The sequence below is a fragment of the Leptosomus discolor genome, chromosome 1 (assembly GCF_034619465.1).
Source record: "Leptosomus discolor isolate bLepDis1 chromosome 1, bLepDis1.hap2, whole genome shotgun sequence".
NCBI classification, from domain to species: Eukaryota; Metazoa; Chordata; class Aves; order Leptosomiformes; family Leptosomidae; genus Leptosomus; species Leptosomus discolor.
Window position 1 is genome coordinate 123,939,474 of NC_141391.1, and position 72,089 is coordinate 124,011,562.

The window sequence follows — 72,089 nt, forward strand, 5'->3', positions numbered from 1 at the left end:
ACTGTACAGGAGAAAATTGCTTGACATTGATGGTAAGTAGCCCACAATTTCCATGCTTATATTTGGGTTGAATCAAGACCATGAAACATTTTTTTGTTCCTATTGTGATAGATGAAGCATGACAGACAAAGCAAGTCAACAGCATCACCTCAGACTCAGTGTAAAAAGAGATAAAAGTTCTACAATTCACTGTGCAAAGTACGTTATTATATTTTATACAACTCAGCAGCTTTGGAGAATAAGGTATCAAATATTCTAAAAAAAACCCAGGGACTATAAATCACATCAGATGAATCTACCTGCCCGCCAACACCCAGAGAGTGAGACATTGGTACACAGTGTTCATGAAGTTTCACCTAGTTTAGCAGTGATGTAATCAGGTCTGCAGCACCTGTAGTCTGGATGAGTAAGAAAAGGGTGAGCAGCCCTGTGGTAACCCAGCCTTAAGACTGAGGTTGGTTTTGACCTCACCACCCTCAAGAGCAGGGCAAAGAGTGGGGCAAAAAGGTTTAAAATTCGCCTTTGCATTTCACCTGCGCTCGCACAGGCACCCTGGGCACAGCTGAAGGCTATGCCCGGCGTCTCAATTACACTGACAGGCAGTGGTTTTGAAGGCACATTTGATCTTTGGGGTTTGCCTTCCAGTGAATAAAGGGAAATACTTCTCTCCAGTAGGCTCCTTACATGCCCTTGCCTACCAGTACTACATGAACTCAAACCCATGAATACTACCAGTAGCACCTACAGGCAAACCATTTTTTCTTCTAGTTGTGCTTAGCTTTAATTCATCACCATATAGGGTAGTATGAAAAATGAAAAACCAGGAAGCTCAGACAAATAGTTGAAAGACCAGCACCACATTCACCACTTGACTTTACATGACCAAGCCTGCCAACACGGCCAATCAATACACTCAGCATGGTCTCCACTGGCACACTTTGCTTACTTTCGTGGCCCAAACTCTGGCTGTAACGAGGAGCACACTCCACCATGCACAGCCAAGGCTTCTTTAGCAGAGCTGGCTTGGCTGGAGACAAGCAGGGGTTTTGGAAAGAGGTGCTTTCCCTCACAGCAACTACCAGAAAAGAGCAAGCCTGCTGAGGAAAGGAGCAGTGGCCACATCCAGACCCCCCACCATAGCTTGGAGCTCGTGGCTGCAGTTTCTGCTGGAGGACTGCCTGTAGTGGACATAGAGGGGAAAGATACAGGACAAGGAGGTGCGGTGTGTCTGATCTACCGTGTATAAAGCACTCTGAAGGTTTAAAACAATGAATAAGAAATGGGAAACAGCAGTGGCAAATCTTCCCCCGCACAATGTTTGCTCGCTTCACATTCAGCAACAGCGTTTTAAATCCTTCCTCCCACTGGAAAGCCAAGTCCACACAGAGGAATTAAAAAAATCACTAGCATTGCCTGTACAGTGTTTAATACCCACATTATTCTGTCAGTACGTGGACTTGTTTTCTACTTGAAAGCTTTCCAATTTCATCCCGCATGAAACACTAGTAAAGTTACAGAAGGAAGCAAATCCCAAGGAGTTTACATGAACGATGCATATTAGAAAAAAACCAAACACATTAAACAGGGAAGCAAAAAAATCTAGCAGGGATATCAAACAACTGACTTGCTTAAGCAACAGCAGACAAATGGGAGGAAATTTCAAGCAGGTGAAAGGGATGGTGCATACAGATCTGCACAGCTAGAAAGTGTGGCTTAGCACCTCTCTCATGCAGATGGGAAAACTGAAAAATTACTTCCGTAAAAATTATGTAGGAGGCATTCACACCCGAACACGATTCATAAATTAAACATGACATTCACAAGATGGGAGAGTTCCCCTTTCACCAGTTTCCCCTGCCTTTCACAGCCTCCTGCTGGTAGACATCCAAACCCAGCTCAGGGCCCTAAGAACAGCAAGCTGTCCTGGGTTAATGCATTATCAGGAAGGATCCTGAACACTGAATTCTGGCTCAAACCAATGGTGCAGGGGTGAGATAAGAATCTAGCTCAGTGTTCAACATTTTTTCTGCAATGTTAGCTGCAAGTAAAAGAAATAAAAGCCATAACACTCAGTTTTACTCACGAATGGAAATAAATACGGCTTGGTATGCTCAAGAGGCAGAACTGTTATGCAGAGAAATGCTAATTCTTTTCAAAATCCACATCTTCAATGGAACAGTGCAGATGAGCAAGATACGCAGAATATGCATAAAATGCACAACAGATTCATATTGTCAGTGGTTGAAGAACCATTAAAAATTGTCTTCATTTCTCCTGAACACAGTTCTAGAATAACTACAAAATATTTCATGCACTCAGAATACATCTACATTCTTGTAATGCAATCTGCTTTAGGTATAAGTGCCAGAAGCAGCTATAAGTTGAGCAATTATAACTGAGCTTCACATAGCCGGTAGACAAAATACAAAAAATATGCAAGACCACAGGGTTTTAGAGTAAAGGGAGAAATATATTGTTTTTATTAAAACGCATTAGGATCTCATTTGTCTAATTCCCAGTTTAATGATGCAGTCTCTTGGCAGAAAAATAGCTTTTCCATTAGTTAACTTGATTCTGTTGAGGGTGGATTTTTTCTAAACAGAGAAGCTTTAACATCAAATTGATTTTTTTTCTCTATTCAAATGAACAAGCACAAACAGAAAGATCTCTTTTGTGGGAGTATTTTTATTGGGGAGAGGCATTTTTGTCTGGTCTGTTTTGGGGAAGGTTTTGTGAAATGGATTATCACTAATCTAAGTTACTTCTAATTGTAGCAGCTTATTTCCATGAAATTATTCCTGAGTGAAATGTAGTTTTATTTCAATGGAAAAATAACTGTTGAAATGCCTCATTTATTCCTATTGATTTGAAAAGCGGCCAGAAGATCATTGTTTTGAACCTTTTGCAAATTTGTTGCATAGCAGTAAGCTATTGACATAAACAGCCTCAATATTAAACTACTAAAAAGTTAACTCTATGAAGATCTGTTGGGCATTATTTGACCAAAAAAGAAAATCGTGAGGTTTGGAAGGTCAAGATTTTATATACTTAGCTTTTTATTTTTTAATTTCCCTGTAAATTATTTAATACATTATTTCTCTATGTTGTGTGTTTAATTGGAGCAAATGCTAGAACACAGTTTTCATCTCAAAATTAAGACATGATTTAAAGCTATCCGTAAAGGTATATAGATTCAAATTTACTCCAGGTTTGAAGAAGCAGGGAAGGCATAGTGATTAAGAGAGATGGAAAAGGAAGAAAACTAGGGAGTGGGGAGAAGGGTGTGAGGGTGGAAGGAAATGCAGGGAGTAGCAGGAAAGGCAGGGCAAGAGGAGCGGTGCTGGCAGCTAAGGATCTTTTCCAAACCAAAGACAGAAGATGGAGTTAAACATGCAATCTGAGCAGAAACAGCGTGTCAAGCCCCAGACACACACCACCACCTCCTCTACACCCCATTCCTAATGAGAATTAACTTGCTCCGACATTACAGCATTTCTCACGTTTTGACATATCAGTCAGGACTCACTTTCTGCACCATTTAACCCATTTCAAACGCAGTTATGCAAAGTCACTCATTGGGAAATCTTTATATTTTCACATATTTAGTTAGCTACAAAGGGGCAGAGATGAGATTAAAATTCCCGAGAAGCAAATGTTTTTGAAAGATACAGCTGTTCAGAAGCACAACCCATTGTGGAGCTTCTTACCGAGCTGTTACAAGAAGTAGGTCACTGTAGCTCCGACTATTCAAATGTCACTCCTTCCTTCCAAGTATCACTCACTGCTAGATCTTGGCTAATAAAAGGCAACTCTCCAACAAAGGTTAAAAACCAGAGAGAAGCAATTTCCTAAAACATCTCTGGCACGAAAGCGTTACTGACTTTGCGATATCTGCTGATAGATAATTGTTATAAGAAGTTGAAGGAATGTAACTCTAAAGATATCTTTCTTCAAATAACCCTTCTGAGTTTCTCATACATTGCTTAAAGTTTAGGGAGGTTTCTTGACTTAAGTCAGCTATCCCTAGTACGTTTTTCTTTTTTCCTTGTACAATAACCTCACTCTTATTCTTAAGCATGGATTAAGTCCATGCTATCACACCGAGGCTTTTTGTTATCCAACCCTTCATCCTCCACTATCTTACGAATAAAACAATACTCCTGCCTCATCTTGTGTGGAGAGAGAGGTTGCTCCCAGCTTTACAGAGGACATCTGATGATGTTAACAGGTCTCTGCACCGCACTGTTTCCCTCCTGCCATTCTCAGAGAACACCAAGAATATGAGAAAAATGTGAAGTGCAATAAGCTCACATGTGTCATCCACTGCCTTTCTAGATAGGGCAGACTAACACAGTCAAACCAAACCAGAGGTTGTTACTCATAGTCCCCAAGGCTCTCTGCTTATATTCTAAGGAGCTCAGGGTTTGGCAGTTACTTGCTCTGTGTAGTCCAATAATGACTCTAGAGCGCTTCTTTGCTACAACTGTAGCTGGTAACACAGTAGAAATTTCTGTCAGTAGACTCTCTGCATCAGGGCACATGCGGTAACACTTTTCTTTATCAGCTGAAAATTCATTGCCATTCTGCTCTAAGTATCTCCTTGCTCCTGGAGGTGCTCCACAGCACCACACACTTGCAGGTTAAAGAGGCCAAAGACGAATGTCTTCATTTGGCACTGAAATGAATAAATAAATATGAGCAGGGAGAACAAGAAGAGTGCAGGAATGCCTTTCATGCTTTTTCATGTCATCAGTGCTTGGCACTTAAATATCTCCCGTTCTCTGTCCCAAGGTAAATAATGTCCTCTGATGTTACTAAACATAGCCCTTCCTGTGATGCCTGTCTTCACGACCTTGCAGGAATGAAAATATAAATATGGCATCAGTACCCTTCACTGAACTGAGGCTTCATACTCCCCATATCTGCTCATGCTGCCCTTCAAGCCACTGAACAAAAATCATACGAACAAAGAGATGGACATTTATATTTCACTGGAAGGAAGTCTGGCCAGCCAAGTCACCCAATTACAAAAAAAAAAATTCAGATAGAGTGTGCTCTAAAGACTAGGAGGACAGGGGAGATATTTCAGCTAAGCTAGAAGGATACACAGATTTTTTTTTTTTAAAGAAAAACCCACCCAAAGGTTACTTTGCTAATCCTGACTTTCGTTGCTACACCTTAGCAAATAGTCAAGGACTTCTTGCAAAAATCAATGAAGAAAAAAAATTCAGACTGCTGTTTATTATTTTTCCCCTTAGATACCTTTCCTACTGTCCCTAGCAGTTTTAAAAATAGCAGAAAAACAGAAGCACTATGACTGTAATAGACACCAGTGAGTTGCAGCAGAAGTTAGAGGGTGAAGAACCCTGCTCTAGCGATGCCGAGGAAGCTGTTGAAAGGTGAATATTACAGAAGGAAAGAGGTTTCAGAGAGCTTCTGCACCAGGAAACTAAAACTTCAAAGGAAAGGGAACCATGCACAGAATGAAATGAATGAGGAAAAAGAAGCACACAGCTTACACCACAAAATTTACATCTCTCTATAAAATACACCCATTTCAGTGTTTCTTTCAGCAATTCAAATGGGAACAGTCTGTGAGCCAACTCTACAAGAGTCTGGACTGGTTTTACCACATTGAATCAACAGATACAGATACCACTAGCTATTCTGTTGTATATTCACTGCCTGGTAATCATTACAGAGCTATTTCTCACAGGAGGAAGCTGTTTCCAGACAGAACAAACAGCAGCAAAGCTCAGCTTCTTTATCTCCAGGCAAAAACAAGTGATCTCCATACCCACCTTAAAAGAGATTATTGGCAGCCCCAACACACCTATAAGCAGAATTAACCCAGTCAATCATAGAAACAGAAAGAAGAAGCAAGATATAAGTCTCTCCCCAGATTTCTTCCACCACAAAACTCACAAAACAATGAGAATAGCAAATAGGCTCTGCAGCATCAGAGCAAACCTGTGCAAATCATAGGAACAAACAGCTGAGGAAGTACATAAGAGGGATGCCCTCTAAGAATGTAACTTGCTAGGTTTATTTTATTAACCTTGGAGGACCCTCATACTGGATTCACATCCATGTAAATCAGAGTGTATCCGTGACTTTTTTGCACAACTCTAGTCCAAAACAGAATAGACCAAAAAAGCTACTGAAACACATAGATTTCAGTTTATTTATAATTATGCAAAAATATTAGCATAAGGTTTTGCTGCTGCTTAACATTTTTTGCTTCCTCTTTAATGCTAGTATTTCTTCTCTCTAGTATGATGACAGCAGCAGATTATGCTCAATATATTGAGCATCAAGATTTATTTGCTTAAGACTTACCTGGAGGAACAGTAAGTTTGACATTTACAAAACAAGAACTCATTTTCTAGACTGTTAGTCACCATATACTTTCATTACTGTAACCAGAGGTCCTATGTGCCTTATCCCAGGTAAACAGAAATTGAGAAAGCAACAGCCACCTAGAAGAAGTTTGGCTTACCCACACCCACCCCCGGAGGGAAGGCACTGGTATTCAGAACCGGAAACACAGCGGGGGTAGTACTGACACAGCTCCCACATGATCACAGCTTAGAGTTAAGCCAGGCTGGCTGGACAGAAGCAGAAGAGTTGCAGTCAAGACAGGTTGAGGTCAGGAACAAGAGAAGGCAGTCACCTACCCACCCAGAGAGCAGCAACAATTATGGTCGTGGAACAGCACAGAGGTTACAGTGCTAAGGAGTCCTAAAGAAGAAGGCAAGGTCAGAATACTATCAGACACCACAGCAGCGGAAAGTTGTACCAGGAATGATACTAAGGATAAAGGCTTTGACTTGAGTAGACAGGATGCAGGAATAAAGACAAGAATTAAGGTACAGAGCATGACCTTAATTCAATCTGTCAATCCAACCTGTCAATTCAACACAGCCATGTCCACTGAGAGACTGAGCCAGAAGTGTTGTCTAAGTTGGCAGACCAGAATCAACAAGTTTAATCAGGCAACCATCATCTCTTAAACCGCTTCCCTGCCTCATTCACTGGAAACTAACTTCTTTGGGAAACGGGACAGGCCTCCACTAGACAGCAATCTCCTTTTCATGTATTGCTTGAAACTATCCTAGTTCATTGTTCATCCTGTGCCTTGCAAAATGAGGCTCCATGGAAAATAAGAGTCTATCCAAGAAAACACACGATGCCTGAGCATATCTTCTTAATGCTTTGCTTTGTAACTTTAGCCTTCTGTCAGGATCAAATTTGTGATATAATTTCCTGATTAAGAATTAACAAATAAAACAACTTTTGCTGTGTAGCATCATCAATATCCCTATCATACACGATCAGCAGAACGTGAACCTTGAAGTGACAGCAACAATTGCTTTCAGTTAAAGAAATGGAGGAAGGGTAGTGACTGCAGGCCAGTGTGATAACTGATCAATGGGAAACCACAAGCTTCATAGCTACTTGCAGGTGGCAACACTCAGCCTCCTGGGTTCAATTCCAAATGCTCTTCAGCATTTGGAGCAATCACAGAGCAATCATGGAGCAAGAGGAGGAGGTAGCAATTGGGAAAAGCAAGCGTGGGTTTTCCAAAGGTAAAATGGTGCTTGACCGACCTGATAAAATGACTGAATCTACAATCAAGTGCACAGCACGCATCATTCACCTCAACTTCAGCAAGGTTTCTACATGGTCTCCACAGCATTCTTGTACCTCAGTTAGAACATTATGGTCTGGACAGATGAACAGCTAAGTAGTAAAAACTTTGTTGGATGATTGAGTTCAGAGCATAGTGGCTAATGGGTCATTGCCTACCTGGATACCAGCAACGAACGGATTAATGCAGGAATCTACTTGGGACCGGTCCTATTCAATGCCTCTATCAGTGACCTTGAGAAGGTGACAGAGTACACTCTTGTTAAGTATGCAGATGACAGCAAATTAGTGGGGTGAGTCGATACACTCAAGAGCAGGGCTGCCATTCAGAGGAACCAGGGCAGGCTGGAGGAATGGGCTGACAGGAACCTCATGAAATTCAACAAGGACATCTGCAGAGTCCTGTATCTGGGTGGAAATAGCCCTTGCAATGATACAGGCTGGGGACTGACTGGTTGGGGAACAGTTCTGCTGAAAAAGACTTGGGGACCTTCATGGACGGAGACCTGCACAGCAGCCAGTGGTGGGCACTGGCAGTGAGGCAGGTCGACAGTGCCCTGGGCTGTATGAACAGAGGCATGGCCAATACACTGAGGAAAGTAGTTGTCCCCTACTACTCACCACTTTTTTGCCCCGCATCTAGATACTGTGTCCTTTTTTGGTCTCCCTGAAAGAAGGAAGACATCAATAAACTGGAACAAGTCTGGTGGAGGGCCATCAAGATTGTCAGGGTCTGAAGCACTTGACTGGTGGTGAAAGTCTGAGAGAATGGAGTTTGTTCAGCTCAGAGAGAACCTAATACATTTAAATTACTTGTAGATCTGAAAAATGCTAAAAAAAGACAAAGCACCATCATGAGCTCACGGCAATTCCTACTCTAAAAGAGTAAAATTAGAGTAGTGGCTGAAACAGGACCATACTCAAAGCATGTCTGAGTTTAACATTAAATAATTTAAGAGCCAAGACACAAGTCACACACACACAGATTTGGCCTGGCAGACAAGAAACACCTTTATTAAGTGCAATTCATTTAGTAAAGGCTCCCAAAAAGAGGTTCTTTTATAAGCATTGTATGAGTGCAGTCCTCTGCAAGCACTGATAAAAGATTTTCCCAGCTGTCTGTGTTGAGAACATCAAAGTGTCACCAAGGCAAAAGCCCATTCCTGCTGCAGAAGTGATCTGTACAAGAGGAAAGTATGCGAATGCTTAAGTTTTCACTCTGTCCACTTGTGACCTTGTTGCAGGCTCAGTATAAAAGCAGATTTCCCTGGGATGACACTGTCCTTCCTAGCTCATACTACAGAGCCTACATTACATGCTAACTGCCCTGGAGTGTACCAGGCCAAAACCAGACACGTGGTTGCCCCATAGATACCATGAAACATTATCAATTCCTGACACATAACACATCCACTAGCCTTTGAAGCCCAGGTGACCGCAGACAGGGAATAAATCTGTGTCTCTTTCTTGCAACCTGACATCTCGACAGCTCACTCTGCAGGGGCTGTCACTCTCGCACCCAAGGCCGTAGTGCTGCCACCTCTCCCTCTTGCTGCTCTGCCTTTGTTTGTGGAAGCAAACACAGTTATCCAGAGAGCGGGTTGCTTGGTGATTTCCTGCTAGCTAATACATTTCTGCTAGCGTATTTAATCCGTGTTCCCAGCAGAGCCAGTCTGCGTACAGTTCATGTGTAGCAGAACAAGCTGCTCAGCGTTTTCATTGCACAGCAACAGAAACAAACAGCAAAAGCATTGCCAAGGCACAATCTTGCTTTGCCGAGTTACAAAGCACACGCAGAGTTCTACCAGAGTCGGACCCCTGGCCTAGGAAGCACCAGGAAACAACGACTGGGAGCAGCTGTCTTGGCTGCCCATTTCAAGGCTCTGGCCATACTAGTTACAGTGCTGGGATGACAATGTGCAATCCACTGGTCCATGGTTGGAGTGAGGGAGGGAAGCCCCGCAAGCACTGCTTCATCTCATGGCATTGACTCAGCTGTGCAGCTCCTGACATCCAGAAGCAGAGTTTGACTCTGCAAGATAGCAACTGTAAGTACATGGCAAGTACTTTTCTCCGGACAAGTCACGGGCTCCAGAATCAGTTCAAGCCTGTGCAAAATTCACACTTGCTGAATGTGCACGCTTGTACGCACCAAACGATTCATCTGGTACAGATCCCACACTGAACTTCTGCCCTTTCATTCATTTGCAATTAATATTTGAATAAACAGTATCATTATTTTTACTCACTATAATCTAGAGAAGAAAAAAATAAATCAGGAATTATGGGTTATACAAAGTAACCTGTGACCACACTGATCAATCCAGTTCACTAATTCCCCTTCATAATGTTAAAAAAAAAAAAAAAAAAAAAAAAAAAAAAAAAAAATCTGTGGTCTAAAAAAAAAAACAAACCCAGTTTAAAAAACCCCGCTAAAACTATGCCTGGCCCTCAAAACAGCTGCTGACCAGACAGATGTTACCACCTGTTAAGAATAATAAATGCGACTGAAATATGAAATAGAGGCAGACCTCAGCTTGAATCAAGAGACAAGGGATTAAAGCACTGAGGGGAAAGCAGTCACAAGAGCAGATACAGTACACTCTGAACAGTAACTGTAGCGGACATCATGCAGCCTCTCCATCTTGATGGGAAATACAGTGCACTGCTGGCAGGAACACAGAGCCTCTCCCAATTCATTCTCCAGTCCAGGGAAAGCAGTTAAAAAAATGCTGAAGCAAATATTTTTTATTTTTTTTTATTTTGTTTTTGCAAAACAAGCAAGTTTGATAAACACACCTCAGAGACCTAGAGTCTAAACATAAGCAAGTGAGTTCAGGATGTAAACAGAGAATGTGATGCCCGCTCAGGCTAGGATACTGTATGTCTGTTACAACCATCAATTTATCAGTCCAATGCACCGAAGATTTCCCCTTTTAGCAGGGGATTGCAAGTGAACTTCCAAAACATTTGAGCTGTTGGTAAATGGTATTTCTTGGTTACAAGGACTGGTGAGGATCCTGCTTTAGCACAAAGTACTTTTAATTTACACCATGAAGTGCAAAAGCGGAGGTTATATATGTAATATCAGCACTGGAAATCTGGCTGGCCAACAACCCTCCTCAGTTTACCAACAGTAATTAATTTGCCAACAGTAATTAGTTTGCCTTCTTCACAAGATAAGTCACTTAAACAACTTTTCTGTCTTACATTTTCGATTTCACTGTCTCAAGGATGTACTTCCTGATTGTACAAACATATTCTTTTAAAGACTAGGAAAGAGTTAATTAACTAGTGAATAACAGAAAAGTTATAAAAATTTTTCAGAAGAGACATTATGGCAAAGAGCCACGATACAATACTGAAACTACCAGTGTATCAAACAGCCACTCCAGCCACTGATGACTGTGCAGAGCTAATCTCTGCTGTCTCTTCCACCTCCATCCTACCTCTTTCTTCCTGAAAGTTGTGGGAAAGGTCCAAGTGGCATGGAAATAAAACCTGGGAGTAACCTGAGGAAGGACCAATTTGCCACACTTGGAACATTTCCTGGTTTATCATGATACTCCTGCCTATGTCTCCTCCAGGTGAAAAGATGAATAGCTTAACAGGCCAAGGCTGCTACTTCCAGTGTATTGTGGAGCCTAAGAGATATCAAGAGGAAGAAATACTGCCTGCTGAACAAAGTGGGAAATGTGATTTACTTCCGGGTTCCCTTGCCAAAGTCTGTTTCTCAAATATCAGATGAATTTATCCCAAGCACTGGTGTGCATAGGTCATAGAATATGCCTTTTATTTCTTCCAGAGACAGGAACCCAGGAAGTGTTTTCACCTCTTTATAGGTTTATTAAATTCTACTGGGTTTAGACCTAAGCTTGAAATCTCACTCAGTTTCTTTACTGTCTGCCCCATAATGAGTCACAGACCTGAGAATGTTTCCGTACACTGTGCTTACCTGCAGAAACCTGACCTCTGTGCAAAAAGAACATTTAACCACATGTAATGGGCACCTCTAATAGAAGTTATTTTATTAGCAGAGCCACTATGCTTTTAGTAATTCAGTTTGACTTGACACCTGTGAGACCCCCATTATGTATCTGGCCAGAGTTCCTCCATCCAAAGTGTCATCTTAATTCATTGCTCCATTTAAAACTTGTTATCTCGAGAGCCAGAAGTCCCTGCCCACTGTACATAATTCATGTTTTCAATCCATTCCCCCTTCCCTCTCACCTAACATCTCACCCTTCAAAAAGTAGAGAGTAACCTGCATGCACATTCACCCAACTTCTACCTAACCTGTTTCTTGAAATTTTTGAGGTCACGAGTTATGGCCTCCAAATGTTCCTAAACACCCATATACTTCACAATTTTTTTTCCTGTTGTCTTAACCAAATTATGTGAGATTTGTGTTAGAAAAAGTGTCTCCCTCAGTCTAGCAGACAAAGGCACAACAGTTTCTAATGGCTGGCAAGTTGAGCTGGCCACATTCACATTGGAAATAGTCTTTTAAAAGCAATTAACTGTTGGAACAACTTACGAAGGATGATAATGGATGTCTCCATCACTGGAAACTTTCAGCTAAAGCTGCTGGTTATGAAGTAGTAATTACATTAATGGAATTTCTGTGGTTGTCTTTATGAGCAAATTAAAATAGATTATCTGAATTTATTTATCCCCAGACTGGGATATAAATCTCCAGAGTTTATTGCCATCCTTTAAAGGCCATAAAGCTATACTTACATTAATTTATCCTATGTATTGAAAAGTCTTCACAAACTGACTTAAAAAAGCATGTCCAGTTTTCATCTTTGTAGAATGAGGTCACTGAAGGCACATACAAAATAGTAACAATTGGACAGGGGGAGGAAAACAGTTCAGACAAAACATCTGTTCTGAAATGTTTCAAACAATTTTATTAAACAATCATGTTTTACACATCATCAGACCTAACCCCTGAAGTGCAAAAATGTTTCTGAGGTATTAAGACTGGAGGAAAACAGGCATGGTATCAGTTGTTAGGGATACCACACTACAGCACAGTGGACTTTGCGAACAAGAGGCCTTTGTAGAGCATTTTCAGGATTGGAGAAAGCAGAACAAGTCTGTATTTGTCTTTAGTCTTGAGAGCCAAAAAGCCCTGATCATTAGCCAGTGCCGTCACATCAATGAAAACACAGACATGGTAACACAGGATGATGATAAATATCAATGAGGTGTTCCTAGACCAATATGTACAGTACATGAAAAATGAATCTTAACTGCTGTATCTGTGATCAAAATCCAAACTGTCTATCCAGTCCAGCTTAATATATGTTGCGTCTACGGTAGCCTCTCTAGTACCAGCATTTTTGTCTATTCTACACAGCTTGCCACTGCCCTGTGCTCATGTTTGAGGGCACCTGGCCACTCACACTCACTTCAGGTAAGTCTAACGTTTATCAGATTAATGAGAGTCAACAGTATGGTACTGCTTGTGGCCTGTAATCCTTCTAGTTGCCCTCTTTCCCTCATCCATGCAGTGAAGAAGTCTAATCCATGCAGAAAATCTGCCAAAGAAATAAGTGTTGATTTACAACTCTTCATGTAGAAAGGAAAGCCTTATCTGAGAACTGCAAAACTCATGGGGCAAAACTGGCCCATGTAAATTAGGATATTAATGACAGTTTTACCCAACTGCCAAATGGTGCTCCAAAACTACTTTTGTACGAGGAAAGTTTGGGCCTTACTTGTTTGTATCAGCTTGCCCGTTCAAGGAGTCAGGAGGAAAGGAATACCTTTCCCCTTGGAGCAGTTCCTGGGGTTGGAATTTGACTGAAGGCTGCAGATGTAGCAATTCTGTGCGGAATTAACTTTCTGCTGCACATTAGTTAGATTTAAAGCTCTCACTGATTCTCACTCAATCATTTTGCTGGAAAAAGTTTTTTCCACCTCAAGAACTGCAGCACTGTTCCCTGGAATCAACTGCAGTTTGCCCTAAACTATTTGACTCAAAGATACTCAGCCAAATTCTGTCCTTCACATGATAGCACAACAATTCAATGGAAGATATATTTAAGAAAACATCTCCAAATTAACAATAAGGAAAAGTCACTTATTCTAAGTCTCTCTGGGGTTATTTTTAGCAAAGATAAATGAAAACAAGTTCCTCCTGAGACTTCATTGTTTTTTCAAATTTGTGAAAAACACCATCACAAAATAGAAGCGATCCTCAACTTGGTGTTTATGAACTTAGGAATGATTCTGAATGTCTCAAGTTTTGTATAAGAATGGCATACCTTGGAAAGGTTCTCACCTTTGGCATCTTCAGCTTTGAGACCTTACTGGGAAGCTGGAGACATGAACAACCCATGGGCATGATGTCATACCGTCTGATCACAAACACAACTGACATTCTCATAATTTTCTAGGATTGTTACCAATACAACTGCTGCTTACCTACACAACAACATCTAACAAACCTACAAATATAGAATACCTGGAATAAAAGCTGGATACAGCTGGAGTGTTGCCTTAATATTATTCTTTAATGGAATCAGGTTTCATGGAAAAGGAAGGCAACCCCAAATAAAAAGTGCAAGTAAATCATCACTTTCAGTTGAAAACTGGGTTTCGGATACCATTCAAGGCTGGACTGTTGGGCCACTTTCTGTATAGAAGAGTTAAAGAACATACAAAAGAGAAAATGCTTGTGATTCCTAGGATGATAATGCCTGAAATGAGTGCACTGGTGACTGAGTTCAGCTGGAAAGGAGGTCCATTTGGATGAGCTGCAAGCAGAACAAAAATGCACAGGTAAGATCTGGTTACAATCACTCAGTAGTGCCAAACACTTCTGTCTTTTCGTTACGACACCCTATATAGAGAATAATTACAATGAAAGGACTAAAACTGTACTTCAGAACGATCACCTGTCTGCTTGGATAAAGCTTATCTAAGTATACATTGAAAACAGTTACTAGATCTTTCAATATCCATCATGCTGGGGGATAAAGACAGTAAGGATACTTCTAAGGCATAATCCCTCATATGCTAGTGACCACCCTTGGCCTGTGCTATTTAAGGCAAGACTGCCGTTGTCCAAGAACTATCAAGGCAGAGGTATAAGGATTTTTGGCCTAATCAAGTTAATGAAAGGATTCCTTCCTTGATACCTTTATCCACACCTAAATTCAAGTGTATATAAATCCTTAGCAGGCATATCTGGCATCAGGTACCTGAGCTACTCTCAATTTGCCTCTACACCTTCACAGAAGGCTTCTTATCATGTTTATCAATTCTCAGGTAGAAGAGGTAACATATTTACTATTTAGTGTAGCTCAACAGGCTGTTCATGGACCAGTTCCTGGATACTGGAACACACACATCCAGCCTGTACCATTTTTTCCAGCAGGAGGTAAAACAACCCACATTTGAGCGGTAGGTGCTACCCAAAACACCAATGTGTGTTTGCCTAAGAGCTGCGTTTGCCACTATCAGGGCTGGAGAGTGAGGTGAAATGACAATACAGCTTCTGTGTGGGAAACCAGACTGCTCCTCGCAGCAGCAGCCCCCTGCCATCAACATCATCAATCCCTCCCTCCTCACCAAGGCTGAAAAAAGTCAACTCTGTTGATTGGATTGCCTTCCCCTTCTCAACACTGTGCTGCCTTCTGACCTTACCTGTCTTCTCTCCACTACAGTAGAAATCCCACCTCACTCTCCCTCTACACTCTCCATTGGGACAGCAAGAGGCACAGGAAAGGCTGTTGCTCTGGCTTGGAAAGAGAGGGCTGCTGCTTTTGTTGGATGGGAAGGAAAGGTAGCAGTCATTAACATAGCAAGCTGTGCGCAGCAAATGAAGAATTTGGTTTTTATTATAATTATTTTAATGATATCCATGGGTAGGAACACACCAGAGAGCAATTCATTACAGAGAGAACTTTGTTCCCGTGCCAGGAAAGAAAGGTAGCTGCTTTTATGTGGTCTAAGTTGAGAAAAGAAGGGAACAAATAGTAATAGACTTCAGAGGACAGGATAGGTTGCTTGTGCCGCTCAGTCCTGTTATGAACAAGTAAGAGGTGGAATGGCTCAATGGACTGCTTTGTTACCTAGACCATCCTTTCTTAGTCATTAGCTGCTCCACGTTTCCAGTAATGGACAGGTTGAAACAAGTCCTTCAAAAGCTCAAAAGTGAAGCACCCTAAAACTTAGAGACCTGATCTCCCCTGAAGCTTATTTCTTTCATTGCCCTAACAGACTACAAGTTCTATCCAAGTTCCTTCATAGGCTCTTTGTGTGTTCTCTCTGCCAGGAGAACAGGAGCTGAAGCAGAGCTGTTTCGACTTTGAGCTGTGAACTGAGCTGGACTGCACCATAATAACCACTTTGCTGCTCTACTCTAGCGTGGCATAAGCAAATTTTACTGCTTAAGTCTGATTTTGCATCTGGCGGTTGCAATGTTCCCACACCCTCATATGTGATAGCAGCAGACTTTCATTTCAATTCCATCATAGGAATTAGAAGCTGCTATGTTGGTGGGGCTGGGTACACAAATTAAACCGAGCATTCCAGATTCACCAATTGCTTTCTTTACAGCATGTTAGTATTGACTCATTTAAATGACAAAAAAAAAAAAAAAAAGCCAAAAAGAAAAAATGCTCCAGCTCAGTGCATAGATCTCAATCAAAATGGTTCATCTCCTCAGTTCTGTTTCACTCATAAACCATCTTTTATGTTTCTTGGAATTCTGATTAACTTACCAAGCTGTGAATTGTTGGTTGGCGTCTCATCTGTACAAAACAAAAACAGGATGCATTATATTTTACAAATACCTCTAGCTACCTCCTCCCCTCCTTGCAACACAAAAGCCAATAGTCCTAACTTCATTTTTAAAACACATCAGCTATACTTGCATCATTGACTAGCAGCTTTTAGCATCTCTGGTAGAATAAGGACGACAATATTAATTACATTTTTGATGTGAGCACACCAATATGAAGTTACTTAGTATTCTGTGGCAAAAAAAACCCTGCAACAAAACAAACACCACCTTAATGCAGGAACCTCTTAATTGAAAAGGTGACCAGTTCTATTCTGTCCTCAATAAAAATACAACCACAAGCATGATATTATATGTAAGTCCCTTCACTGTTAATCATATTACAAGAAGATCTGCACAGGAAAAAAAAAATAACCAGAGTTTTTCAAGTAAAAATACACCAGTGACCATAAATGATTACAAAAATACCCTTTCTGCTAGTTCATTTTTCTTTTTAGAGTTACACAGTGGCACTATATTCTGGGAGACATTTGTATTTTGTCTCCATCTTTACTTACTTACCATTGTCCATCTCAGAACTACATTTCTGGTCAATATTTTTGCTTTTTTGTGCAACTTGTAAGCACAGCTCACGTATACATTTGTTTTGAGCAGCTGCCTTCTAAGTTTAAGTGAGACATCCATCAAAAGCTATGCAATTTCACCCTCACAAGTAGGCACCTGCTTTGATTCTATACACAGAGACCAAAATATTCTCTGCTGTGTATGTCTCCTGCAATGACTTATTTTAGATTAACGAACAAGAATAAAGTTTCTCTGAATAGAACAAAATGTTAGAAATAAGAGTTCAGAAATGTACAGGAGAAGGACCATTACTCATTTGCAGTAGCACTACTCAGCTCCTATCAAGCTAACTGCATAAACAACTCTGTTACCAGAGCAATTGGTGACTAGACTAATGGGGAGACCTGGCTAACTTGAGGTGCATCTGCAGACACTGATGTGCACAGGATCAGCTCCAGGACAGAACCTAGACTCCAACCTAAATGAGGGAAGTGAAGGGTTGCACATCCATGCAACTGCAGACCGAATACTGGCATACATACTATGGTAAGTCAGGTGCAGCAGGTTTTATGCACTCTGTACAAAATGTATCTATATTAAAGCTGGACCCGAGTTGGCCTTGAAAATAGTATAAGCACCTCCATGCAGCACCACACCAGAATAAGCCACTGTACGCCAGCACTCCTCAACCAAAACCAGATAGTTCTGTTCAAGTTCCCTCACGATCTTCCTTCCCCCTTTCCTTCAATATAGTGTTCATGAACCTCACATTCTTAATGGGCTTATTTTCACAACGGGAAAGGACAGTGGAAGGAAATGCTAATTCCCTCTTTCTGCTCCAGAAGGAAAAGTGAAGTGCAAATCGGATTAAGACACTTGCCCAACGCCACTCAGGAAATTTGTGGCAGAGTTCAGAACTGAATCCCATTTTTTCTAGGGTACTTCCCATCAAACCATCCTTCTGTCAGCAGGAGTGGGATGCTCCAAAAGCATACTATGGAGATGCAGAAATAGGTCTAATATAAAAAGCTTTGCCCACATATCTCAAGTAGAAGACACCTAAAAATTTATTATTTTCCTTTTCCAGCCTTATTCATGTTTTGATTTAAAAAAACCCCAAACAAACAACAATCAACAGTTGTCAAGAAATTATAAAAACTTTTATCCTTTCTTTGGGGTCATTAAACATCTATGGGCAGATCTTTATTTGCTTAAAGTTATGCAGTATTTAAAGGTAATTGATGAGTATCTTTTTTTTTTATTATTGTAAAAACATCATTCACAGCATTTGAATCATGAGCTATATTACCTAATAGGGGTTGCTCATATTACAAGCTTCATCTAGTTTCCATTCTTTGCCTAAGGCAGTGTTTCTCTAGCATGCATGTTTGAGCAAATCTGTCATTCATTTCGCACAAGTACTCATGTATGCAACTTTGAAGTGAGTTCTTTTCACTTTTTCTTGACTAATCTGATAGCAGCAACTCAACTGGGACTATGTATAATGCAGGAAAAAATACTCATTTTCATTGCAGAAATGTTGCTTATAACAGAGGGTATTTGTTCTAAAAATGGTCTCTTGCTAGGTAATTCCCTATTCTGGAGGGTCAGTGGTTCTCTGTATGTGTGAGCACAACCACTTTGCACATAAAGACGGATTCTATTCTCCAGTGTTTCAATTATTTTTGCTAGACGAAATTCAGTCCTGCTTTCAGCTCCCTAAATCTAAGACTGTTTAACTGTATCTACTTATAAATATCTGTAAACAGAATCTCATAAACTTTCGCAAATATTTTATTTTTATTGTTTTGTCAACAGCAGTCACATAAATCCTTTTCAGAGGCTGCAGATTGCATTTAGAGCTGCCTTTTTTTTTTTTTTTTCGTTTTGAAACTTTGGCAATAAAAATTGAAATCACAAAATTTCACCCTGGATTTAAAGGAGTAGATTTTGGGCCACTCTGTTTAGAATTTACAATGTGTTTGTTATATTTCTTTGTCATAGCTGAAGGCTAAGTATAACATGTATTAACTTTATGCAATACTTAGATAAAAACCCACATGTGAAGCTGGAAGAAATGGTGAATAGAAAGTGACAGTGAATATTCATTAGCTGTCCAAATTAAATTGCAGCACTGAACACAGTACCTTAAATTCCATCATCTTCAGTGAAATCTGACAAAAAAAGAGAAGTCAACCCACTGAGTTTGGGCTTTTATAATGGCCTTATATGCATAACAGTACCTCACAGTGATTTTAGTGGGTTAGGGAGGAGTTATGTGAGAGCCAAACAGAAACGTTAGCTCAAAATTTCTACCAAAGACTCCAACAATAGGGGGAAAAATACGCAGCAAACTCATGGAGAATCCACCCTTTCTCTAAGTCTGCAAATTCATATTAAACTGCAAAACATTTCCCCAGATTTCTGAAATTCCTGCAGTCCATAGAAAAAGTTTGCACATTCCTACCACTCCTTGTAATGATGGGGCCAGCAGAGATTACAGCATTGCCAGAGGTGCTCTGAGGGCTCCAAGTTGTCCTCCCACCAACGTCTCTTCTTTCTCTGTTACTGCAAATCTGAGTGGTTAATCAAAACAATCACAGTTTCAGAGTGAAATGGAATTATTTCCCTTCTGTGCTTCCTGCTCTAATGTAAACTCTCTTATAAGTAATACTACAACTTTGATTTTATTTCTTAGTATGCATTAAATTACTCTGCAATAAAAACAGCTGCAGTATTCCCTAGAAGTGTATCTTATAAATGCCTGGTTTCCCGTTGTATTTTGCCTCGCTTCGTTTACAGAACTACATTGTTGTTGTGTACAAGATCCATCTTCTAGTATATTAAATTTTCAATAGTTAATTTCTCAAAGCTTTGTTTACAGACAATTTTCCCCAACGAATGTGTTTTGCTTGACTAGGGATAGACAACATGCTACAATCCCTATTCTCACAAGCTTCTCAAGTTAAAGTTTACACATTTTCCATGGAATTCTAAATAGCAATGACCCACACTAAAACAATCCCCAGCACTCTGTCATCTGGAATCCACCTTTAACTTCTCTCACTTATTATCTGTCTTAATCTTGGTACTCAAGTATGCTTCAACCAAGTGCATTTATTTAATTTCAACTTCTTGTGAAAGAACTTCGAAGCACTCAGAACATAAATTCAATAGAAACAATTAATTATTTAAAAGTGTAATATAAAAGTATATAATAATGTACAAAATGTCAGAAGCATACTGAACTGAGAGCATTTTAAAATTCTAAACGGAAAGTCATTCAATAGGAAATGATACTGCATTCTGAAGACATCACAGAATATACTGGTTTTATATGTTTATTTAAATGTTTCGATTTCCAAAATATATTTGTTGTTCCTGACACTCCTAAAAATAAATATTTTTTTAATTGACACAACTTCATGAACTTCAACAAAACAACAGTTTACAAACTACAACGGAGGTGGGTAACAAACTATATGGGATACAATAATTTTTTTTTCCCCCACTATCAGAAACTCTTTCAAATTTCCCTTGTCAGTATAATGGCACTTGCTATAGCTTTAAGTTTTCCATAAATTCTAATCTAAGGATATTTCTATTTATCCACTGTGCTTATGGACACCTTGTTTCTTAGATGCTATACTAAGAATATCAGCTCTGAAGCTGTCTCAGAGTAGTTACTTTTAAAAATGAATTAAGGACCAGAACGCAAAGAGGTCATTTCTCATGTGTTCAACAACTTGTGTTTTCCAGGTCTGGTATTATTCTGTCTCTGGGTGACAACATTCATTGCCCTATTCTTTATCAGTTGTTTTACATTCCTTCAGACACAAAAAACATTTGTACTTGAGACTCTACAAGTGACCTTCATTCTGTGCCATCCAAACTTCTATAGCACTTGTACAGAGAATAACTCCAGTGTGCATATTTTATATCCAGATAATTAACAGCAACTTCTGTCCACTGAAACTTACTGGCACAAGAAAAGGACAGTCATCTGCTCTGCACAGCTTTGTCACGCAGTGAAGGAAGACCGTAGACATCTTCTGGTTCTTGTGCTTCACAAAGCGAAACACCTCAAAGGAAAACCGGCCCATTTGGCTCTTGCCATTTTCAATTATAGTCGTCTGCGGGTCCTTGTCACAGCTGTTTTTTGGAGAGAAGATTAAAACCAGGATGAGCAGCTGTATGATTAGCATTTTGACGCTCTTAGCTGAGAATAAGGTAACTTGAGCAGCAAGATCACTGCTTTAGCTCCTTGGAAAAGAACACAGTGCCCTAACGTGCAACATGGGCAGCCAAAATCTGCATATTAGGCTGCACAGTCCTGTGCTGAAATGCATTCCTACAAAAACATTACGTTTTGTTTTGCAACTTCACAGCTATAACCAAGGTACCATTTAATTCCAGGGCCCAAAGAAACTTGAGACCTAAAGCAAAAAGTAATCAGGTATGCTAACCACTACAGACGGGCAACTCCAAATGAAGACAGTATCCCTCCAGCAACCGTCATCGATAAGATTTAATCCCAGATACTGCCAAGATGTTTTATAAAGTTCTAATTCAAATAAATGTTATTACTGGGAGTAGAAGCAGGAACACCTATTTATCTTTAATAATCTACTTAACTACTTTCCCAAACTGGAGTCTATGCTGTTTTATATCACTGTCATTCACCACAAGGGTACCTTTGGTAAAATAAAGGCCAGTTTAGCCATTCAGTTTGGGTGTTTCTGGTGCCTCCAGGAGAGCCATTTTGGATATATGCTTCTCTGCCTTCATAGTTCTTACGACTTTGCACTTGCTTCTATGTTTATATTCACAAACAAGATAAGTCCTGACACGTTATCTATAAGCCTAGCCCTTGATCCTTCCTGCTAATATTGCTTAGACTTTCCAGGCAGTTTAGAACACCACTGTTGGAGCGATTTTTAACTGTTTTTTAAAGGAAGGACCCACAAAACAATGGGTTTGCACAGACCCTACCTGAAAAAAAGATCATATCGAAGATCATCGCTAGGATTACCAGACGGTGTGGTGTAACAGTAGTCCATCAAAACATTCCACCTGCACAGAGAGCAAAGTGATAGATGAGGGGAACTGGCAACTTAAGAGTGGGGGTGAGATAAGATTAAAAGACATTACAGGTAAGTGTACAAACTGATAATGCAGGCTGTTACACTGAAGCTGGGTTACTGTGTTTAACAAGCCATCCTGCATTCCCAATATATTACTGGTTTCTTCCCACTACTTACAAAACCAAACAGCGCAGCAGCAGAATTGTATAAATCTAATAATTTGGTTTCATCCAAGTCAAACACCATACCAACACACATTGTATACCTCCTCTCAGAAGTCACGGACAAGTAAGACTAGAAATCAAAACTATCCCAGTTTTAAAAGCCCTGGAGCTTCTCACTTGATCTTACAGAGGCCTTTTCTTAAATAACAGCAATATAGGATTTAAAGTATCATTCAGGAAAACTTTCATAATGAGGACAGTAGCAAGATATGCATTCACCATCAAGGACCTGATACCCTCCAGCTGAGGGCAGTGATTATCAAACATCAACAATGAGCTGAATAGCAAGCAAGACAAGAAATAAGATCATTTATGGTACCTGCCATCGAGGTTGGTTGCTCTTACAGCTGCATATATTTTGGTTTTCAAAGGTAAACCTGTACTTGGAATAAGGAGCTGCTGGCTGTAGGTTGAATCCTGAAAAACAAACATTGCCACAGTGTACAAGAAATCCCACTGTAACAACCCATCTGCATCCATACACTGAACTCCCATCTAATTTTTCTGACCTTTCTATGTAGGACAGTCATTTACTTTGTCCTCCATTAGGAAAGAAGCAAAAAAGCAGTGCCAAAGCATTTGCCTACAAGTAAGTTTGTAAAGATCAACAACGCTTGACTGGCATTATCCTATGTAACTATTTGGGGGAATTTATGATTTTATGAAGTGGTTGGATTAGTGATTAAAGAAAAGGTATCATTTATTGACACATCAGTAAGTCCCAGTGCCTACAGGCAAACACAGCAGCTACTATGGTTTTCTAAAGGAGCAGCTTAGCTGGGTTGTCACAGTCTACCCTTTCCCAGGAAAGGTTGTTAAGGTTATTCGATTTAGTGGAGATTGCAATGCCTCCAGGTTTTATACATTTTAAGTCTGCAGTCTGGGAGAACAGACACATTCTGTTATGCAAAATGTAGTTTCTAAGGAAGTTGGCTTGTTGAAGGCTATGAGTCACAAACATTTCCATTTCAATTCTAACATTTCAAAAAAGCTGTGTATAACATACAAGTTGGGAATTCCCCATATACTACTACATAGATACAGCTGTTTTACTGGATTCTTGTTCGAAGGCTGAACCACTAATGTCACTTTAGCAACAAAGCCATGAAATAGATCTGAGTGACACATTAATTCAGCGTATCAAAATGGACCTACTGGTAACGTCACCTATGTCAAATAAGTTGCTAATGCAGAAAGCACAGGAACTCAGCATGTTGAGACCTCTTGTAAGTGGTCAAAACACTCAGTATATAAGAAAAAAATTGTTAAACAGAATTTTGACCAGGTTCAGTGTGGCAGGCCAGACCAAGAGTAGCAGCTGACAGCAACAAGAAGGATTAAGCACAAATATCAAGTATTTTTTCAAAGGAAACAATGCCAAAATTCACAGCATGCCCAATATTCAATCTCTGCAGTATCAGAGGCCTTGAGAGGTACACATGCACACACAGACCAGCTCTGCGACATACACAGAGCAAGCCCTTGAAGATCCATTCAAGTGAGATCAGGTAAGTTTGGCTTCTTTAAAATTAATTTTACATTAATATATAGCTCTGTCACATTTTGCAACTGATTAAAAAGGTACAACAAGTCCCTCACTATTACATTCCATTGTTGTTGGGTTTTTTTCTTAGAGTAATTTTCATTCATTTAAGCAGACACTTACAGGAAGGCCTAAAAGTACATAGCCACTTAGGCTCTGTGAAAGCCCATTAAATGTTTTGCTACTAAACTCTGAGTCCAGTATAATGGCTCCTCTTGTCTTTCCTAATGATAACACATGCTACCGCCACAAAATAAATGTAAACATCACCTTGTGAGAGAAGATGAAGGTGATCTGAGGAAATGAAGAGTCAATGTTAGGAAATAACACTACAGCTAAAGTTTGAAAGTACAGCTGCTCGCAGTTAAAAGCCACATCTGTATACAACCCCTCACCAATACTAAGGGTGGACAGGAGCCTCAAGGCCCCTCCCAAAACCAGGAGTCTCTAGTGGGGACCAAATAAGCCTGCAGAATCAGAGCTCACACTGACCATGGGTGTCCCAAGAGGCACTCCCACCCAGGCAGACTGGAAGCAATGCACAAGCTGCCTGTGTATACATCCAGCCCTAAGATGCAAACCAGAAGGGTAGATTCATTGCTTGAATCTGCCAGCCTTAGCAGTATTATTCATGGTAGCGCTACTCACTAGAGTGAGTAATATGACTGAAAACAGAAGGATCAGACACCACTGTTCATGGCTGACTTGCAAACTCACTGGGGTAGGGAGGATGAAAGACTATTTTGGCATGTAGCATTTGAGGAAAAAGTGAGCATCAGTATGAGCATCAATAGCATTTATACCTGACCGTTTGCAGAACTGGGCCCTGAAAGGCAACAAATGTGGTGGTCAATGTTTGCGCTAACTGAGAAATTTGGCTACCCTCACCCTGCCCCATCTTTTTGGTCACAGGTTTATTTGAAAATGTGAGAAGTATAATCTTCATTTTAATGGATTATAGGTTGTTATTTGGAGCTCTGCTCTGTCAAACAAACATGATTTTTTTTAAGCATGCTGTTGGAAAATGTCCTTTTACAATATTTATAGCTCATTATGTTCAAAGCATAAAGCATTGACTTTTAAATCAGTTGCATGAATTATAACTCAGCATCATGATGGCATGAATAATAATGCAAAAAAATCAGATTCATAATTTACAAAAATGATGCTTGATAGATTGAAAAATTGGTATTTAAATCAGGTATTTAAAATGTATGAATAAAAATTTTAATCAACACGAAAATATCATTTCAGGGATTAATGTTAAGTAGAGGCCCGTGCATTTTTCATGTTTTACTGTCATCATCCATATTTACATAATAAAATCTTTTACAATAATGCATATTCAAAGTTAAATTATCTAAAAGATATGGAGGAAGTGTTATTTGAAAGCATTTAAAACAATTAACCCTTAAAATCTCAAAAGTCCACACAATGAAGCAACAAGTGCAGTGGGCTATAGATTTGGAACAAATCCCACATCCCTCAATTACAGATGATCAAAACACTCTGATGAGGCTTGAACACAAAAATACCCCAGCAAATGTACTACAGTTTATTGCTAAGGGAACATGCCTGGAATATTTTTACAGAATTCCACAGAATATTCTCTGTATCAGTACAAAGTACCTATACATATATATACACACACACACAGGCAAACATAATTAATGCAAACACAAGTATGCACTCTGGAGTATGATCATTACTACTACAACCGATCAGTCATGTGACACTACGACCTGAAAGCCAAAGCTGTAAACTGAGGAACTGTATAAATACAGGACAAAAAGACTGTGTGTGTGTCCTCAAAGACCAGCCATACAAATACAAGACAACAGGTACATGCAAACAAAAAGTACAAGGGAACTTCAGAGCTGAAAAATGCCTGGATGAAAGGCCTGGTTCATGGGAGGAGTGGGAAGGAAATAGCAAATAAAGAAGAGGGGTTTATACTTTGCTCTGCTGATTCAGCTTGTACCCACATAGTGCAGAGATTAATTTAGTCCAGGTCATACTACTGTGTTTTATACTCACGTTGTAAAGCAACAAATTCAAAGTGCTGATAAATGTACCGTTGTTCTCTCTTACAGAAATAGCAGCTGATGACCTACAACAGAACCAGAAACCAAAAACCATCACGAACAAAGATATCTTATTTTTGGTTTTGCATACTTCAGTGGCTTTTATCATTAAAAACCCCTCAATGAGTCATATTACAAGGAGTTCATTTATGCATTTGGGTTATAAACTTCAGAAATAGGAATTTATAGTGGAAACACTGACAGAACCTTAACTATGCAGAAAGTGATGGATACTGATGAAAACATGAATCAGAAAAATAATTAGCAGAGAGGCAAAGTGACAAAAAGGAACCTGCTTTTCATGATGCACAAGGTTTACTCATGGAAATATTTTCTCTTGTACTCTATATTCACACACTTAAAAACTATTTCACAAAGAATTTCCATTTTCTTGATGCTACCATTTTGTCATCAGAACACCTGAATTTTAACGGAGTTTTACATTATCTAAGGCTCTCTTCATAAAGGCAGCTCTTCAGAAACTATGTTGTCTCATACAATGATGCTACAGAATTATCTTTTCCTTTGCATCATCTCTTCTTTCAGTGCTTTTTCCTTTCCTTTTACTCTTGCACAGCTAAAAATTTCTACATTCACAATGCTGCTATGGCATGCATATATTTAGGTGTACATGCACATATACGCATACCTATGGGCTTACACAAACATAGGAATGAAACACATAGAAAGAAAAGCACACTTACGAAGCAAGCTGGGTATTGTTAACCAAGTACTCCAGTGGATAGCTACAGCTAAATTTGTACAGAAGCCCAGGCAAATAGCTGATAATCGTGGGTGGGTCTGGCGTGTCAATATAGCCTGAAACATTACCTATCTGTACCACTGAGGTATTTCCATAAGCACTGATACCTCGAGCTGAGGATACCTATTGAGGGAGACAGAAAATTACTATTATCAGAAAGTTAACTGTGGAAAAAAACGTACCTAAGGACACTGATGCTTTAGCCCGTAACTTATCCAGACATATCTTCAGAAAATCCTTCAAAAGTTAATTTAGTTTAATAACATGTTCCCTGTGTTCTGTTTTTCATCTCCCCAAAAACATGCATACACAGTTCACAAGCGATATCCCAACACAGACTTGAACAACATTTCAAAAAACTGGTGAATCCTGGAAGCACTTTTTTTGGCAGGTACTTTTTACCTGAGCATTCCAAATGAATTCATGTGACTTACTGGGAAAAGCTGAAGGAACTTTTCTATTACAGTCAAAAAATATTAGCTTAAAGTGAGCTTCCATATGCAATAATAAAGCCAATACAGAAGCAATTTCATTCACAGAAACAATACTCTGTCACTCTCGTTTTCGACATATCAAAACCAACATACTCTATAAGTAGATTCAAGCCAAATAGCTGAACTCTGAGTCTGTGGTTTTGTTTACATTATACATCTCTAAATCTAAATTATAAACTATGTGCAAAGAAACGCTGTCAGAAATGGAAGAGATGAAATGTAATACAACTTTAATGCGAATGCAACCTTAATTCAGTCCCTGCATATGTGCTATCCTGGGTTGCTCAGGCTCACAGAGAGTGCAGAGCCAGCAATAACATGCAGCTCTCCAGAAAACTGAAGGACTCTTTCCTCCCAGTAGCAGCCCAGCCCCACTCTTCTGTAGCTACTGATCTGAATAAGGAGGTGGTTTGAAAACAGCAGTTAAGTGTCACATACCATTGTCTCAGTAGGCACATACACAATAAGGCAAATTAACACGGCACTGGACTTCCACTGTAGCATTTCTTTTGTATAACTGTTAGCTGAACAGATGTTTTCAATAGCTTTAGAATACACAGTTTCTTAAAAAGACATTTCATTATGGAAAAATCATCTTGAGGTGTGCATGAGTTGTAACATTTTGCACTAAGTACCACAGGATACAGAGAGGTATTTTGATTTCTTCAGCTACGGAAAAAACAGCTAAAAGACAGATGCAGGCATGCACTTTGCCAATAGTATACCTAATCACTTGCTAAATAGAAGGAAAATGATGAAAATCAAATTTTCTAGGATCTATTCCTTGCCTAAAAGCATAGGCTAGAGAGTTAAGGTAGTACAGCCAGCTACAGCTCTGTTTAGCTTCCTCATCACCCCACCCCCAAAGAATAAAAAGTTGCCTCTGCCATATTACAGACAGACCTGGGTTTTACCTTAGTTCTGCCTGAGCTGTTGTCTTGCCTTTACTTTTATTGAAAATTAGTTTGAAGGTCTTTGCGGCGAAACACAGCCAATAAATGCACAGGATTGTAGTACTCCAGTGTGGGGAACACGATAAGAAATGCTCCCTGCTCCTTTATCCTCTTTGTGGCACAGCACATACAAACTGAGAGGATGAGGGGAAATTTTGGTTATATTTTTAGCAGCTGCTACTTTATCTTAGTATCTTGTGCAGCCTTGTGGGGGGCTTCATGGGGAGCTCCAATTATTTGGACTTACCAGACTGATTTGGTTTTGGGTTTAAAAAAAAAAAAAAAAAAAAAAAAAAACATGAAATGAAACAATACAACCAAACACACAAAAAAAACCCCCAACAATCAAGCTCTTACTATTATAATCAAATAGCAAGTTCAGGGAGTTTATAATGTGATCAGCTACATGGGAACAGGAAGAAGTGGCTTCCTGGCAAATTCTTCTACTGCAAGTCATGGAGGTGCTACAGCTTTTCAGGGAAAATGGGAGAAGAGACTCTCAAACTTGCTGAATTATTTTTGTTGACATTTTAAAGGAAAACTCAGCCTGAGGCAAATAGGTCACAGACTATATCAAACATTTCAGTACAGTTTCACAAAATTACTAACAACAGAACAGGATGTTTATTATAAAAAGTGACAAGTATCATCAAGTTCAAGTATGAATTCCAGACAGAATATAAGCCTTAAAAATAATGCATTTTTACACTTGTTTTTGTAAGTTATTCATAGAGACTTTGATACAAGTCATCACTGCTTGTACAGTGTGATATACACAAAAACTCTCCTCTCCCTTGGTTTAGGTGGTTCGAGACCTGACTTCCCCCCCCTCTCTCCCCATTCAAAGTGAGATAAAGGCACTGAAGAAAATTGAATTATAGTGGTACAACACAGACTTCAAAGTTAGCCCCTGGATCAGATTCTGGTTCCAAAGATGCACACACAGTTAAGGATTAGATTTAGTCATTAGCTGTACAAAGGTGTGCATTATGCATACATGAAACAGCAACATAAAACAGACACTGAAGTTACACCACCAGGCAACATAGCAAAACACCGTAGCACAGAGTGGCCATGCACTAAGAGATGAGAGCTGAACACACAAATCTGAACTTCAGGCCCGAATCTTGACTTCTTTTTCACAAATTAAGTACATAGGTTAGACAGACTTTTTTTATTGTTGTGGATTCTTTGGTGGGTTTTTTGTTTGTTTGTTTCTGTTTCAAACATTCAAAATTTGCTCGAAAACTTCCATTTGTTGCCAGGCACTTCCATACTGAGCTGAGATCTTCCAACAAGGTGCAGCACCTTGTGGCACAACTAGCAGAGGTGTTTACTGTGGGTTGGGCCCTCTGGCCAGACTCTGAAGTCACTGCCTTATCACAGAAAATATGAGATCAGCCAGCAAACTACTCTCATACGACAGCACAGAAGGAGGTACCCAGACTATAACGCTCCTCTATCTAACCCACCCAGCGAGAGTTTTAAAATATGGCCTGGAAAAATCTCATTTTTTCACTGGAAAAAAAAAAAAAAGAATTAAAAATATACCTTCTAATCAGAGGACAAATGTGTGTCACACCACATTTTCTCATTAGTAATCAAGATTATACATTACCGACTTTCTCTGGTTTTCTTTGATGTATGCAATATACTGCTAACTGGGAAAGACAAAGTAAACATTATCTGTAAAAGGTACAATGCTGTCAAGGCCATTCACTTAATCTTATGCATAAACAGCCGTGCTACAATTTCACTTTGACTTTTTCTTACCACTAAAGTGTTTCCACAGGATTCCAAAGTACTCAGATTGATGATGAAAATGACCACTGCTGGAAAGGTGTTGTTATTGATGAAACCCCTGCAGTGGGCATCCCCATGTTTCCCATTCAGTGCCAGATCTGTCTCAGAATAACCAGAGAAAAGAACTGTGCAAAAATTTATCTTCATAGTAATTGTCTGTACTCCACAGAAAACATTGATATCTCGTTCAGCTGCAAGAAAAATACAGGGAAAGACATTGTAAGAAGATGTATTTCAACTAATCACCGTATAGTTATTGTAGCAGTTAGTCTAGTGTTGTAACTTCTCATTGAACCAATTTTTAGACCCCAGTCACAGCAAAATATTGGAATATAAAGGCCAGAATTGCATTATTCTGAAGAACAAATTTGCCTCTGCAACTTGAATAAAGAAAAAGCAGGAATTAATATAGCAATGTAGTCTATCACCCAACAAAACCATTATTGTAAAATTCCCCAGCAAATCATTTAGTAGCACATTCACAAACTGAAGCACTGCAATGGAGTGGAAAACAGCAAGTGGTTAAATATTTGGAAGCTGATTAAACAGCCCCCTTCTGGAACAGAAATTTTCAGCAATTTTGAGAAACTCAGGAGGCCGAGCTCTGCCTTCCAGCCCACTCTGGCATGAAAGTCAGGTGTGTTTGTCTGAGGTTGTGTGGAGTCCACTTCGTATGAGACCGCAGTCTCAGGCTGTGCAGACTTTGAAGTACAATCAACAGCTTATCAGAGCAATTTATTATGATATCTTTAAAGTGGGTTTTTTTGTTAAGAACCATCAACTTTAGCTTTAATGAAAAATCTGTTGGCTCTTGAAAGACAATGATCGATACTACAAAGTGCATTGCAATCTTTCATTCTGCAGATTATGACAATACAAAAGACCTAGAAAACAGCAACCGTTACAACTGATCAATTTTTGAACAGCAAAGACCTTTTTGGATGAATTTGACCTTTTATTTGAAAGTTCTGAAGATTTTTATGTACTTGAATGGAAAAGAATCAGGTTAAGATATAGGCACAAGCAACAGTTCGTTTTGCTTTACAGCTGTAACATAGCTTTTCTATAAGCTCTTCTCCGCCTGTAGATGACTGGGGGTGCTGTTCTGTTTTTTTTCCCCTACAGCTTTACAAAAAGACATACTGCGCCGTGTTAAACACAGACATTACTCCTTTATATAACTCATTTATTACATCTGCTTAAAGATTAAGTGCTATTAAAAATCGCAGAACAACTTCAGTCAATACTATACCATTAAGCCTGCTGAAATGAATTGTTTCACTGCATTGTCACAACAGAGAGGAAATGAAATCTCCATTACAATGAACTAGCTCTTCCCCCATAGTACAGGAGCTCAGGCAGTTTAATTTAGACAGCTTTAACGGTGGCTTTAAAGCCAAAACAATCAAGTGCAGGAAATAACAGGCTAAACCTAGTCCTGAGCTAATGTGGTGATAAATGTTACTCACTGGGTGTAAATTTGTGCAGAAAGGTACTGGAGGCAAAACAGGAGTTGAAGTGATTTGGCATAAAATTCTCCTGGTTTGCACATGCACATAATTCCGCTAATGTAAGGTACAAAGATCAAGAAGCAGCATGCCTTGGTTTTCACATGAGGACTGTTATGATCCATTTAATGGGTATACTAAGGTAGACGGGCAAAGTGCCCTTACTTGGACCAATGCACAAACAGTCAGATTGTACAAATTGCAGGACTTAATATAAAGTAGCTCCGTTAATTTTATAACTCACTTCAAGCCTTTTAAAAACCAGGATATTACTTTCCCTGTTAAGGTACCATTACTGCTTGTAAAATCCTCATTCGACACCAAGCGAAATGAGATCATACAATACAAAAACAACCTTTGTGCGATACAGGAGGATAAACAACCTTTCCAGACTGAACCTTTTCTGCCCACTACTTTACGAGAAAGTATCGTTGCCAAATTAGTCCATTCTGGAATTAAAACAACGTTATTTGTTCAGAAATTGATCTGAAACCGGCTGCAAACAGATCCAATGCCCCTTTAGATGCTAAACATCTAGCTTATTTCTTGTGAATTTAGAAAAGTAAATATTATTCCCATATATGTATAATTTTAAACAAAAAAAATTTGCATTCCTACAGTAAAAGCTTCTGGTTTTCTGTGTGAAAGAGGAGTAACAGTTTGAAGGTTAAGTCACCCAGCTGATGGGGGCTTAAGTGTAATTACCTCTTCGTCACAGAGTTTCCATACAGGCGAACCACTTGGCTTCTTTCTGACTCAAATCCCACAAGCTACCTATAGCTGGCAGTACTCACAGGGGTGTCATGTGCAAAACAGTAAAGCTCAAGAGGTACATGGATATTGCAGTAACTGAGACCATTTTGAATCAAGGACAGGCTCATGGCAATGTGAGCCAAACGCTGACAGCTCCACTGCCCACTTCTACTGTGGTACCCTTCCACACATTGCCAAGTTTCACCCCAGAGCAGGCAGCAAAACATCTGCAGCGGACAAGAGTTTGCCACAGAACACTGTTGACAAGTCATTCCACCAGGAGTGCAAAGACACTTATAGATCATAACATAGCTTCTCTGCATGAACCTCCTCTCTGATCAAATCGCTGCTTTGATAGTGAATTAAAATGCATAGTGTACGTGAAAAACCTGCAATATGTTCTTAGCTTCTACCAAGTTCTCAGTACGAGCCCCCTGAATCAAAACTGTGCTTTTCCCATCTGAAGACAGACAGACTGCTAAGGGTCCATCCCCAACAAACCTTTTAAAAACTATACTTTACTGCAATGCAGAACCAAAGCTTTTTTCTCCAGGTAACTCTCTGAAAGATGGCAGGATCTAACCTTATTACATAGCTTAAAGAACACATCAAGCCTTTGGTATAAAAAGTCACAGAATTTTCAGGCTGCCAAATACGGGTTTTTTCTTCATCCCTGCTGACGCTACACTTTAAAAGAAACCTGCAAACTGCAAAAACAAAAGTCCTGTGTGATTATCCATCATCCTATTTATGTAGCACTATCCCTATGCAAGAAGTCACCTAAGCAATGAATGATAAAAACACAAACAAATGAAAAATGGATGAGCTCCAAGGTTCCTTTAGGAAGGCTTAATTTCTCATCTTTGCTGAAGACAACTTCTGTTCTTCACTATATTTAAAGAAAAAGAGCAGACAACTTCAAAACCCAATGGTTTCTCTGGTATCTGCACACCACAGTTCTCAGCAAGAAAGTCCATTCTCGCCTCATGTTTGGAATTTCAACTGACAACAACGAAGACTTCTTGTGTGAAACAAATAAGGAATGGGAAGAAAGTCTATCCATAATCAGGCTCTGTGAGCAGTATCTCAGTCTGGAGAGATACTTGTTTTGAAACATTCTCCTTTTTGATCTCTCTCTCACCAATCCCCATACATTTGAACTCTGAAGTCAGTGAGGCCAGCACCCTCAAAGCCACAGCCTGAGTCAAGCGCTGGGGAAGCAAGTGTAGCAAGAGTGAGCCCCTTCTCCCTGCAGAGGGTCTCTCACCCATCTTCTGGTGTTCTTGAACTCAGAAAACAGCAGCCTCACTCAGCTCTGCTAGCCCCAGCCCATTACGTAGCAGTGCCTTCTGTATACCGAAAATAATACCTATCAAGTTTGGGGACAAAAGGGTTTTCTGCTTTTTGCCTCCATCTCAAATGCACAACTAACAAGCAGAATTATTTTTCTTTCCTAGCTCTCAAAATCAGCACGGAGACTATTGAATAAATTCCAACATTTGAATCTTTACTGCCTGAGATCACAAACAAGAGCGAGTAGGACTCTAGTCTCAGCTCCTACAGGCAGTGTGGGGTAATTAGCATTTATTTTAAAAAAATAAAATAAAATCTGTTTACTTGTAGCCTAGACAGGTTTTCTCCCAAGTCCCTGAGATTTGGCAGACATGGACTCTGATATGACCCTTTTTTATGAGGCAGAAATGCAAGAGGGCCCTAAATACCTACAGTAAGAGATGGATTCAATTTATGAGTATCACATTGCAAATATAAAATGTTGGCACAGGGCTGGTGCAAAAAATGACCAGAGAAAAATTTTTGAAGCACAGAAAGAGGAATCTAAGTTTCCCTCTAGCTGTTGCAATCCTCCCAAGAAGCCTGAAATGTGAAAAACTATGAAAGGTTGATCTGAGACAGGTGGGCACAATTCACCCACACTTTTGAGGCAAGGCTGTAAAAGTTTTACCTAAGAAGGGGAATATAGAAGTAGTTTGTGAAATACTCAGCTAAACAGCAATTTTGTCAGGGATGGAGACAACACATTCGATCTTCTTTGCACGTCTTATTTCTCTGCCCTTCATATTCACATCAATTAAGTGAAAAAGGATCAAACGAACTGTTGGTCTTTATGTCAACAAAGCACCTAGCAGTGTGATGGTAGCACAGGAAACAAGAAACAGACTGTAGGCTTTCTGCTGACTTAAGTTTAATAAGAGAGCTGATCCTTCCTGAAAAAAATCAAAACTGTTATTATTCAGAGAGCAACAGCACCGAAAGGTATTACAGTGTAATACTATACTGAGAGTTCATCACTATACTGTTCAATTCAATTGCTACCTCAGAAACACAAGATGTCAGCAAGCCAGTAGCCATAGACCTTTTTATTATTATTATTATTCTGTCCAAGAAACAACTGAGGCAGGAAAGATAAGCAATGTAACAGAAACTAAAAGCATTCTTTAGCTAAGTAAACCATGATACACATGTCACTAAGACTGAAATTACATTTCTACTTCTTATTTTATTAATAGCTCCAGACATCTGGTATCCCTGAAATGACTTAATTCCCATTTTCTTATAGAGGCATCCCGTTGCTTCATGTGTCCCTAAGCAAGCATTTAATGTTGAAGTGAGGCACTAAATTCCGCCATCAACTTAATTTTGCTCAAAGATAGGTATTTATTTCTTTATTTCACTAAAAGAACATAACTGTATTCTTTTACCCAGACAAAACATGAAAGAAAACCCAGATAGAAGTTTCAGACTCTTAAATCTATAGAGAATATTTACAACAAGACCTCTGGTGACTATCTTGGACAGGATAGAGCTCTGGCAAAAGCAGGTCAAACCTTACTGATGTGAGGGGAGTTGTATTCATTACTACTAGGCTGAATTCGACCCACTGTGATATTAAGAGGAAAGCAAAGTAGAACGTTAGAGGAGTCTCATTGTCACCAAGATAGTAAACACTCACTTAATGTGGAGTCCTACCCCCAGGCTTCAAACAGATTTAAAGCTCTGTATTTAAAAATAAGCACTGCTTCGAACCAAGACAATAAAGAAGCCATTAGAAAAAAGTCTATTAAACACTTACCAGGAAACCTGCTATGGAGGTTAGCATCACAGTTGTATCCATTGAACTGAGCAGTCACTGAAAGCACTTTAATCATCAGCAGGAGCAGTAACCATACCTGTTCCATTGCAAAACCTAGCAAAACATTAGGTGGTTATTACACACATCTGTTCATTGCATTAAAGATGGTTACTGCAGACTTTTAACCACTCGGGAGGTGATGGTCTCCAGCAAAGGAATTGGGGATAAAGCTCACAAGCTTATGAGGCCACAGTCAGCAAGGCCCATTTCTCTGTTTCCGAGTAACGCGTAATTTCTATTAACTTCTACAGCTTTTAATCGTAAGTTGTGGCAAAAAAAGGTACTCAAGGATGATACAAAAGAAAAGAGAAAAAATCCCTAAAATATATGGATAGATTAGGATTGCTTAAATATTTAGACTCCAACAGCTTTTTTTGACATTTCAGTGTAAAAATTCTTTGAGAAAGACGTCTTAGTACAATAGTTTTATTTTAGCCAAGTCCTTGAAAACCATATAGAAAAACTGCTTGCTGAGCAATTCTCAGGCTCAAGGTCCTAGAATAAAAATCAGTTCATATCTGTTTGCCAAAAATCTGCTCTTTGAAGCATGCATGCAATTGCATTGAGCTTATGTACAGAGTTGGCACCAACCCTTGCATCTACTTGAATAGTATCTGGCAACCAGACCAGGAGATCAGAACACATGAATTTCTAGTGTCTTGAGTAATTATTCCTCTTGGGAGGAAAACTCCAAAGTGTAATACCTGTGGTATTTAGCACAGTCAAAAAAATCTGATTCATGTTTTTGTCAAAAATATATATCAATATAATATTGAGATTTTTGTCCATGAATCCAAGTATTACTGATTTTTAGGGTTTTTTTATTTATAAATTTTTGTAATCCTAGAAAATATCTCTGATGATGTGGACCTCAAATGCAGCAGTGCTCTCCATTTGCCTAGATGGAAACTGAGCAATTCTAAGATTTAGGAGGTTTATTTTCTCTAAGACTATAGATGCAGAGGTGCTGATCATCACCTTTCTCCAAGTGGACATCAAAGAACATTTGTAAACTCCATAGATGCAGCACAACTAAACGCAGCCATATCTGGCATGGCAAGTGGCTGTCATGCATCGCTGAGAAGAACTGGAAACAGCACACAGAACATTTGAGACAAATCCTCGCTCTTAAGTGGCTACACAGTAGTCTGAGATAAAGTCTGCTCAAATTAATAGAAAGGCTTCCACTAGTTTTCAAACCAGGCTCACAGAGTACACAAACCTGGGATTTAAAGTACACAAACCTTGTGTTAAAAGACAGACCCATAGAAGACACTCCCAAATACTCTTTGTCAGCAAACAAACCAACTATCATAAAACACTGTTCTAAAAAGTCAAAGGAATGTCCAAATGTCTGGACATTCACTCCTATGTAAATTCTTCCTTGGAAGTATATGGAATAAAAATGGAGAATTGTAAACATCAGCTTCCTGCTAAGCATGCATGTTTGGTAAATCAAGTATAACTTTTGTTATCATATCGAAAATCAGTTTTACTAGCAAGTTCTGCACAACTTCCTCAAAGTGCAACCTATAGCAACAATGAAACCTCCTTTTATTCTCAGGTGGATACAAACTCTAGATGAAAGCAACTCTTTGACCCCCTACTCCTTTTCCATTAGATTCCTGTGGAGGTTGACTGCACTTGCACTTGCTGATGGAGAACTGTGAAAACATAAGAAAGAAAACAGAATTACTAACTAGGTTGCTACAAAATTTCTGTATTTTCATGATCTCCTCACCCTCTTTGTTACTCTCAGACGGAGAAGTAGGCGGTGTTTTGCTTGTTTGTTTACTATGAAAATTCATACTTTATTTTGAAATAAACATATTTTGCTTTAGTAAATTGGCATTTATCCAGTGTACTGGAGCCTTACCTCTGCTTATACAACAGTTACATCAATAAAGTGGCTACTACTGTTCTGTTGTATATGAGCTGGTTTCTGATGCCCATTACAATGGTATAAATCAAGGGCAATTTACCAAGATCTAAATCTGACTTCAGTTTTCTAACTGCCATGGTACTTTTTGCTACCAAAAAAACTATTTGAAAATAATTTAATGAAAGATGACACTGACAAAGCTGTAGTTATTATTTTCAATGAAAAGCAGAACTTACAATAAATTCTAAAATTTTAATTATTAAACTTAACTTCTGCTGTGTTTCAGAGGAAGGAGAGATGATTGCTACAGAGCAAAGCTGAATTAAGACATTAAGTATTTATAGCATTAGTTCTTCAGCTGTATTCAGAACAAGTCAGATTTTAACACTACCAATAATGTCCTACTTGCTTTCTGGCTATTGACTCATCTGCATTTGGATCAACATGCAGATCCACAGCACTGGCTGAGCTGGCTACTGCTGATTTCAGTTAAATAAGTTAGGAACATGCATTATCTTCCATTTCTTGAGAGAATTGCAGGGGTAGGAAGCACCCTGAGGGGTTAACCTCACCTATCTGCCCACCCAAGCAAGAATCAAGACAGCCGTTCCTGCTTTTCCAGCCTGTTCGCAAAGACCTCTGGCAATTTATTTCTCAACAGAAACTTCTAAAACTTCAGTCTCCCAAAAATATAAGGCGTCCTAACCAAAAGATTTGTACTGTACTGATACTGCTGAACATTTCATCCAATCAAAGAAGCATAAAAGTTTTATCAAAATAGTAACAGGAGCATCATAATCTTATTGCCTGTACATGAATACGAAATGAAAATTCCATGTACAAAAAAAGGAAGGCAATATGCGAGTGTCAGAAATAGGGTGATTTATCATCCAAGAGTCAACCAATTCATGTGGAAGATATTGGCCGTTTTTCTTCAACTTATTATACAATTATTTAAGCCTTTTTCAAGGAATACAGCTCTTGGTACTTTCCAAAAAAATGCTTCTTTGGTCTAGTAGAAAAAATACTTGGCTGTTAAGAAAGACTTTCATGATTCCAAAGATGCCAACACATACTGCAAGGGAAATGTGATCCTTTCTATCTATGAAAATCTTAACTGACAAACCCATACGAGGTACCAAGAGTTCTCTTCTGTGTTTTTCAGACCTCATCTCCGGTTTTCTCTGTTGAGCACCTTCAAGGATCTTAATGTTTGCATGTGTTCCCATCTTTTGTTTATGATATTCACAGTGTAATTCTGTCTCACTGAAATGCCCAAATCACCTCAAAAAATCCTGTCATAGTCACTTAAATAATTTTACTTCCAAATATTTCTGCCACCACCCATCCACCTAGGGATCCCTCCCAAACAAGGTCTGGTATTTTCTATTTAGCAAGGGAACCGTTCTTTCCCTTGACTTGTGGGTGGAGGTAAATATCCATGTGCAGGACTTCCATTAACATGAAAAGAAGTTCACATGACAACTATTTCAAGCATTACTAGAACAAAAGAGCCTTAACGGCCAGGTATAGACAAAGAGACAGTCAGGGATTTAAAGACCTACCAAACATGGTTGGTTAAATAATTTCAGAAACCATGGTTCACATAGATTTATTTCTAAAACAATTAATTCAAAGGAAAAAACAGCCCAACATACCCAGGTTTCAATGTAATAAAATTAGAGTAAACTTCCAGAATGCTGAAATAGCCAGGTTATGAATCTCTGCTGAACCAGTTATCTACATATTCAGCACTGAGTCACAACTGCAGGACTTACTGTTCTGCACTGCCTACCACTGAAGAGTACAGACATAAGAGTTGCAATATGCAGTCCTCAATTTAATTGATAGCAATTTACAAAGCCCTTATCCCTGCTTTCATAAACTTCACCACATCAGAAAAGCCACACAAAATTTCAAAGTAAAGATGTTTATGATTTAAGCAAAAACCATTTTGAAGTCAATTTAGGAATTTAGTTTCATGGAGAAATAGTGGTTTGACCTATCTAGATTCCCTCTTATTTCCTCTCTTATCACCTGACATTCATTTCTCTACTTCACCCACCCCCTCTACAAAGATCTTCAAAAATTTTCCATTGTGAGCAGCATTCACTAATCAGCCCTACATTTTTACTGAAATTCATTTGTGAGACAGTTCTGAGCATATTACTTATTTCAAATATTCATCCTGTATTTTATGAGAATGTTCTATAATCTACTCCTTGTCCTCTATTTTTCATTCACAGGGTGCGGCAGTTCTGCAAAATAGTATGGTGATCTTTCTGCCTTCTGACTGCACAGGTCTTTCAAAAAACCAGTTAATAGTAATAATGAAAACTTCTAAAAGAAAATTACAGATGTGATAAGCACGTAATAAAGCTGGTGGAACACTACTATGTGTTTTCATACATATCTAGTAACTGCCTAAATGCTCTCTAGCATTGTACATTAGGTCTCTACAAGTAATGGAATAGAAACGTTACAACTTTACTCATAAAAATATTTTCGAGTTATCATTATGTAGTTCAATGAGTACTTCTCAGTCATCTCGTGACAAAATAGTTCCTTGTCTTTTTAGTTTACATTCACCTTACTGACACACTTGCTTTTGCATCTGCACTCAAGTTGTGAATAGTTATGAAGTGTTAACTGTATCGCTGTCAGGTTCTCCAAAACCGCTTTGCTTCTAGACAGGTAATAGATCATTTGTCATCATTTAAAAGTAACCCCGTGAACAAAAACAGAAGAATACCTCTCTACCTCAAGTTCTTCAGCGGAAGTTTCTCTTTTAACTTGTACATCCCATTGTAAGGAATTATCCAGTATTCACTATTGCCTTCCACTTTATCTCCTTGACTCTTCCAATACAGATAAAATAGGACTTGGGTCTTTACAGTATCTGTTTTGAAGATGAGCCTACAAAACACTGATAATTCCCTTTTTTTTCAAAAAGATTGTTACAGAAAAAAAGGGCACCTGAGATTTCAACTATAAAATTTCCCTCTGCTTGTGGATAATGTTTGGTGCTGAGACTTTGAAAGACAGTATTTCTTTTCTTACAGATTTCTCTGATTTCAAACTCCATAGTGCCATCCCATTTCTGACACCAAGCAAAACCTGCAAAGCTGAAAAAATGTACCTATGCAGACATACACACACATGTATATACACGACAAATACATGCACACAGGGGCACACATATCTCTTGAAGGTCAGAAGTTTCCTAAACAGAGGACTAAAGCTGATGACAGTTAAACCTGTGAACGGACTGTATGTTCCCAAATTTACAGTATTTGAGTGCACACGGCACAGAAATACAACAAATGTAATAATATAACTTATATGAGGAAAAAATAAAACTAAGAACAGATACCAGTACACCCTAGAATGTACAAAAACAGCTGATTTTTTTCCCCCATAACATGGGAAAATACTTTGTTTTAAATAGGTAACCTATTATCTCTCTGTCTCTTGTAGTTATTCAGAACACAAAGAGCAGTTGTGGACTACTCAAAAAGACCACGCATTAAAAGCACAGATATAGCCAGGCACAGAGTTGCTTTCAGCATCAATCATTTGGTATTAGAATGACCCATGTTTATTTGCTAGTCATATATTTCCACTCAATTCTTGATATTTAAAAACAAGAGTCCTGGTTTAACGCCATACTAAATCAGCTTTGTAATTAAATTTTGGGTCAAAGCTTGGAGTCCCTCCTTAGTAAAACTTCCACCAGAACCAAATGGGAGCTTTGCCTGATGAAGACTAAATCATATGCAAAGTCTCAAACATCAAGAAGTTTTGTGAATCAAGCATGTGCCTACAGTGTCCAAGGAAAATGAGACTGGGAAACAAGTTTTTGCACAGTTTTTTAAAAACCATACATAAAGGTTTTGCTTTGGTTCTAAAGTTTAACAAATTCTGGTTTACAGTAACATCTTTCACAGGATGAAAAAGCCAAAGGGACTGAGAAAGAGACATTAGTTTTCCACAAAAGGAAGCCACATCAAAATCACTAGACTTTGATCTGAAAGACTTCAAATTTTGACCAGCACACTACGGGGGCAACTGAAATTCAAGACCATAAAATATTTATATAGAAGCAATCCATAGCTTGCTTACGAACTGAAATGAAATAACCATTTTAAACCCTGCTGAACACCAAAAGGTTAAAACCCTAGATCTGATTCCCAAGGACACATCTCAGTCTTTTTTTTTTGAATCTTATTACTGGTAGTGAAAATTAAATGTGTATGTTGGGTGAATAACAGAAGCCTTACAGCCATGCAGTGCTCTTCAACCTATAAAATCAGCAAAAGGTGTACTTAAGGAGATACACACTAGCATAGGTCCACCTGGAGCTTTATCTCACAGCCTTGGATAGGCAAAAATCCAGCTGAAATTGGGTTTTTTGCCTGCCTAAAGACTGGGGAAATTTATTAGGTGAACCACACCACCAATAAGCTGTAAAAAAAAAAAAAAAAATCTAAATTTTAACACTTCAAAACATTCATAATAATCTTTTAAATGTTGCACTTTGGTATAGGTATACATGTCTGTCTTCATTGTTACAACAAATCCTTGGATACACTGAGATTTTTTAGTCTGGTCTGAAAAGAAACTAAGTTAACTGTATGTTTATAAGGTAGGAAGAGAAATAGTGGTCAAATGAAGAATATGACTATATTAAATACTTCCAAGAGATTTATACAAATTAGGATAATACCTTCTTCCAAGGAGATAGACTATTAGGGAAATACAGTTATTAAAGAATAAAAAAAAATGAACAACTAATTTATTGAACAAGCCAGACATCTTGACTTACTAGATCTATTTAAACTTATTCACTTAAGACTGCTAAAGTCATGGAGTAAACGGTTTACCTGCTACTCTGTGCTAAAAGCGAGTTATTCTAGCTTTTTGTACATCCACTAGTGAAATACTAATATTCTTCAAATGCATTACCTTATCCCCACCCCATTCCATATTATATTTACTGTAGTTATGCTTAGTGATGGAACAGCTGGTTTTTACTTTAAATATTGCCAGAATACTTGCTTTGCTGTCCCACAAATATGACTTCAATATGATGTTTAGATCTTTCTTCCTGCATTTCACAGAAAATATTGCCAAAACTTTTACAGATGTTTACTTTAACAACCTAAGGAAACGTTAGTGTTTTCCAAATCATGCCCATCATATTATACAGTGGAAGTACCTAAATACATATCTGATAGGCAAGCTAAAAATTTTAAGTTTAAAATGACATTTCCGATTCCATGGTTCACAGATGCCTCAATAAAATGTGAACACACAAATCAGCTTAAAATTCCAGATACAAAAATGCACAAAATCACATCTCCTGAGCCTCACAGGAAAGACGGATTTCTGTTCTGTTCTTCCAATCTGCATGAATTATCCACTGTATCCCACAGGATATTCACAAAGATATGAAGTGCAGAACATTGTCCGTGAGAGCAGATTTGAGAGGAAAATGGGTCTGAAGGAAGTGATTTATGGTCAAAGCTTCGGACCTGAATTAAAGAATTTTGGACCAATTCTCCTCTCACCTTCACACTCTTCATATTGTCTACTGCATCAGAAAAACTTTAACATCAGCAAGAGACCAGAGAAAAAAGAAAGGAAATTCAGTATAAGATTTGGAGACTATTGCAATGATCTGAAAAGATCATTTTAGCCCAAATCTGGAAGATCTTGACAAAGCAAGACCGCCTTTTAATTATTAAAATCCATGTAATTTGAATTTTTTGCTCTTAGCTCTGCATTTCTTTAATCTTTTGTGTTAGAAGTTAGATTCTTTACCGCAACTTGAGTGGATTCAATATGAAATGCCAAGAATATAAACCTACTGAAAACAGAGAGATTTCCTATTAAAGTCACTACATATCTGACTCGCATCATAAAACTAACATAAAAAAATCATTTTGGATTTTCCACCTCTCACCTTCGGCTACGATATACTATAAATAAGAAAAAAAATTCTATAATTAACATTAAAACCGCCCGATTACAAAACAAGGACCATCAGGTAACCACCAGCCATGCTCCACTCACAGACTGGCTATTAAATACAGAAGTATCTGTAATGAACACTACTACAGTGTTTTTAAGGCATTGGCTGATTAATCCAATACTGAGAAAAAAAAAAAATAGGCCAATTTTGCTTTATTGCAACTATTTTACATTGTGTTCTTCTTTCACTTTTGGCAGAGACATTGCAACTTGAAAATCACTGAGAGGCTAAAGCAAGTTCGGGATCATCTTGAACTGAAACACAAAAGCAACAGTCACATTGAGTCCCCTGTACAGGGGGTGTACAAGGACTGTCCCTAAATCCTGGAACTAAGAGGTTGTTCCTAGGCTGAAACACATTCTCAACACATGCACATTCAGTCTACAGGTTTTCTTCTCAGACCATTGATCATTATGGGGGTTCCATCAGCTAGCAAATTTAGAGACATCATCAAATCATTTGATATAGGCCACTGAAGAGTCATCACAAACTAATGGCCTTCAGTTGCCTCTAACCATGGTCTGGATTCAAACACACTGATCTAGTGATGAGACACTCTTAATCCTATTGCCGGCCCCCAGAGCCCTGCAGTCACATGGGCAGATAAAAATCTAAATGAGTATCATTCTACTTAATTACTCTTTTTACGCTTTTGAAGAGAGCAGTATAAATATAAATCTTCAGTAAATAATGCTTGATGTCACTAGCAAGTAGATTACACTGCAGCCATCTGTTTGCAGCTTGAAAAGTTACCCGTAAAATAAGACTTCCCTGACAAAAAGCAGCAACAGTTTACACCACCATCATGACTTCAATTTCCTCACTTTTAAGAACAGAGATTAAGCAGCAAAGTTGTAAAACACTGCTGCAGTACAGTACAGCCTTATCTAATCTTTAACAGTTAAACAAATTTGCAGTAAATAATGCTGCTAATGTCCTGGTCTAGGAAAGTATGTAATATCACAGATTTCATAAATGTTGTGAAATCAAAGAGCACTTAGACTGTTCCTAGATTCATATTTTAAAAAGAAAAACTATTTCTACTGTGAATTAGAAAAGATTAACTTATGGATATTTCTTTGACCATGTTTCAAGTCCCTCTCATAGCCATTTTGGACTTCAAATGCAGTTTGAAGTAATTTTCAGGCCAACCTCTTTCAAGCCTGAGGGGTACTGCTCAAGACCTAGCTGAAAGAAAACAGAATGTCATGCATTGATAAAAGCATTCTTTGATCAAGAGCATGCAAGCAGGGCCAACACTCCTATCTCCTCCTGCTCTTAGACCATGATAAAGTTTCCCTTCACAGTACCCAAAGCAATTATAGTAGCTATGTCAATTTGAACTGTATCAGTTCATCAGATTAACTGGAGACTTGATTTCAAATCCCCACTATCTTCATTCAAGAATATATTGTCATTATTATTACCTTAAAAATAAACAAAGATGGTGCAATTATCATGTCTGGTCACCTTTGTGACCAGAGACAATGTCATTTCCAATCAGTGAACCCATGTCATTTGCTTGCAGTGGAGACAGATAAGAAGTCTCACTTATCAAAATTTTCCTCCATCAATGCAATGATTGTGGGAACAGGCTGACTTGACACCACAAGTTGGATAACATTGCCTCCTTCAAGCAATTGTTTCCCTCCTGAAAGCAACATGAGTGAGTCTGACATACATTGATAGCCTCAGAACTGCAAGGGTTTTGTAACCTTCCTCCCCTCACATTAATAGCGTGAGTCTGGTGTGGGTAACTTTAAGTAAAAGCTAAACTGTGGAAAAAAAAAATAAAATCATCTCTTTTTCACAGTTGGATGCTAATTTGCCTTCATGTTTTCATTAGCCATTCCCTGCATACTTCTTCCCCAACAAGCTCCCACTGAGATTTCCCAGTGAGGTAAAATTTGTCTAGCAGCTGATAAAGTAAGAATTGTCTTTAAAAAGTAACAAATAATTTTACATTTACCAATATTTTAGTAAGTTCTAGTTGACTGCCATGGTGGGCACTTACCCAAATCCCCTGTAGCTGTCGAGTCAGCTGTACTCCATCTATCCTGTGCTCCTGCATGTGATCAAGTGTTCGACGCCTCTGCCCCGCAGAACTTTTTCAGAAAAACCCTGAGCCTGTGGATGGGGGAAGACAAAAAAAAAAAGAGACACTCATTATGAAAATTCTTTTTAAAATAGGTCTGGATTTTAGATGGGAAAATTTGACAGGTCTCAGAATACTTTACAAGTCTGTTCATCATCAGGCTGAAACCTGAGCAGGATCTTTATGGTGTCTTTTTTCAATCCTCTGCCTCTTTTTTTTTGCAGCCTTTTGATCTGCTTCTCTCCACTTGTATGAAGATCTCCAGAGGACCATGTGGGGCAAACAATCAACCTGGAGAAATTATTCTGTCATCAGCTTGTTGAGGGAAAACCTTGTCTGCTTAAAAAGAGGGGTGGGAGGAAGGAGAGAGATGGGAGCACTGAGATAGGATCAGTAACTAAGCTGCGAGGTTATCAATGTCCCATTGTGTGTTGTGAGAAGTGTCCATTTTTTTCAATTCTGGGCTAAATTCATAGTACTAAACAAAACAAAAGCAAAAAGAGCGACATTTCACGCTGTGATGAAAATGTGATATAGGGGTGTCATCATGAATACAGGTGTCAACAGAATGATAATTACCAACAGTACATCAATGCACCCAAAGCCAAGTGCACACAAAAGTAAAGATCAAGCTGCTAGAAACCAAACCTGCTTCATAATATCGGCTCCTCTGTCTCTGGGATTTGGAGAGAGTGGGAGGGAGGTGTGTTTAACTCCCTTTTGTTGCATCAGTTTTCTCTTCCTCCTGCCTCCTTTCGTCCCCTCCCTTCAGTTTCTATCGCAACCATCTACGTCTGGAAGCTTTTGTTACACCTTTGGCCAGAAAACAGTAGTCTATAGGCTTTGGCACGATAGAGGAAGCTCTGAGGTGCATGGATTTGTTGGGGCTTAGGGTGGGTTTTTAGAACAGAAAAGCCCTGCCTCTGCCATGCCTTTACTTTGGTCAGCTCCTCTTAGACATCAAAGTGCTGCAGAGCACACTGTGCATGTTCATGGTAACCTGCGAAAGAGCAGCCTTGAAGAACCATCAGCAACACAATGCACTGACTCCTACTCTCCTCATGGTCCTACCATGTCAGGGCACTGACTTTTAACACTGAAGCATCCTGCAGAGGCACAGGCCTTGGTGAAGGAGCTCCTAGAAGAACCCTGGAGGGCTCATGGGTCTGTGTGTCCCCTGCCTGCTCTCAGTTTCTCCAGAGGCAGCGGGTTGTTTCTCTGCCATTTCCTGAGCCACCCCCTGCCAGTCACCTCCACACACGGCAGAGCAGCAGCTTTGTCACCCAGCAGTGATGTGCACAGCTTCAGCAGAGCTGAGGAAGATCCGTTTCACCTTCCTCCCAGTGCTGAAAGGGGGTAGCCCCTGCACACACAAATATTGGGCTCTGCACCAGGAAATGGCAGACCTCACCTGGCCACTCCAGACCCAGTAAGGAGAGTCCAGTGCTGACCCACTACTCAGGCAGCCAGAGATTTTGCTGTTCCCAGCAGGAGTTTTGCTCTAGAAAAGATCCAGTCTATAAGAGTTATACTTTGAAGTTGTCAGGCACCAAAGGGCCCTTTACCTCTGCAAACTTCTTGTCTTTATTTAGGCTTATATCCTTTAATATTAGTGCTGTTTTGGCTGGTAAGGACTCAAAAACTAAATCCAACTTTATAATATGAATAATGTAATAGAGTCTGCACTAGGGCAGCCTTGAACTACTGAAAAGATAAACCAAGAGATATACAGCAATGACACGTTCCAGTCCTTTATGTCATATTGAGGGCTTAGACAGGTTTGATACTTCATCACAAAAAATCCACAATAAATATCTCAGTGTAATATCAGTTTCACAAGCAAGAGTGTTTAAAGTAGGGTCTACCCTTCAGTAGGTTTCCAAAATGGGAATCTCAATTTATTTCATTTTATTATTTAAGACACTTGTAACATCAAAAGTCATCCCCTGCCTTTTGGGCTTCAGATGAGATTATTAAAAACGTCAAATCATCTTAAGACACTGTGTGCACTTCCTCTCCTTTTCCGCTGACAGCAAGTACAGCTTCTGCAACATCTGAGTTTCTTCCCTCCACAGGGATATGCACACAATGAAATCCCATCTTTCTCTTGCTGCAGACTATGCTTTCCAGTAAATAAAGGAGACAAAGCACCAGGCTGCAGGACAGGTCCTTATAACCTGAGACTCACTCAAGAAGCTGGCCATCTCAACAGCTACGCACAGAGGAGTGGTGGCTGTGCACTTTTGGGAGAGCCAGCTCTTCCCACAAGATGTAGGAGCAGCTTGCCTGAGGTGAATACACTTCCACCTGCACATGTGTGAGCAGAAGCAGGTTAAAAGTTAGGCAACACAGCCCGCGGTGGCTGCATCGCAGCCCTCGGTAGCCAGCAAGACCAGCCTTCATCCCAGCAGGTCACATCATGTACCCCTGTGAAAATTGCTGCTGACATACCCCTCTCTCACTATATGCTTCTCAGGGAAAGAGCAATTAGCTAAATGTTCTGAAGCCCAAACAGTTTTCACAACCTGGAACCAGAGCAGTTCCCTCCTCAATCTATTAAAACTCCATAGGCAAGGGGGAAAGAGCCCAAACACATTCTATCAGTAATTAACTGCTCTTATTTATAGAAAACAATCCATCAACATATCTCTGTACTTAGTAGAAACAGGCACTTCACTGCTATCACACTGTGCTTATTAGTGATCTGAAAGATATGCTGCATGCACCCATAAAACCCAAGGTTCTGGTTTGAGTTCTCTGCAAATAACAGAGAATTCAGTAATTCCACTGCTGTGTAATATGTTATTTGCTCTTTACATTTAAAATAAAACTAAATCCCTGAATTTGCTAACATGGAAAAATAAAACAAACCTGAGTATTTCACCATTAATCCTTGAAGGAATGCACCCCCAACTATTTGATTCTCTAATCTTACACAGTTTATGCGTAAAAAAAAAAAAAAAAATCACTCTGTATAATATCCAACAGTTTTGCAAGCTTTAAGTATGATTTCGAACAGTTATTCTGGCCAGAACAAATATAAGACCACAGTGCTATGAATATATTGCATAAAGACCTCATATGTACCTCATTATGACTACAAGACATCTTGCTCATTTCCAAATTCAAAATCTGTCTCCATCCCACAAATTCCTCTGCCTGCCTCATTGTTTTGTATATTATTTGAGGTCAGAAAATCTGATTATTCTAAACACTAATTTTAGAGGAGTTTTGGACATAGTCTGATTACAATTTTTAGCAATTAGCATCTAAAGAGCTTTCTCTTTTTATATAGAAAGACACAATGCATAAGCAAAACTATTTCTCCTCCCCTCCCCTCCAGGGTTTGGAAAGCCCTCACCCACAATTTGCTGCCGATATCGAAATACCTGCAAGGAGACAGAGTGGATGCAAGAGGAGAGAAAAACTCAATAGAAGAGAACAAATTCCAAATAAAAGGGCAAGTCCAAAGATTATTAACCAGCCCATATGCAAGACAAATTCTACTGCTGATTTTCCCATGATATAACTTCAGAGTTTGCCAGATTTGCACTTCTCTTAATAAAATAATAATTAAAAAAAGATAGGCAAGATTATAATTTGTTATTAACTAGAAAACAAAATAATTTTTCTTATGCTTTTATCACTATGATCCTCTTGTATAGAGCTCTAGAGATATCTTAGATTTGCTTTTACCAAATGTAAGACAATATCAGAACTTCACCATTAATGTGAAATTCCACGAAACTCAGCTAGATTGCTAGCTTTTTTTAAGCACAGAGAAGAAATAAGGCTATTTCAAAACAAAATATTCTTCAGTTTTATAAGTCATATGAAATTACCATGCTCAGTTCAAAAGTGAAATGCTTCGCTCTCTTAAGAGGGACTCTGCCTTTTATGGAATGAGTTCTGAAGGTGTACAGTCATTCCCAGAGGGTCTGTGAGATGAATTCTACAGCCTAAATGGCCTTCTAAGGGAACAATTCAGCTAAAGCGCATTTCCATTGTTTAGGAACAGAGGAAGTCTCATATGTGATTAGACAACTAGTTTATCTAGCCATATGCCTTGTCTAGAATACACCTCAACATCAAATGTTTCAAAAAAAAGTTCAGGAAAAAAAGGATGCTTAAAAGCACAACCTCAGGTGACAACACACAAATGAGCAAACCTTTCCCACAAAATAATCTGACAGAAGTCAGCTTATGTTTGGGACATATATAGGCTTATATTTGGGAGGGATCTCATGGATTTCCTCTCTAGACATTATCATCATCCATATACAGCTATTACATTGCCTTTTACCTGCCTCTTTTCCAACCAGGCTTACACTAGTACTTTCAGTTCATTTTCCAATGAAATTTTGGAACCCTCCAATCACTCCACACCCCTTCTCCAGTTGTTTTGTGTTTCTCATACCTGTATTTATCTGCATTTAAAAAGCCCCACACTTCTGCTTTTCTAGCCATTTCTCAGTATTGAACCCACAACAAGCCCATAGCATAAGCAATTCACGCTGCTACTCAGGTTTCTTTTCTGAAAGATCAGATTTAATTCAGAACCCAGCTAATGTAGATTAACAACTCATATCATTCTTACTATACCTAGTCATTGTGTACTGTAGCCACAAGGAAACAAAAAATTGAAAAATCAATACTGCAGGAGAAATTCCTCCCTAGTCATAATCAAATATACTCACGCAAACACGTGGCTTAAAAAATTGTCATGGCTATTTACATTATTGGCATCTAGAGAGAGTGTGCACCAGTTTTAAATAACTGAACAGTATTCAACCTCAGAGCCGACTAGTTCACTTTCTATCTTGCCAAAGGAATTGTAATTTAAATTTCTCTAATGTAAACTGTTAGCAGAACAGGGAGCACAATTGAGAAAAATCATCATGAAATTATACTTGTACTGAAACATCGCACAGAAACCAAATCCAGTTTATGCAGAGTTTTACCAAAGGCAAAAAAAACATGACCTGAACAGATTGTGAATAACCCTGGCATCAGTTTCATCTGGGTACAGACCATAGAACTGGGATATATAAATCCCTGTTAGTCATACTAGCACACAACAACATACATCAAAGGACTAACATGTTTCAGTATTAGCAGAGGTAAACTTGAATGAGAATTGGCTGTAGTAACAAATTGTGAATTGGTTTAAAAAACACACACAAGACTCCTTCGGCTTCTCTGGCTTTATGGAAACGTGCCTGCATGGTGGCAACAAGTATATTCCCCCAGTGCTTTAGAACAGCATTAAAACCAGCTCATTTCTTCCTTTAAAATTCCCCTTTCTTTCACAATTTGTCTGCTTTATTGGTTTTAGATGTTTAAACCCCTACTGGCAGATCTACATCTAGTATCACAGATGAGCTTCAGCCCACCTGGGAGTGTTTTGAAAAAGAGTTTTCATGTTACCCATAACAGACCTGGCAATCTGCTGTGAAAATAAATCTGGAATTAAACTTCCTCTTGGATAACATAGAGAATTTTATTTTCCCCAAAATCTAAAAAAATATATATTAAAAAAAAGAAAAATCACTTTCTTATCTTCAGTCATAGAAAGTTACACTGTCCAAACACAAGATGCAAAGTTTGTTTTTAAGACCACCATTTCCAAGTATACATACACTTTATTAGCTTTAGAGGAATCCTAAACATTACACACTCCCATGCATAACTGAGACACACTCCTTTTTGAATCCATTCCCAACTCCTAGCCAAACCCATAGTCCCTATTCATTTCACAACTACATTATACTTAATCTTTCAGTACTTCAAGCTTTTTTCTTCTACTGAGGTTTGCAGGTTTTCAGATGAGAAAAGGAGGATGTTTTTGACATGAAAGGAACATTAATCTGGTCCTCTTGCTTTACAGCATAGCCTTTCCTTGTCTCCCTCTGCCATTAGCTTCTTCAACTAAATGCAGATGTCACCAGCCTTTCTTTAGCAAAGGGAAATAAGTGTCCCATTAAGTACTTAGAGGAGTGGATAGATTCTCCCATTCAGCTGGTTCCCTACACACTTGCTGGTGCTGAACAGCAAATCTTGTATTTCTGAGAAAGGGCCATCACAGAGAGGTTATTTTCCTCTAAGTGGTTTCCTTATTTCACCTGTTCTCAAGTTTAGTGTTAAGTTGCTGAAAGATTACCTCATTCATATGATCAGGAGCCTGTTAGCCCCCAGAGTGTAGGGTGAGTGAGGCAATAATTATTTGTTTGAAAAATACAGGTAGTTTAGCTTGCATTGTAAAGAAATATGCCTGAGTTTGCCATTATTCCAGGGACGAATCCTGAAGCCTTTATTTCCTTTTCAGAAACTCAGGCCCTGCTCACAATGGTGAAAAATTACATCCAGAGAGTCACAGCTGCTGCTCACATTTACTAAGAGCCCAAAGAGAACTGAAGCAAAGGGCTGACTCCCTGAGCAAGCACTGCTGCAGACTGCTTGTGCAACCACACCCTGGGGCTTCTGCATGGAGGAAAGTGGTCTCTGCCTAAGGTAGGATATAGTTTAATGTACTTTAATACACCAGTGAAGTCCCCCAAGCCAACTGGGTTCCCCCCACTCCTTTGGTGTAAAGAGGGTTTTTCAATTCTAGACCTTGGCTTACATTGTGCTAGAAGCTTTCTGGTTTTGGGGGGCGGGGGTCGGGATTTTGGTTTTTAGAGCTACTTTTATTCAAGGAAAAAAGCAAGCAAGGTCAGAGCTAGTGCACTAAACACAGCTTCTCACATTTATTCAGGCTACACACAGATTTCTAAGACCACTCTCCAGGAGCTATTTTGCAGGTAAACATAGCCACTGCTTTGGTTACTAGGATGATTTTCTATAACTTAATGTGAAAATAAAACTTTAAAACAATAGGTGTCAGGAAACACCAGTCAAGGAGAAAGAGTGACAGAGACCAGAAAGATTTTTCTGCAGAAGAGCCTTGACCCATTCCTCCTAGATTGTACCTGCTATAAGAATAAAAAACCAGCAAACTGCCTCTAGGAAGAAAGCAAGCTCACTACACGACCTCTATGAATGGGATTTAAGATGCATGTTCATTATTTTGCAGAAGGAATGTTCGGCAGGATCAATATGCCATCAAGATAAAAGAGGAATATGAATTGTCCTGAGAGTCGGTCAGAATTTTCTTTACTGTCAGCTGGGGAATTAAAAACAGAGCAGGAGGCATATTAAAACTGTGCTTTTATAAGCTTAATCAGTAGGCTGGAAAATGAGTTTCAAACAGAGATAATGAGCTCCCAAATCATAATTTGCCAAGGGTGCATTGATTTTCACTGGTCTTTATATCATTTATGAGCATTCAGCACAAGAGCACCTTTCTGCCCCAGGCCCCCACCAAACAGAGTCATGTCCAGAACAAGCTCCACCTATGCAAAGAGGAGTTACCAGTTTAGTGGTTGCATGAGGAAAAAGGGTCATGAATTTGGACACACTCACGATGGAAATTTCATGGTCACTACCAAAGCCGAGAAGGAAAGCATTTTCACATCCTGTTGAATAAACATTTTTCTTTCCCTCTTAGGCATCTTCACAGATAGCAAAGGGCTAATTATAATAGCTGATCACAAAATCAGTCATGCTGCCACCACTGTGGCTTTACCAACCCCACAGTAACTGTCCTCATTTCCCTCCACCACCAGCAACTATTAGGGCATTTATCCAGTACATGGGTGAGCAGACTGAAGGGAGCTCAAGGGAGTACATCTCCCCTTGGGGACCACTCCATTAGTTCAAAGGATGAAACCTACTCCTGGGTTTGTGACAACAGTTTTTGTCCCCACTAGCTCATACTGATCTGTTCATACATAGACTCTCTAATACCGACTATGGCAAATGAGAGAAAATCCAGTCTAGCATATGCTCTAAACCAGTGCCTAAAGCACTGTTGCAAGACACAGGGCAAAGTTGAAATAGAGCCCTCGGACTACAGTGGCATTAAACCTGGGTCTTCTACATCTAAATCAAGTAGCCAGATCACTAAACAGAAAGGAGCTACTGCAGAGGCAGGTTTCTATCAGGGCATCCAAATTCTATGATACAAGAGTAACATGATGGAAGTTAAAAAAGGGTCTTTTCATTCAAGTTTACATTTGATTTCTTCTTTTATGACAGCACACAAAAGCCAGATACACACGTACATTCTTGCCACAGAGAATCAGGCTTGGTTTCCCTTCCTCTCACTCAACATCATCAATCCACAAATGCCATGTGCTGAAAAGACAGACTGGATTTTTTCAGAAGGAGAAAGGTTGGAATCCAAGGGAGAAGTCCTGTCATCTGACACCTCTATACTGATGTTCTTTTCATTCCTCTGTAGTTCTTATTTACAGTTTACACTGATAGGTACAAAATTCCATGTTAACCCCTTCTCACTTGTTTCACCCTCTAATGCTTTCACCTTATTTGGTTGCACCCTGCTCTTCTTAGTGAGTTAGACTGACTCAGTACTACTAATTGTCTGATGTTCTGTTACCTCACTTTTTACTGTGTAGTAGGTAAAATTTTCTCTTTTTAAGAGCTATCCTCATCCCAGGACCTGATTGCATTTCAAGTGAGCCAGGGTAAAATTGAAAATTAAAAAAAAAAGTTGTTTACCTTTAGGAGCTATTTGTCTTCTGCTAGTGAGTAGAGTAATTAACAAAGAGTATAGGCTGGGGCAGCTGAACAGGCTGGGTGATTGGGTTTTTGTTTGTTTTAATTTAGCGTTGCACTCAAAAGTTCGTTATGACTTAAAAATACTTTTTCTTTTTTTTCCTCTAGCAAAATGACCAGACTTATAAGGTGGGGGGCTCTGGTCTTTGCATATATCCTTTGTTTCATCCATTCTCTCACATCTCTGCAGAAGTCAGACACCAAGATGTTTATTTTGGGGGAGAATAAGTGTCAGAACCCTTGCCTTAGTAGCTGGCAAAATAAGACCCGATATGGAGGACTACACGACTAGGTGACAAAAACAAACCTGCAATAAATCCTGTTATTCACTCTACTCCTTGTATTGTTTGAACATGTATTTTTAATAGCATAGCCTATCACATACAACAAGAAACTGCATCAAGATAATTCAGAGAAGCTGTATCTTTCTTCCTTTTTTCATTAGCTGAACGTGCCCATCTCCAGACCTTAGCAGGTATGCCTGAATTTGTACGACTTCTTCCCCCTTGGAACTTCCATTTTCAGAAATACTCATGATTTTGTCCTGTCTTTGTTGTTACATTATGAGTGTCTGTAAAACACCACCTCAGGAGTGAAGATGAAAACATACCAGTGGTACAGCATTAAAGACCTAAATTTTTATCTTTTCCTCAATGCAAAACCACTGCGAAAAGCTAAAAACTTGAAGTTCTGAACTTCACAGATTTTCTGGAGAAAACATGGAGGAAATCAATGCTTGCAAATCTTCATTATTCTATACATTATGGAAAGATACTGTAGGCTAAATACCAAGCTTGCCTGTTAAGTACAATAGCAAGATACAAGTAAATGCTTCTGTACTAAATGAAAACATTACAAAAAACATTGTGATTAGAGCTACTTCTTTTAAATAATCCATAAAATCAAAAAGTAGAAAAAATGTATCCTCTCAAGAATTACAGCTCCACTTGATCTATTTCTTCCCTCACTTTCGAGTCCACTGCATTATTTCCTCATTCGAGTGCTTTAATCAACATAATCGCTCAGAAGACATTTGATTTGAAAGAATGCAGTGCTAAATGTAGTGGTAACAGATCACAGCAATTCACAGCCCACAGTAATGTACAGCAGCTCAAAAAACTAGCTGTATTGAGGACACATTAGGCAGTTACAGCTGAGAAAGTCATTCTGTTGTGTAAAAAGGAGATTTATTTCTTTTTAAATAAAGAAATACTGTTGTGAGAGACAGCCATCCCCCTTATGCTTGACCCCAGGACCCATGCCAACCACACTATTCTGCCAACCATAGTTTGAAAGTTTATTTTGCAAGATGAGACACTATTTAACTTAGGCACGTTTCAAGCATGCCGCCCTACCTGTGGGGAGCTGGGCTGCAGCAGTAAGGAACCCCAAGCATTTTGAAAAGCCTATCCAAGAATTGGGTAAATATATGACATATTAACTCTGATAAAACACCACACTGTTGTGGCTACACAATTTGCACAAGTGCTGTCATGCTTTTGAGCGCAGAGCAGCAGTGGCCAACACAATGCAGGGCCAGCCATAGACTCTCTCACATTTGTTACCAGCCACACAAGGATAACAATTCTTCCCAAAACAAAGCTTTTTAGGTAAACTCTTGGATTTGTGAGGTGCCTGAACACTACAGTGAAGAGTAGTATTATATTCCTTATAAAACACATCTGAGTTAAACTATACATGTTGTCATAAAGCGCACAATGAATGCTATACAGTCAAGTAACGTGTCAGAAGTAGTGAGGTTACACACACTGGTTAAAATAGTCTCGACAGGCTGAAATACAGTCAATGGCAGGCTATTTCATCACATGGAAAGAATATCAAGATTGTTTTAAAATTTATTTGGCTGAAAGAAAGATTGCCAGGTTAAGTGTTTTTCTTGCATTTTTCAAGTGATTTTTATCCTTATTCAGAATTTAAATCTAAATCAAAAGAAGAATTGGTAAAGCCATGTTCAACAGAAGCTTTATCTCTTTCTCTACATGTTCTCACATTGTGGTTGAAGAGTCTCCTGTACTTTATCGTGTCTGAAGGTACCTATTCTTTTCTCTCCACTTTTTTGAGCAGTGATAACAAAATCAGATTAAAAGGGACCAAAACATTAATACATTGGTTGTTCAGAATATCTCAAATAAAATGTTAAGTAAATCATTAAAAGGGCATCAGGGTTTGGTTTTTGGTTGTGGTTTTGGTTTTGTTTTTTGCTTGATACATCCGAAAGATTTTTCAGAACCTGAATTCCATAGAAAAATTTGAACTTCATTTCTGTTTCAAACCAGGGTGCTGGAGAAATAAGGAAAATATTCTCCTACAATAAGGGGGGGGGGGGGGGGGGGGGGGGGCGGGGGGGCAGGTGGAAGGTGTTTTCTCCTGTGAAGTGGAAAAATCCATTTCTCAGCCAGCTGGCTCCATTACATGTGTCTGAAATCAAGCCACTGAGAGATATAAAAACTTGTAAGTAACATAAAAAAGGAATACATTGAACACTCCAGCTAAATTGGAATAAAGACAGATTTAAAGTTAGAACAGAGAAAAGAACGTACAAACAATGGGTCACAAAACTGAGATGCAGCAAGAACTTTAGCAGTGTTATTCCTGAATAAAAAACAAGCGACAGCTTCAAAAGCGTCCCTGTAACAAAGGAGAGCTGCACACCTACAATGAACTTAAAAGAAGTACTGGAGACAGCTAGAAAGCTCATATCAGATTGCAGAGCTACAGAAACTGAAGATGATATGTTTTAGAAATGCATCAGACATACATAAAAGCTCCCTAAAATAAAACTTTAGCCTTGTGTAATATATCTTTTTACACACAAAAATGTATTCTTTCCTCAACAGGACCTGTGTACAACCTCAGAGACAATGACATAAGAGATAAAGAATCACTCTTCTGATGTCATAAGAGGTGTAAGCTCATGACAACAACATTACCGATAATAAAAAAAGGGAATCCAAAGGAAGTAAATGAAAACTCTTCATAAAATAAAGTACAACTCTAATCACTGACGATTATAATAGTCTCCAAACAAATCCATCAGGATGCAATCTTGTCTCAGTTTTAAGACAGTATGTCTGCAGACTACAACTATACTTGTAGTTTAAGCTAGCACACAGGAAGGAAGATCATAAAGAAGGCCTACTGTTTTTACACTTCATGCAAGAAAACACTTTTTCCACATTGCCCAAATCACTTTAAGTTTTACTTCCAAACAAGAGTAATTAATATTGTTTTTTGTTGTTACATGCAAAAAAGCTTTTCTCTAGATGAGGGCATGCTACTTGCAATATAAATACCTTTGGGAAAACAATTGTGCTTTGGAGAGTTCACTGTTTAGTTAAACGCCAAACACTATAAGCTGGGATAAAATAATATATGAAGGAGTATGCAACAATATGCACAAGTTTTACAAAAAACCTTTAAATTTATTTTTTCTTAAATAAATACCAACATTCTCAATTCTCTTTCAGCTTTGTATTTCTACTTTCTTTCAGCTAAAGCTCTAGTTAAAAAGCTTTATCTAGTTAAAGCTCTCTATATAAAATCTGTTTATATTGTAATAGCACTACATTTGTGCCAGAGACTGCATAAACAACAAGATGATAGCATCTGTCCCAAAGACTTTGTAATTATATTTGCAGTACACAAGAACATGGGGATACAGACAGGACTGCCAGTAAAACAATGAAACCTCACTAGGCAGCACGAGTTATTGTGGTCTTTGGCTGTAGTTCTTGAGGCAGCAGGAGAAATAAGCCTATTTCATCTCTTCCCCAGCCCTAGCCCCGGCCCCTTGCTCCCAGCCTTCCCATGCTCTTCCCTGTCATGCTGATGCATCTCTTCTGGGAATGGAAGAGAAACATCTCAGGCCATGAGCAGTCCAGCCAAGGTTTATGCAGACCTTAAGGCAAAGGAAAGTTAACAGAGAAAGGAACAAGGAAGTACCTTTAAAGACATTTGCTAGGATTTCTTCCCTGGCATGAGAGGAAACCAAAGGCTGAAGACACTTTTTGAGTATTTAACCAGGACACATCACTGGTTACAGGGAGAAGACAACATTCTCAGTACTAAGAATGTGAGAAAAGAAGAAGCTGCAAAAGATAAAGCCGTGAAAGACCTTGGCAAAGAGCACACACAGAAATCAGTGCAAAAGAGGGCAGCAGCAAGTCAAAGAAACAGGCAATACTGTACCCCTAGCCTTGCACTGCCAGCTAAAACCACGCTTTTAGTATCCTAGAGGAACACAAGCAGTGCATGAATGCACTCAGTAAGCCTATAGAAAATGATGCAGCCCCCATCTCTGGAACAAGACATTGCACGTGAGGACAAGAACAGTCTCATCTGCTCACACAGCTAGGAAACGCTTAGAGATTTTGCAGAAGGGATCTGCAGTACTTACACACTGCCTGGAGATAATCGCGTTAACTCAGATCAATACATCTAGGCGTGTATATAAATGTTTGGAAGTACTTATTTACTCATTTCTAATTGTACTCATGTTGTTTCTATACACACAGCAAACGTAATCATTTCATCATTGTATTTCAAAAACCTACGTTAATTAGAATCAGACAAGGACTCTCAGCTAGTAGATATCTCAACTGCTCATATTTGGCTTAGACAAGATTCCATAATGGCGCTATTCAGGAAAACACCTGAAAACAATGAACTGTGCACAACAAGAGAAGAACAAATCTGAGTATCAGCGTAAATACCTCGATCTGATTTGTAAACCATAACTTTGCAAGGACAGCTGACCTTGCAGGCAGATTCTTTTACAGTAAAGATGGTTGTTCCAAGAATATGAAACACCATGCAATTATTGAAGAAGACAGACTTAACCTTCAATAACAGTTCCATGTGAGTTCATTTATTGACTTAAGTCACCCCGGTAAATTTATTAAGAACTATTGGATCTAAAACATACCTATAGGAGTAATAATTAGGCCACACAATTTTTGCATGTCCTAAAGAAAAAAGTCTACCAACCAACACAGAACTTCAAGCCCCTTTAGTTTTGTGCCTAAATATTTATGCCAGGGAAAATTTAGGCAGATACTCAAATGAGACTTCAGTCTATTTCTAGGCATGTATGTATTCATGACCTCTTAGTAACTAGTTGATGAACCAGACTTGGTGGCTCTACTATAAAATTAGAGTAGCTTATATTTATACAGTATTTCATCACCTGTGCCTTTAAGTTACTTATATGGGAGAAAAAAATATCTCTGCTTAGACCCAGCCTAAGGCCTTTTAAACACTAAGTAGGAACAACATAATAGGGTGGATATGACTATATGCCAGTCATGCATCAAGACAGAAGGATGGGTGTTTGGCAGCAAGCGTAAGAGGGACAAAAAAAAATTTGTATCTACAAGCAGCACTCTACAGAGAAGCTGGCAACATAACCCAGTACTCTGACAAACTGGGGAGAGGGAAGGAAGTGGGGCAGAGGCAGTTAAATACTATCACGATTACTTTCCTCAAAATTCACATTTGTCAACACTTTCCACACTCAATACTTTCCACACTGTTCATGTGTTTTGCACCTTAAGACTCTCCTTTTGAAGAACAGATTTTACAAACACCTTGAAAGCACCTCAAAAAACTCTAGCTGATAAATGGAAGTCAGAATACACATCCTGCCACCAAATACCTGTTTTTAATTTGAGCAAGTAAAACATATGGTCACCTCTGTTACAGAAATTCAGAATCCCTCCATAGTAAATTGATGGATTTACCATGATGTTACACCTGACGTACATCACCTACCTCTTTTTTGGTAATCACTCTCTACTATAGCCACTCAATTGGATTTCCATAACTTTCAGTGCTGTTCCTTTCTATGACTGTTTTGACGCAAATATGTAAACTAATTTAGACCATCTTCCTTTGTTTTTCATGCACCAACTATCACAAGTTCCCTTGCTCTCCTAAGCAAACCAGGTCCAACTCAGGTCACTACCTCCATGCTCCTTATCCCCAAAAACTTCAATTTTTAATCCTCTGCTCACACCCCTTTCTTCTGAACACTGAACCTCTCCAGCCCTCTGCTTTTTAGCGCCAAATTCATACCACATGTCAGACAGAAGCATGAAGTTCTGCATTGGGTAAATGCATGGGTAACACCCCGCAGAATTCAGAGCGGAGGAGCTGAGTCTCACTTAAGGGTGCAGCCAAGACTAACCTGCTCTAATGTGAGATGCAGCACTAGATACTGCTGACTTTTTAATCTGTGTTTCCATCAGGACAAGCATCTTCCTTCTTCCACAAGGCAACACAAAACAAAACAAAAAAACCCTCCACAAACTCTAAAGAACATCCAGCAAAGACTCAACTTGAGGTATTCACAGAACTTGCATGGTTTGTACGCTTACCTGGTACATGAAAGCTTATATCAGTTGACTTCCATCAATTTAGTTTCCCTTTTTTCTGCAATACAGTTCATGTAACCATTTCTTCTATTCTCCATTCAGGAGATGCATACAGGAGACTTCAGTGAAGTCTGACATGTTGTGTTAACATGGGCAATGTAAATAAAATTAATTCCTACAGTTCCTTCCTAATTTTAAGACTGCCACGGAAAAAGAAAACTATAAAACTTTTCACCAGCTGAAACATTCTGCAGAATCATAGTTCCTCTGCACTTTCATACAGCTGAGCAATTCCAAGCTGCTCCCAGCCTTCTTCCAGCACCCCTGAAACAGTCCTGCAACATGACACGAGCCAAACCACTGGTTCCACTGCCTCTCCAGCCGAGAATTCACACTGCTGCCTTCTCTCCTCCTGTCGCAAAGGAAAGGATTGCACATGCTTTGTGGGTTTCCGTATGTAGAACTGTTTCAGATACCTTGCTGGCTGGCCTGGCTGGTACCGAAATTCATCATATTGCACCAAGATTTGTAGCAAGATTTGTCATACCACCAGCACATTTCAGGTTATGAAGAAGCATTCAGTAATTGAAATACAAGCTGCTTCTGTTTTGCCAGTCTTTCAGGACTCATCTCACAAGTGCTGCACGTCTGTCAAAAGGAATGGCAGATGCACCCCATGTTTCAGACCCCACCCAGCAGAAAACTACAGTTATTATATTTCTAAAGATCTTAGGCCATCATTGTATTGTTTCATTATGCTCTGCAAGAGAGATATCAAAGAGCTATTTTCTGTCACAAGCTACCATAAATACTAACATTACTTCCCCTGTAGAGCTAATGCCCTAGATACTTTTAGGCAAGTCAAGTGTTGTGCTTTCAAGACTCGATTCCTCAAGAAAGCACCGACAAAGATGAACAACACCTTGAGACATGCAAGTCACTCAGTGTCAGGGAGTAGAAAAGGGCCAACTGCTCCCCACGGCAAAGTGAGCCAAGAGCCCTGGTGGCCCTCACCATCAGGCACTGTCCCCCAGGGTCTGGGGCAACAGGCAGACCGTGGCCATGGGGTCCATCAACAGCCCTGGACAAGGCAAGCAAGGAACCAGATCCAGGGCCTGTCTGGGGAGCCCAGCTGGGAACCATAGGCAAGGCCACAGAGAGCCCATTCAGGGCTGGAGACGAGCCATGGATGGCATTCCAAGGGGCCATAGGGAGAGGGGCTGCCAAACACACAGGCCTGGGGTCCAGCCAGCAGACAGACTAGAGGCGGGAACAGGCACTCTGCAGCCTCTCTGAGTCAGGCATTAACGGCCCTGGGGGCTGAAATGAGACCTGGGCAGGGGCAGACGGGGCTGGTGGTGCCCTCAGGGCCAGGGCATTCAGGATTCTGCATCGTATTGTGGCAAAAGTCAAGCACTTGTTATCGAGCAGACTTGTGGGATGTCAGCTCTCTCCAGGCACTCTGCTTTGAGCCAGGCAGCGATGCCACAGTGCTCACCCAGCCGAGCAGAGGTGGTGGAGTTGGGCTGTCATGGGTGGGACAGGGCACTGGTTTTCCCTCCCATCAAGCACAGGTCTGGACCTTCCTTTCCATCAGCACACAAGGAAGTGACAGATCGGTTTCCTGCTGCCATTCATAGCAGCTGCTACCCATGTCTCCCTCAAAGGCAGCCAGCCTCACATGCCAGTGATGCATGGCTGGCCGCTCACGTGTGGGAGATGTAGCAGCCCACTGCCCCATGGACTGAGCACATCACAGCAGCTGGCCTGCTTCCGAAATTAAGCCACTTATTTCTCTCAGCAAGCAGGTAAATAAATGCCCCACTTTGAGACTGTGACTAACATTTGGTTTCATCAATTATCCAAATGTTTGGCCTAAGAATTATCTACTCCTAACTTATTTTGATTTCTTAAGGCAGATTATTGAATAATCAGAAATATCCTTACTTGTCACTATTTTATACCAGAAGGATATAAACACGTCTATGCTAGGGACCCCTTCTCATGCTGATTAATTACCCTAGTTAACAGCCTCCAGATGAATTCTCTACCCCATCATCCACTCATTTCCAGCTGCAAGGTAGCCATGCCAGAACCCTGGAAACGTACTCGCAGGGACCAGTTAAACAGGGACATTGTACTATGTCTGTGCCAAGTGTTCTTGCCAAGAAGTCTCTTTGCTGGAGTAGTCACTAAACACCTCCAGGAAAGGCAGTTGACACAGGTGAAGCAAAGGCACTAGGAGGAACAAAACCCACCAAAAATATCTTACGTGAAAACCAGTATTGTTCAAAACCCTAGGAAATACCAAACGGCAGAAATGGTAAGGCAGTGGCAGGGGGAAAAAACAGCCACCATCAGTTTTTACACATGCCAGAAACAAAGTTCTGAGTTCTCTGTATCGGTATCTCCACCACCATCAGAAACATTTGTATGTTCCAACTCTCTAGGCTGCAACTCAGTGTCAGAACAGCATAAATCTTACTTCAACTTCAAATCAATACTCAAGGCCAGAGGGACTTCTGAAATGTTCTAGCCTGACCCTCTATACAAGCGAGAATAGAAAGCCTCCCCAACTCTTTCTATATCATGCTCTAACTGCTGCTTGAGCAGTTGCTGGCCTCGGTGTTGTTTTATTGTTTTGGGTTGGGTTTTTTTGGGGGGGTAGGGGGGGTGTGGGGGGGTGGGTGTGTTTTGTTGTTCTGTTTGGTTTTGGTTTTGTTTTAAGAATAACATCTGGTCTTGATTTGGAAGCAATAAGTGCTGTTTCTAACCCTGATCAATCAGCTGTGAACAGGCTTGTCAGTAACACAGGTCTGAATATTGCCAACTCTACATAGTAAAATAAAATAGAATGTAGACAAAAGTGTAATCTGTGATTGGAAGAGATAGTATATCTAAAAGGTGGGTTGAAAGAGGGAAAAAGTATTTCCTTGGGACTCTTAGGTTGTTTTCAAACAGTAATCTTAGTGCTGGTGGGAAAAAAAATAAATCAGTAATCAGAGTCCTGGGTCAACAGCCAAAAGTTGCTTTGATCTACACATGCCCTATAGCATTTGGGAAATTATTCACATTACAGATATGGCATGTGTATAAAAACAAAGGCCCTAACATTCATACAATCTTTCACAATGTGCTTTGAGAACTAGTCTCCTAAAACAGCTATCCCAATCAGTACTATGTTGATACAAGTACTCCAATGACCAATGTAGAATTTGTAATTAGAGAAACACTGACAAACACACAATGCTTAGTCATATGTTAGTGGTGTGAGGCACACCGCGCTCAGTCATACCTTAGTGGTGTATGTACGTCTCTGGTGCAAGTATCAAAGCAGCAGAGAAGCTGAGCGTAACAGAACGTACCAAAGTGGTAAAACACAGCACATTTGATCATGGGAAAACTCTTTATTTTGGAGGGACTGAACATGACACTGACCAAATAAATAAAATATGTTAACATGAAGTAAGAGGGAGACAGGAACATATGACGTAAAGCAGTGGGAGACATTTTTTGATTTCAAAGCAAAAGTTAGTGCAAAAAAAGCTCAGACTTTAGTAATAAGTATGACTTCCAAAATGCCATATTCTGTTTGGATGAGATTTCCTTTGAGAAAGGGAGAGGCTTAAGCAGGAATCTTTCTCTACAGATTTCATTTCTGCCCCTATGATCTGAGACTAACTCAGAAGCATTATAGAAGCATTTAACGTACAGCTTTATGTAAACTTACTGTGCAAACCACAGCATCAAATTTTCAACAGTCAAAGAACTGATTACAAAACTCATCTTCACAGTAATAAAACAGGGATCAAACATTATCTGCTAGAACTAGCAGCACCCACTTATCCCAAATTTTTTTTTCAGGCATCAGCTATTAAGCACTTCAGCTTTATGGAAGAGATTAGAATTCAGACACAAAAAGAAAGGAAATAAATACAAAAGGAAAGCAAATTTAGGGTGCTTAGAGATCAAAGAGACTAGATAAAGAAATCTGATTTAAAAAACCAAAAAACTTTGTACTTCATTATGGAATACCAAGACATTTGAGGCTTAGACAACCTAAATACATTACGAACAAATTTCCTGCGTTTTCATACACGTTCCTTGATCTAGGAATAAGATTTGAAAAATGAACAAGAAAAATCTTTCTATGTTTGTTCCTGTTTAAACTCCATTAACTTCTAGGAAGAATTGTGCTCTCAACCAGGCAGACTACACAAAAAGGATACATTTACAACATACAAAGCAAAGCCCTTCCAAGTATCAAAATTAATTATGTAAACCTAAAAGCAGTTGTAGAAACATGCCTAATTTACAATGCTAGACCATTTGTCCATTTGTAAAACTAGATTTAAAAGACTTCCATATGATAGAAATACAGCAATTTGCACTAGCAACCTCACGAGAGAAGGCAGATACTTAATCCAGTTTTGTAAAACAGGATCTTCCAAATACCGTTAGAGCTGCACACACAATACCACATGTGCCATGAACAGCATCAACTTTGGACAGAATTCTAACAGCTGCACTAACTAGAAAGGTACTGTTATTTTAAGTTTAAATTCCTTGGACAAGAATCACCACATTTTCAAGCAGCTGAGATATTTTGAAGGCCAAGTCCTGCATATGCAGGTTCCTCACACAACATACTTTATGGAAAAAGAACAACCGAAGTGTGGTCAGTAAAGAGTGTGCATTTCTTAAGTTACAATAATATAGTTGTAAATACCTAATTACATAAGTTGATTAGTTGCATATAATTACACAATGTAAATACACATCAAGTAAAAATTTATATGAATAAATTTACCCACTATATGGTTCCTCATGCGTGGCAGCCACTGCTCACACACACTTGCCACTTCATAAGGGTATTGCTTCCTATTATGTCAATGAATGAGAAAATATAGGATATCCAGAGAAGCACCAGCCTACTAGCATCAGCTGACATAGGACTTTAAGTAACAGGGAAAATACCATTCAAGTAGCAAAATAAGCACAGAAAACGTATACCCAAGTATTAAACATCTGATGAGTAGCAGAAGAGAGCATGGTGCAGTACTCTGATATTCCTCTGAGACCCTCATCACCAGGCTGGAGAGCCACTCCTCATCTCTGCCTCTCCACACTTATTTCACAGCCTTAACACTTTTTTAATGTGGTTATTTGCTGGTGCTGTGAAAACAAGCATGTGTGCACTCAGCTTCACTGAGCAGAAGATTCATGTACTAGGTGAGAGAGAACTTGAAATTCCATTCCCACTTCATAATTACAGCACGCAGCTATGGAACAAAACATGAAGCAACTGCCCACTCCACACAAAAAAAATTACAATCCTATATCATCAAAATGTATGCAAGGAAACAAAGCACTAAACGGACTGAAGTACATTTCCATATGTCAATACGCTTACAATGCATTCTCAACAGGAAGCTCCATCATAATCCTCTTATAGCCCTTTTATTATGATTGTTATTATTATTGTTACTATTACAGTACATTTCTCCAGGCCTGGACAAGCAGCACATGCACCAAGATTGAGGTAACAGCCCCATTCAACAAGGAAAATGACAGCTGTGCCTCATGCCAGCAAGCAATGACACAGCCTTTTTGTAACCTAAAATGCCTGTAGACATAACTACTTGCTGCAAGGTGTGAAGGCTGTACTATCGTGTTTGCACTACTAAGGGTCTTTTCCCCTCTTTCTCCCTTATGAGTAAAACCAAAAACACAATGCTGTTTGCCTGCTGCAAGACAGGCAGCAAAAGGTGTTGATGTAATATCTCACCTGGATGCTCAGTGTTTCACTATTTATAAGCTGCATTTTCCTTACAACAGTCAGAGCAATGAGCAGCTTCCTTCCTCTCCATTTTCCTACTCCAAAACACAGAATACAAAGCCAACTTTGACAAGTCCTTTCCCAAGGGCTTTAAGGCCTTGTTTACTGCAAAAGATGCTTGCAAAAGGAAGACAATATTTCCTTCACAGAGCTCCACCATAAGTAGTTTTTCACAGCTATCCCACTCTCCCTGCTGGTCTCACTGCAGTTCAGTGCAAGCTGAGAGCAAGCCAAAGAAGATGCAGAGAATATACTGCTTTTATGGGAAGATCCTAGCCCCAGAGAGAATTAGAACTGGGAAGATAACTACTGGGCTTACTCCTCTCAGACAGGCACTCAGGCCCTGAACTACCAGGGCTGAGACCCACATCAGTGTCTAGTTTCCCATTAGCTAACCCTAGGCCAGATGCAGTTCTTCATTCAACAGAGGCTCCCTGCAAAAGCCCTGTCAAGAAAGAGCTGGGCCAGAAGTAAGATGAGACCCTGTGCAAGGTCTCACATGTAATACAAAGAGTAAACAAGTGAGCAATACTGTATCTCCAAGATTAATGTAGTAGGGACCCTGCAGGCAAACCCCTGCCATGTTTTCACTCCACTGCTGATTTGCAAGCTGTATCCATGTTTGGCACTTCACTAGGATGTGGTGTCAAGTTTCAACCTGAAGTGCATTCTTCAGGTCCATTAACTTCAGCAAACATTTGGAAAAAAAAAAAAAAAAATCTGCCTTCACACCTGCCAAGATTGGCTTCACAAAAGCAACATTTCAAAGCAAAACTGGACAAATTCAAGTTGTAGCATGTCTGCTATACATGTATTCCCTATTAAAAGTATTGCTCCATAAAACCCAGTTGCAAGGCGAAACATGTCTGTCATTAAATTTAATAAGCAACCGATTTTAATTTGAAAGTATCCAGCACATAATTTGTCCCATCCATTCCCCAAACAAGTGCTGATGATTGTACGCTATTCTTTGTCTAGCCCAGATTTGAGCATCTCCCATGATTAACTTCCATATGTTCAGGCAGTCACAATCTCTCTACACAAGAAAAATACATTAATCACTGATTACATTCTGCCTACAGACACTATCAGTCTCCCCTGGCAAGCTAAATATTGATGCTCATCATTTGGCTACTTTTGGCTACTGAAAGCAGTGCTTTGGAATTCTAGATGCTTCATTTCCTCTGATTTTGTTCTGCTGGGTAAAGAGCTGAAAAAAGCCAAAGCAAGATAATTAAGAGCTAAATTCTGCCCTTGAGTACATAGGCATGCCTCTGCTACAGTCGCTGAGAGCTGTACTACTTAGCCATCAGCAGACCTAAGGTTTGACTAATGTCAGAACAGGATGGGTATTACTGGACCGGCAAGGTATATGGCAAACGATAAGCCTCAAGACCAAATAGGTTCACTCACACAAAAGCAAACCCAACACATTTAAAAATCCAAACTGCAGAACTGATTCTAAAAGAAGAGAATAAGTTTTGAGATTGGTTTTGTAGTTCTTTTACTCAGGGGAGAAAAAAAACCAACAAACCCACAACAAAACAAAAACCACAACACAAAACAAAAACCACACACCACAGGCTGATATTGAGCCAGGAAGATCCGCAAGACCCCTCAACTTCCAAATTCAAGGTATTAATCAGATGTGTAGAAGGTGCAATGTCACCAACTATGAAGATGAAAGAAGGTGAGATGAATGAATGCTGGCTGTAGGGCCTTTATTTCTTTGCACTAGGATCCAGGCTTCATGTGCTATTCATGGCTACAATACCTATGAAAAGAAATCAAATGTAATGAAAAGGAAGAACATTCCCTTCACAAACAGATAAGTGCTACTCAAGCCTATCTACAGGACATTAAAGGAGTGTGGCAATTTCTCATGGACCTCCTTTAAACAGCTCCTATTTAATTGCTTAGAGAGCCCCAGACAAGTTCCAAGATGTGAAATAGGCAATGGTATGTCAGGACCTAAGTGCTCTACTGGGAATTAGAATGAACCCCAGATATTTGTTTTATCCATGTCATTGTATAGCAAGAAAGTCATAACTAGAAACTCACAAATGGCTGGTTTTCAGCTTAAATGTCACTAAAAGTCCAGTTTCAGTAACTCCAGTAAATTAGAACATGATTTAGGAACAGCATAATTTTAATTCTGAAGTACTCTGACAAAAAGACAGCACTAACTGAGCAATAGGAGATTGAGTTACTTTAATATTCCTAATCTTCTTAACTTCTTTTTTTTTTAAATAGAATGGAGGACATCAAGACCACTATAGTTAGGAATGTCAAGCTATTTGCAATGCAAAAGTGAAGAATAAGAAAAGTTTTACAGATCATTCAGATTTGAATTATCACACAGAACAACTCTTGCAGTGCCTTTGGACTAATGCAGTGAAATATTTAGACAGCAATCTACCATCTCCCTGTGACCAGGGAGAGTAATTGCTGTTGTGTCAAACTGATAACTGTCATGTAACCTGTACAACCACAAAGAGTGGTCACAGCACAGTGCTGCAGTCCAACTTCTTGCACAGCTGTAAGAGCACTTGAAGAACATAAGATTTTGGTACTAAGGAAATGGGAAGACAGACAGACACAGGGCTTTTCTTCTCAGCTTCACCTGCTCATATGACCTTCAGTCACCACCACACACATGCATCACACACACCTACACTCCAATCTTTTACATTGCCTGCACTCGCGCAGGCACATCTGCATGAGCTTCAACCTACAGGAACTCTGCTAAAGGATCCATCTTTGTCAAGGTTACATCAAAAATAACAGCAGACTACGTAAAACAACTGCACCCTGCTGTAAGACTCACAATTGACTTTGCAGGTATTCTTGTTCCCGTGCTTGTGATTCCCTGGTAGTACTGATGGGAATAACAATGCCACAGAAACTATGAAGGTACAGATCAGCATGTTCACTAGAGGAACTGGACAAGATAGATAATACTTGTATCTTCTTTGTAGTACATTAGTTGCTCTTGCTGCTACCTAGGGTGGTCCACCCACCTGGAAAAAAAATTCTAATTAAAGTAAGTAGGTATTCCTCGAAACTCTGTATTATTGATGAGCAACATCCATTTAACAACAGTTTCTTTGGGATTGTCAAAACTTATGAAAAAAGTAAAGTGTTCACTTCAGAGGCATTATGTATTGATAAAAGCATAAACTGATAATACAATTTAGAGTGGATTTTCCCCACAATGCCATTTAATGACCCATGCTAATGCTTAAAAAGTTTATTTGAATTATTCTGATCTTATTCCTGGAAGGAGAAATGTCCATTTTTGGCAGCTCTTCTATCTTGGAAAGGTAGGGAAGGAAGATAGGCAGCTAAAGAAAGACAGAAATAGACCTGGTCCATTTGTGAATGTCCATGAGAAAAACCTACGTCATTACAATATATGATTAAGTATACTGTTATATTGCCTATATGGGGAGTAATTTTGGATCCAGACCACTTCTAGGACTCAGGCCCATTCTTCAACACCCTTAAACAAACAACTATCAGAACCAGAAAGAGGTGTCTAAATCCTGTATCTATATGGGAAAGACTGTATTAGTAGAGCTATAGCAACACTACACCAATGTGGTTCTGCCATTAGAATTCTACACGAAGACAAGACTTCAGGTTACAATTTTCTAAAAAGCCTAAAAAATTCCCAGTCCTTCCAAATTTCAAATTGGAGATGGCATTCCTGAAAGGTTAAACTTGCACAGGATGCTAGATTATAGTCTTCCAGGCACTGGGCAGCAGGAGCAGAATATTGCTGTGAGCCAGGACCCTGTCAGAGCATTTGGCCTAGTTTTCAAATCTTCAGCCACAACAAATATACAGATTCACTTAACTTGCGACACGTAAGTATAACCTAGCCCAAAGCTCAGGTTTCACATGGATGTCTCCCAATGTGAGGTTCAGCATGTGGCCTTTCAAGTTATATTCACATCTGCCAGGAGACCCATTTAGGCACAAGCTTAAAACCAAAGCAATCCTGAACTAGTCAGATATTCACAATTACAATGAACTGATACACTCAGAGTAGTATGAAAGCAGTGGCTGCATCATTGCAGGCCTGAATATGAGGGTCCTGAATTCAGTCAGGATTACCCTACTCATTCCACCTTTGACTCATTCCCAGTCTCTATCACCCTCACAGTAAAAAAAAAAAAAAAAAAAAAAGGCATTTTCTGATGTTCAGGTGGAACCTCCTGTGTTCCATTTTGCACCCATTGCCTCTGGTCCTGTCACTGGGCACCACTGAAATGAGCTGGATCTGTCCTCTTTGCACCGTCCCTTCAGATATTCGTATACATTGGTGAGATCCTCCAGCCTCAGGGATGTTGATGGGTTTTTTCAGCCCAGGCTTCAAACACCATGCCTCCTTTCAGAAAGGAGATGCCCAGGATACTAGCAGGGAAGAGCAAATGTGCTTCCACAAGTGGAAGGCTGGCCAAGTTACATGGGGCACAAGACAGGCAAAAGGCTCATCATTTTTCTCTGCCCTGTGATTCCATGCAGAAGTCAATGTAGCTGTCCATTCATAGTGCAAAACTACCACCCTTGAAGCCACAAGAAACAATATGAGGTATAGAAAATAAAATAAAATTGAATGTCTGTTTAAGTATAATAAGCAGTTTAACTTATTCGGTTCGAAAAACACATACATGGTATTTTTGATCTCAAAAGAAAACAAAATAGCAAGACACATCCTGATCACCGCATTTATTCCAAACAAATACCCTTTGTTGCCTCAGCCAGTGGCTAATTGCCAATTTGCTTCATGAACAAAACCTGACACAGAAAACAGAATCCAGCTATTAAGTATAGAGGGTTACCAAAGAATGCAGGCAGTATTAAGCTTAAAGCAGAACTGCTCTGCCAGCAAGCATCAATGTGCTAAAAGCACAATCCCACCTTCTCTATCTCCTGATCTGAATCTAACTTTTTTGCAGTAGATTATCTTCCTCAAGGGCAAATGTATTCCAAACATTTAAGGGCTCTTACAAAAGGCCAGCAATGATCTCTGTGCTTGAATAATATCCCAAATGGACCTTCATTGGTAACACGATAACAAAATCAGCGTTTCAGTCAAAAGAGTCTTTTTGCTCCTCTGTTCTTTTCTTTTCGTGCATTGATATAAAGATCAGAGTCATCTGCATGAATAAGATTTAGAATTCTGATGAAAACAATAAGAGATACTAAACACTTTCTGGCCCTCCTAAATTTGTATTCAACCTCTCCCTTTGTTAAAGCTGTAATCACACTCCCATCGGTATTCAAAGGATTTATGCAAACAAGGTCTCCTCTGTCAAAAATCATAGCAATTTAATGCAGGCGCAGGCTGTTTAGTTGTGTAGCTTACTGGCACCAAAGAAGATGCAATTTAGCATTCTGATGCGTGTCAGCTCTCTATAATACAGATCAGATGGTCTTAGCAGTCTCATCTCAGCCATTCTAGCATAAGATACTGTAGCTATATGCAACTGAACCAGAAAAATAAGAGAAAATAACAGAGAGGTGACTCAAAGATCCAGTCAGAAGGAAATTTTAAAATTAAGCTAAAACTCAGCTTGTTGCTTAATTGTAAATACAGTATTAGCTAAATATCTCTTGATTTTTGTCTCTATGGAATGTCATCCACTTGTATAAGGATGGACTTCAATGAACAAAAGCCTGTCATTTTTACCTCTGTGCGAGTGCTAGCTACTGTCTGTGCATGTTACACATCCACCTTATACACCCAACACACAAAGGATTAAAAGAAGTCCATTACACAGCTACCAGACTTAACTCCTTAGATCTAGCTGTAAAAATCAACACTTAGAGC

General features: G+C 39.3%; 1 protein-coding gene across 1 annotated transcript; it reads right to left on the minus strand.

Moving 5' to 3' along the window:
• Positions 1-14,241: 14,241 nt before the first annotated feature.
• Positions 14,242-35,381, minus strand: ZPLD1 (zona pellucida like domain containing 1). Its single transcript, XM_009946779.2, has 10 exons — positions 35,273-35,381; positions 29,891-30,111; positions 26,612-26,793; positions 25,861-25,933; positions 22,600-22,697; positions 21,965-22,045; positions 20,953-21,124; positions 19,440-19,548; positions 16,389-16,418; positions 14,242-14,417 (listed from the first exon to the last, which is right to left on the minus strand). The coding sequence occupies exons 1-10, from the start codon at positions 35,376-35,378 to the stop codon at positions 14,242-14,244; spliced, it is 1,248 nt and encodes a 415-aa protein (XP_009945081.1). The 5' UTR covers positions 35,379-35,381.
• Positions 35,382-72,089: the final 36,708 nt, after the last annotated feature.

Excerpts from the sequence above, each read along its gene's own strand:
- ZPLD1 (XM_009946779.2), bottom strand. The coding sequence starts at position 35,378 with ATGGAACAGGTATGGTTACTGCTCCTGCTGATGATTAAAGTGCTTTCA. Across the intron at positions 30,112-35,272 it reads CCTCCATAGCAGGTTTCCTG|CTGAACGAGATATCAATGTT; the intron begins GTAAGTGTTTAA and ends TTTTTCTTGCAG. Across the intron at positions 25,934-26,611 it reads AACAATACCCAGCTTGCTTC|GTCATCAGCTGCTATTTCTG; the intron begins GTAAGTGTGCTT and ends GTTCTGTTGTAG.